The sequence below is a fragment of the Hevea brasiliensis genome, chromosome 17 (assembly GCF_030052815.1).
Source record: "Hevea brasiliensis isolate MT/VB/25A 57/8 chromosome 17, ASM3005281v1, whole genome shotgun sequence".
NCBI lineage: Eukaryota > Viridiplantae > Streptophyta > Magnoliopsida > Malpighiales > Euphorbiaceae > Hevea > Hevea brasiliensis.
In genome coordinates this window covers 48,059,095-48,131,183 of record NC_079509.1, presented here as the reverse complement: position 1 = coordinate 48,131,183, position 72,089 = coordinate 48,059,095, and the positions used below count along the sequence as shown (strand labels likewise).

The window sequence follows — 72,089 nt, the reverse complement described above, 5'->3', positions numbered from 1 at the left end:
CACTGCCCAAGTAACCTCTGACAGTGCTAACTAAATCGATAACGGTCGTTGGCACTGTACACCGCGGTGCCTCGGGCCGTCATACCATGGGACGCAGAACGTCAACCACGTATGCAGTCAGTATGGCTAAAAAGCCATGATATCACATAATCGGGCATAAAAAGCCATGAATACGGGTATAAAAGCCATGAATACGGCATAAAGCCATGAATACAGGCATAAAGCCTTTCGCAGTATTGCTAAAACAATACCCTATTGGCATGCCAAACTATCCAATCTGACACACATGTCTAGGCAATACAAGGGCACATAATATCATTAAATATTAATATATTGTGTTTTATGAGTTTATTATTTCATGATAAATTTCAATTATAATTCATACATTCATTTGATTATTTATATGATCACAATTCACATTAATTATCCTTTTATATCATTGTGCTCAAAATACTTCTCCTCTCTATAATAATGAGAAATAATGTCTCATTCATACATTAATATGGTTCATTTATTCATTCATTATGTTATTCATATTGATCACAATTCTAAACAATGGTTCACATGTTCCATTGTATTCAAAACATTTTTCCTTTCTCATTTATACATTCAAGAATCTACTTATGTAATTACAAATTTTATATTTCAAGTTGAGTTACTAATATTTTATGAATTCCATTTGTAATGGGCATATAAGCCCTAACTATCTATTCACATCAATTAGGTGACTTATTTTTCATGTTTCAAGTAATCCATAAACATTTCATGGATTTCAAATTTATGGCCTTAATTCCTTTTTAACAATTTTGACTAGGATGCATAGTCTACATTTGTCATACAATTCTAAGCATTTAAGCTTAGAATTGGTTCTAGGTTTTCATCTTAATTTACTAATCATTTTTATTACTATTCACCTTACTAGTCAACCAAAATGTTGACTTTTTCATACTTAGTGGATATATTAATTCTAATTACACCAAGATCCCACATTTTGAGGTTTACATTTACTAGTATTAATTGCCAATTGCAACTTAAAGTCCCCTAGATGCATTTCTAATTTCAAATTTTGAATTTCAAGTTTTTGTGTCACTATTCACCTCATTGGTCAACAAAAATGTTAACTTTTGGATAGAAAATAGGTACATTGGTTTTAGCACCCCCAATGTACCACATTTTACATTTAAGACTTGTTGGAATTAACCACCAAATCCATTTCCAAACCTAAAACCAAGAGAGCAGAATTTTCAGTTTTTGTGACCCAAATTTACTGTTCCATTGGGTCCTGTTGCAGTGGGAATTTGAAGAAATGGTAAACATGAAAGTTGTTCCTTATTTTGTCTAGTTGAATTTCTTTTTTTGAATCACTCCATTTGGAGTTTTGTAGCTCTAGATATGGTCCAAAAACCACAGCTGGCCGGATTTCAATTCTGCAGAATTTACCAAATCTACAGTACCATTAATAGTGACTGCCACTGCCTTGTTGGATGGGTTCTGGCCATAATTTGGGGTAGGTTTCCTCATGCAAGTTGTTTGTCTATGTCTTAACTTGTTGCTGTAAAAATTTCAGGTCATTTGACCATATCTACAGTGAGTTATGGCCAAATGCTGTTCATTTGGTCATTCTGCAGCACCTGTTTGCAGGGTATCCGGATTGGGGCCAACTTTTGGTCCTCTTTCTTTGGTCTTTTGGGCATGGTTTCTTCAGCAAAAATGTGCCATTATAAGTCTAGTTTTATGTCCAATTGGCCAAACACCAATTGAACCAACACAACCAAAGATATGGCAGTCCAAACAGGCTGGACTCACAACCTCATTTCTGCTGTCTTTAGGCAGCCATCCCATTTCAGTTTGCCATGCATTAACTCACTTCAAATTATGATTAACTTGCCTCAAATGGTCACTAATTGACCATTAGAATGTCCATTAATCAATTCATAAGCCAAGTCCAATTTTTCACTCCCAAAACCCTAATTTTCCCTTTTCAATTTACCCATACACCTAGTTAAGCACTTTCATTCATTATATATGTGTATATACACCTTAAACATAATCTCTAATTCATTCTAAGTCCATTAAAACCATCAAAAACACTCCATCATTGTTCCTTCCTTAGGGCTGCCGAAATTCATGCACACACACACATGAGTTTTTGTCCATTTAAATTACAATTTCTTACTAAATTCAAGTCCCTAATCATGAAATTAAAGAGTTTTAGGTATATAGATGCACTAACCTTTAAGTGGCACTTCTTGGACTTATATTTTCCTTAGAATTTCTACTTCTTATGGCTGCCTAGAGTTGCCTTGTGATGTGGGGGTGAATTTTTATGAAGGTGACTTAGGGTTTTGGGGTGAGGAAAGCATGGAAATTGAAGCTTTAGAAAGTTTGTTAATGGAGGAGTGAGGGAGGAGGTGTAAAACGTTTTGGAGAAGAAGGAAAAAGGGCTGCTGTTTTTTTTTTTTCTAGAATCTACCTCCTTTTCTTTAGTTTAATGTATTTTAATTGTCTTGTTTTAATTTGATTGGTCATAGCATTTTTAATTACCTAAGCATGACATCATAATTCCCAATTTAGCTCCTTTTTCTTTCTTTTCTTTTCTATCAAATTTCAATTTAATTTTTAGCAATATTTATTCATATTTTAGATCATAATAATTATTTAATCAACTGGACAAGTCGGCCAAAAATCGTCTCTGAAGGCAAAATGACCAAAATGCCCTCCGTTTGGCTTAACGGGTCAAAATTGTCTGTACCGATTGGAAAATTTTTCTAGGTATTTTCTTGGCATTCTAATGCCATAGGAACCTCAATGACCCTTCTCTGGAGTCCCAAAAATTATTTTATGAATTTTTTCCCCGGGTCTAGGGCTCCTCGTTGCGAGAACCGCAACTTCCCTCTGGTTACCCATCGCTTGGGCACCGGCTCGTTTAACTTGGTTGTATTTTATTTCTAAAACTTTTCCTAAATTTTTCTTATTAATATTTGAGTTAATTATGGTTCCTGACTTTAGTTTAAATATTTTTCCGGACATTCTAGCTGTCCGGACCGACACCGGTCACCGGAACAGTAGAATGTACGGAGTTGCTACCAGGAGAGTGTTACAAGAGGATTAAATATATCAGCCAAGGGGAGGGCTTTCTAGCTTGAAATAGTAGAGAAGCTTAGAGTAGAAGAAGTCATAGGAGTTGAAGCTGAGGTAACAGGCATCTGCAAGAAGAAAGGTAAGTACTAGCTCAAATTGTGGAAAATTTTACTCAATAAACAATAAATGCTTACCTTAGGAGAAGTGGACAAAGGAATATATGGCAACGGGGTGGTAGGGGAGGGGATCACTCCCCCCGTCCCCGCCCCACAGGAATTCGGGATTGGGCAGGGTAGGGCAAATTTCCCCACAGGGAATTTCTTTTTATTTTTTCATTTTAATTTATCAGTATATAATATAAATTTATTTATTAAAAAATAAAATATAATTAGAAATGCAAGTTTACACATTATTTTAATAATATATTTATATATTTTGTTAAAATTATAATATTTAAATATATAAACATGTAAAAATAAATTATTTTTTAATAAAAAATAATAATATATTACTGTGCGGGGTGGGTTACAAGGTTTCGGGGTGGGAAAAAGGTCTTCTTATCCCCGCCCCGCACAAATCGAGGTTGAGGCAGGGTCGGAGAAAATTGATCGAGTCTAGGTGGGGCGAGTCAAGTTCGGGAACTTTTGCCTTCCCTAACTCTAGCAAAAAAAAAATTTTTTATTTTATCAATCATTTATTTTTTCAAAACTCTTGCATTTAATTTCAAGTCTTATGCTCTCTTTTCAATTAATTTAAATGTTCTTTCGATTTTCAATTTACTTGCCCTTTTAATTTTAGAGTGAAACTAACGAAACTGCATTCAGTGTGGCAGTTCCCACAGTCATTTGATCTAGAAGTCAAAACACAATCTCATGTGATATACTCAGTATCTGACACAACTGTGTATTTCCTAAACTATTAGCCAGGTAAATTATTTTCTAAGAAAACAATGAGACCTTAAACTTTTAAGATGTTTCATGATATACCTTAACTATTATAAAGTGAAATTAAAATATCTTTAAAACCCCCCAAACTAAAAAGCATGAACTCTAATCTTACTGACATGGTGAGTTATTAACTAAAATTCGAATGATATCTTAATTTCACTTTTACAAGAGCTGAAATATGTTATGAGGGGTTTACAGGAGTTAAGGTATATTATGGGACGTTTTAAAAATTTAGATAGTCACAAGAATTTTTTAATAATGTTTAAGGATGAACTTATATATTCAACCTAATTTAAATTTTTAAATACATTATAAGTCTAAATGTTTGGGAGAACGGAAGATTTTTTTTTTTTAATTTTAAAATTTTTGAAGGAATAATAGTTATTAAGGTTTGAATTCTTAGTTTTGTAGATTATGCGATAAACACTTGATTATTGATTTATTAATTCAATAGTGAAACTATTGAATATTTAAGATGCTTTGATTATGTTTGTAAATAATAAAAATAAATAAATCATAAAATTCATTAATTTTGTTGTATTGTAACAAGTAATATACAATTAAGAGAAAATAATTCAAATATCTATTTTAAGCTATTTATTTGTATTTTGTAATGGCAACTTTCCCTTTAGAGCTTTGAATTCATATTCTATTTAATTTCATTTTCATAACGAACAATTTTGTTTAAAAAAAAATGCTTTTGTGATTTGATCAATTTTTTCAATTAAAATTAAAGACAAACAAAAGAACTACAAAATTTAAAAAAAAAAGCTTTTTTTTAATTTTTAATTTTCAGTTGGTATGCAAATTTTATATAAATATTTTTAACAAATTATTTTGAAATTTTAATAAAAATAATATTGATAATTTTTAAAATAAAAAAAATACTTTTGTTATTTAAAGTAAGACAAAAATATTTTGCTATATAAAAAATCTTGAATATAGTTTTCTAGTTAGTTTTCATTTAAAAATAAAAATTATAATGTGTTAATATTTTCAATTAAAAGATATTTTTTTACCACACATAGCACATCAATATGTCATGTAACATACTAATTAATCATTTTAATCATATATAATATCTATTTGTCCAAATATTAAAATAAAAAAATAAAGTTTTTTTTTAACTTAACCTATTATAAATTTTATAAATTAAGTGGTGATTAATATTGATGTATGGTTTTTTATTTTTATTTTTTATCTTTTTATCATTATTGAGCAATTTCTCGTTTAAAAAATGATAAATTTTGTATATATTTTTAAAAATTTATAAAAAAGGACAAAAATAAAAAGGTCAATAATTTTAATTCAAAAAAATTTTGTGGAGCAAACTGATGATATAAAAACCTTCACGAATTGCAATTTCATCCCCTCTACTCTAGAACTCCAAGTACAACAAGAAGTATATCTGGGCACTCATAGTTTATTATAATTTATTTATATTAAATATTTTGTAAAATTATGTTTAACTATTATTATTAACGTGTAAAATGACTAATAAAATATTGTAATTCAATAACCGAAGAAAAAAATAAAAAATATTAAAAATTTGAGACTCAAAATTAAAAAAAAAACATTTTAAATATATTATTTTCAATATTGTTAAAAAATAACTTTTAAAAATTTTGATTTTAACATTTTATAATTAAAATATATTAAATTTAATTTTAAACTACTTTAAAATACTATTTAACTAATATATTTAAAATTATTTTTAATAATATTTTAGTAATAATATCAAATAAATAATTTTATCTTTTACTGTTATAAAAATTTTGTAAAAAAATAAAAAATAAGAAACGTAATTGTATTTCTTTATTTAAATTGGTACATGAATATTATTGCAGTGTTCACCTTTGGTTTTACAAAATAAAAGTTTTTTTTTTTCGTACTTTTAATATTAGGGTTGTTTTTTTTCAAACAATATAAAAATAGTATAACAGCTCCAAAGGATGTTTAGTTTAGCTATTTAATAGAGCTGATAGTTGATAGATATCCAAATAATTGAATTTAAGTGTTTGGTAAATCTTTAAAATATTAGCTCATAGCTAATATAGAGTTAATAAGGCATTGTTTAGTTTAACTATTGAGTGCAATTGATAATTGATAGCTGATAGCTATTGTTGTTAGCTGATGGCTGATAACTGATGGTAACTGATTGATGTTAAGTGTTTGGTAAAATTATGTTAGTTGCAATTGTTAATATGTAAAATGACCAATAAGAGTATGTATCATGTAATTTATTTTATTATTAAAATAATTATATAATTATTAATTTATTATATATTACTAATTATTTTATTGTTAAAATAAATATATAATCATTAATTTATTATTTTAATAATTTATTTATTATTGAAATATATAAATAAAAATTAAATATTTTAAAGTAATAGAGTATCTAAATATACTTAAAATATATTTGAGACTATAGTAAATAATTTTTATTTAAAAAAATTAATAATCATTATTTGCTAACATTAAAGTACGAGCGATTTGATCACATAACGCATTCATTTGAGGTGCTCCACTTTCTTGACTACTTTCTTCCACTTGAATGTTATCTATGTCACCAAATACGTCTAGTGATATAAAATTTGGACTTTTATCCAATCGCTCAAATACTAGATCAACCAATACTTTTCTTCGAATGTAATTATATCATGTCATGGACACAACTACTATATCTCTTTGTACATGAAATGAATAAGGGGGCATTGTTCACAGTATCTTGCATCTTGCCTTCCAAACTCTAAAAGTTCATTCAATGCAAAATCGTAGAGATGAATACCAACGATTAAGAATTTCTTTGAGTCCCCTTGGTCTTCCACTACATTGAAAATCAAGTAAATGATATATAGTCCCTTTATAAGGTGAAAGATATCCTTCCATCTATTGATATCTATATCCACTACATAATATTTTCCTATATATGAAATACATTTTATTAAAAAAACAAATCATTAATGTATAATAGCACAAGGTTTGTGTGTATATATTAGTGTGCATCTATGTACTTGGTTTTTTATGACCAACTGAAAAAAGAAATGAGAAAAATGAAAATAAAATATGCATTTACCTAGTAGTGATTTGGGGAAGTTTAATTTTTTTTTTTATTGATAGCATACTGGAAAAAGGCGTCCATCTTGAGTTGTACCTTCCTATCCTACCATTACGAATGTAAATTGCATATCAAAGCTACAAGCAACCATGATATTTTGGGTAGGTACCCTTTTTCTACTAATGTAATGACCCAAACTAGGAACCATTATTGACATTAGGGATCGGGTCAACTTAACGCTGTCGGAATCTATAGCAAGGCTAAAACCTGTGAAACATATATACTTTCGTACATCTCACTATCTTAACATACATCAAACCATTATATCTTAGTCTTTCATCCATACATAAATATTCATAATATAATAATGGTTCATAATTTGAACCTTAACATACATTAAATCTAAAGTGTAATAGTTCAACATGCATACTTGCCAAAAGGGTTTACACGGCATATACATCATTATACTTTAAACAATTATTACATATTTCTAATTTCCTTTAAATTTCAACACAATACTAACCACTCAAAAATTACATATCCATCTACTTATACATCATACATAAAGAAGGGCTAAGTCTACCCCTGATGCTCTCTCCTCAAGAATCTCTTATAGTCTTATAACCTTGCACTTGAGGGGTAGGGGAATGGGATAAGCTTGCACAAGCTTAGTGAGTAAACTAACCATCATTAACTTTATCATTCATTCATACACGTGTAATACATCAATCACATGGATTTTACAAAACATTTCACATAAGATGGACGTTATCACCAATAACTCCCTAAACTTTTCTTTAAACATGACTTGTGTCATGTACCCAGGGACAACTATCAGATCTTTCTTGAAGGGCAATGTCAAGATCTCCCCTTCGGATTTACTTATGGATCCATAACATACATAACGTTACATAACATAACATGGGAGAGAGTAATAGGTCATCTAATATCCATCAATGCGCCAATAGTAATTTATGCAATAATGTAACATCTTTGTGTTCTAGATACATATATCCTAAATAAATATGACATAAGCATGAGGATGCTCATTAATTACCTGTAAAAAAAGTTTTCATTTTATTAAGGTTAAAGTTACTCACCTCTTTTAGCCTATCAACTTCCTTACTCAAACGGAAGCCATCCTTGGATCCTTATCCTTCCGAGTCCCTCAAGCCCGATCCTATAAAATCAAACTATATAGTGTTAAACAAAGCTCTAAAACTCTATACATAACATAAACATTATATTCTAGGCCCTTAGGATCCATGAAATTAGGTTTTGGAACTTTGGAATCAAAAGAGAAAATAAGTAGCCAGAACCAAGTTCGATTGCAGGAGCTTTAAGTTTCGACTGCAAAACCTTGGAATGTTAGGTGCCCATTTTGAGTAGTAGCCATTGTGGCTACCAAAGTTTAGGACTTCGACTACTAAACCTGGAGAATTTCAAGATTTTCTGAGAAAATGCAAGCTTCGGTTGCTGAACCTCTGGCTTTCGACAACCAAACCTGGGAATTTCTAGAATTTCCAAGTCAAAAACCTGCGAATCCCTTCTCCCATCAACACCCCAACTCCTTTCAAAGTTTCAAAACTCAATTCAAACACATATACACATCTTTAGGGCCTAGAACAACTAGAAAATATGCTTAATACCTACATTCATTTGTCAAAACTCAAATTCTAGGTTTTCCTCAAACCCAATATAGCATAAACTTCCAAAAACTTAACTTGAAACAATTTTTCATTAAATTAAAGCTTTAGAAACCTAATTCCTCATCAACTCTCTTAGATCTATCTATAAGATCAAGAAGAAAAGAAGGTTACCTCTTTTCTTAGAGCTTGTAGGCAAGAGAACCAAAGCCTCAAAGCTTGAATCTATTCTTCCCCACTTCCAAATGGAAGAATCCACCTCCAGATCTTCAAAAACTCAAGAAAATATCTTCAAAGAGCTCATTGTATGCCCCCAGTAGTTGAGAAAGAGAGGAAAGAAAGAAACCCGAGTGTTTTGAGCAGGAAATGAACTAAGTTCCCTTTTATATTCTCTCCATCGAGGGACTGCCGACTGTTAAAAGTTTAACTTTCAGTTACTAGAGTCGGTTCTGTCCAAATGGGCAATTGAACCATAAAAAGGACTTTGGCTGCCGAAAGTTTATCCTTCTGCTGTTAAAACTCCTTCTGCCCAAAACAACCATTTTAAAACTTTTAAAGAATAAAACCCTTAAAACATTTTTGCACTCTTAAATACATTTTGAACATTTTAAACACACACATATGAACATATTTTCATATCTTACTGTCACTCCCTTGTCAAGGAAGTCTCACTCTTCACTAGAATATTCCATCAAGAATAGATATTCCGATATTAGAAAATGGCAGGTGTTACAACCAATAAATTGAATCAAATTTTCTTCTTGAACACAAGCAGACACATGAGTTCCATCAATTGCTCCAATGCAGTCTTATTGTTCAAATATTAGATTTTTAAATAAAAATACTTAATGATTTTTAATGATATTTGTAATGTAGTACTACACATAAAGATAAAAAAAAATTGAAAAATATACCTTGAAATGAGGCATATATCTGTCATCATTTAGTATATCAAGAGAAATACTATTGAATGTGGGGTTTGTTGGTTTTATCATATCAATTGAAAAGTACAACATTGGTTTTAATACTTCATGAAAGTTTCTCTTGAATGTCAAAACCTTTCTTGAACTTGCTTATTTGAAGCTCCCAAAGCAAGAACATAAAAGAACATGCCAACTTTTTCTAAAATAGTCATTTTTTAAGAATATTTTAATTTGTAAAGATGTTCTAAGTCTAGACAAAGTTTTATTAATGTGTCTTTATCCATTTTGAATAAACTAGCACATCTTCTCTCATTGCCTCTCATTATTTCATGTAACCATACAAGTCATGTATGGAATGAATCCATACAAGATTTTTTATGAATGTAAGACACGTAATAGCTACATATAATATCAACTGCATACGTGGTTGTCGACCAAACTTCATCATCATCATAATCACAAATCATTCGTTGAACAACATCCATTTTTATTAAGAAAAAAATAAAAACAAATAAACCTCAAATATAAATTAATATTAAGTACTAAATATTTTAACTTTAAAAGTTCATGATTACGCTAGAACTTTATTGCAATGCCAAACTTTACAATTAAGAGTTCAAACAATCACTGTAAAATAAGAAAAATAGTAAATATAAGCAATGACATCTACTAAGTAGAAGGCTTCCATACACCATTAGTCCAAAATTATAGTCATTTCCACTTTGTTTCTGCATCTTCGAGAGTATTATATATCTCTCTTTTTGACTTTTGGTCAAGTAACGGTATGCAGAAAAACTGAATATCACTTCCTTTCTCTATAAGTGGCAAAGTTAATACATCTTTCATAACTTCTTCAATAGAATAACCTGGGCGATCTCTCAAAAGACTACACATAGTAATTGTCTTAGATTCTATGCTCTCTTTTATAGTTTCTTTTAACTCTTTAACTGTATCAGTCATTTGTGTAGCACCTAAAACTTTTTTTCCCTTATTGTCTTTTTTTTTCTTTGTTGCAGGGTCATTAGACAACTCTCTCATCTTTTGTTTTTGCACGTTATGTTGACTATTATTATTATTTACTGTATTCTCTAAACCCATATTTTCACCTACTGTTTGACTGAATGAACCTCTATATCCAAAACCAGCATTCATCATTTCATCTAAATCATAATTAAAATTAGATTCTGCATTAATATTCTCCTCAACATGATCTACGGTATTAAATTGTGGCGTATCCTGAGTTTTATTAGGTAAAACTCCAAATGATGGTGCAGATGCAGATTCTTCAGTAGCCACAGTTCCTAGAAATAATTCTTGATATTTTTCATAAAGCTCTTGTCCAATTCCTTTCTCTCGAAATCTTGCAAAATTTGAATTTTCTAATACATATAAAAATCAAAATACGAGTATTAATAAATAATTAAATGTCTATTTGTTTAATGAAGCCTTAAACACTAATTCTTTCTTTATTTAACTTACCTTAATTTTTTTGTTCTACCACTCATCAGGAGCACCAACTGTGCCTTTTATAGGATCCCATCCTAATCTAGTTTCATTCCCTTTTAATGCTTTCCACATCTTTCATTGATCTTTCATCTAATCCCACTTGTGCCTTAATTGCTCTTTAGTAAACTCTACACTAACTTGCTTCAATTCATTCTGTAACTATGTATATCCTTTGTCACCCCATCCACCACCATGTCTCTTGCCCAAATTAGTTCCTCGAACATAAATATTAACAAACAAATTAAATTGTTCACTACTCCATGCAACCCTTCCAATACCTTTATTTTTGGGAGCCATATGAAATGTTATTAACTCCAAATTAAAAAAAATAGTAAGTAAATAAAAGTATGCATATCTATTTGTTGAATGCAACTACATGCAGGTTTAAAAGATCACAAAGGCTCAATAGGTCTCATATGATATCAAGGAGTACAAGTACAATAACCCAATTCCTAGAGTACAAGGAGAATTTGTAAATTTTTATGTGCATCTATAATTTTGTTTTCATCTTCTATTATGTCTAATATGGTATATTATATGTGCTCATAACATTTCAAAGTTTACTAACCTACTTAGATTCATCTATTTAAATAATTATCATTTAACTAATAATTAAATCTTATTTATATAAAATTACAAAACTAAAACTTAAATATTAATTTTTAAATTACAAAAAGTATAAAAATATACTTTTGGATAATCAAATGGTTCCATGGTGATGTCTAATCTCCACTAAGTTTTCATAAAATTCATGTGCCATGTTTTTAATTACATGTATATGGCATAATGATCCCAGATTTTATCTCCCATAGCTCACACCAAAAATTGAATTTTTTTTTTAATCTATAATTCCTAACTAAAAATATCATCATATATGTTCATATTCTATTTTATTTAATAAGCTGCACTGAACATATACCTAATCCCAAAGAAGGAAAAAGTTTTTTTTTTTTAACCTCTCTCATGCTCCATATTGAATAATAGGCAAAAACTATTCTATGACAACTAATATTAAAAAGAAAAAAAAAACTCCAATTAACCAAGCAGAAAATACAAACAACAGTAGAAAAAAAGTTTAATTCGTTTGTGTTGAATGTTCTCCAAATTTATTATAATTGTATTATCTATGGTTTCTTTCAATAATTTATTATGACTATGCCAGCTCAATTCATCAACCCACATCATTGAAACTAATGCAAAAATAGTAAATGTTATATATATTGAAATTTAACATGATAATAAGAAGTTAAGGATATATCAATTTGTAACAGATTCCTATTTACTACAATTAATAATTTGACAATAATTTTTAGCTATTGTAATTTTGTTTTAAATCATAATAATATAAAAATAAAATAAAATCTATTCAGTGCTAGGTTAGCCATCTCACTTGCATTGATGTAGCTGCGCTGCAACTGAAACTGAATGATGTGATATTGTCATCGAGATTCAATTCTAATTGACTTCATAATCCATTTATGCACTACTTAAGGTTGATCTATATGAATCCTAGAATCAGTTATATATGTTTATATATGAAGATGTAGTTGTAAATTGTTTGATGATGTCTTTTTATAGAAGTGTGAAATAAAGTGAATCTAATGTCAATTTCTATCTCAACTAAATTATCTTTGTGACATTCCTTAAATTGTTTCCTTACACAAAAAAAAAAAAAAGGGGCATTGGGTAAGGCTAGGAACAAGAACTATGGATAACAATTTTTGTTTCTTTTTCAAATAGTATAATAATATTAATGTGATGTTCTATTGTTTTGTCAGTAGCTTTCAATTTCATGGTTTGACAATTTTGTTTTCCAAAAATTATTTTTAGGTGAAAAGTATAAATTTAAGAGCTTTACTGATGAGGGATTGGGTCCAATCCCACCTAAAAATTATTTTTATTAGAATGTTTTACATGTCTTTCCCTTGTCTGTTGTTATAAATATAAATTTTCAACTAAAATCAAATATGAACATAAATCAAGAGCTCCATAATAAATTTTGTTTAACAAAAAAAAAAAAATTCATACAAGCCCAGAAAAAGCCCCAAAATTAAGATTAGTAGAAAATATACAAATCTCATATTAATTTCAAGGTCTACCAATAAACAACAATACAAACAAGAGTGAAGACATCAACAAATATAAAATTAGAAATTATAAAATCAGAGTCCCTTGTAAACCAGTGCACTCCATGTCACAAACCAATTCAACCTTGAGAAAAAATAAGTATTATGATAAGCAAGCTCAACAAGGAGATACAATAATGATGTAAAGATTAAGAGAAAAAAAATAAAAATTCTGATTGAAATAGGAGATAAAATAAAATAGAAAAGATATAGATAGAAGAAATTAGTGTTTTCATTAAAATAGGAGCAAGAAGATAAAAATGAAAATACGTGTAACACCCCTATATACATAGCCTGGTATATTACACTGTTCCGGTGATCGATATCAGTCCGGATAATTAAGAGGATTAGAACTATGTTTAAGACATCTAGAAAAGCCTTGAAGGAAAATAAATAGTAATTATCAGATGGTTAAGTATAAATAAGAAAAATAAAGCATAAAAAGTTAAATGAGCTGATGGTCACAGCGATAGGTGACCTTACTGAGAAGTGACTGCAAGACCAGTCTTAACTCTAATTTTGAACGAGAAATTGTGACACCGCAGTCCTAAGGACTAATACGAATCTAGTGAAAAAGAGAAAATAACAGAAAAGAGCTGATAAGTAGATCGAATAATTAAGTCATGATTCCGAAAGAAACACTAGATTATTTTCAAACCGAATCAGACCGGCGAGGAGCAAATTGGTCAATTCACCCCTAAAGGTGACTCCTGACCTAACTGTCCAATAAAATCGGAGAATTGAAAATTTTGAAATAGAATTAAATTAAAGAAGAATGGAAAAATTAAAGGAAAAAGAAAAAGAAAAGAAAATGAATTATTACCTCACCATAATGACATCATGCATGATGTAATAAAGGAAATTTAATTAATTAAATTTTTTACTAAGTCAAAATGTAAAATAAATACATAAAATCAAAAGAAAATTTTGGTTTGCCAGTACAGCCCCAACACTCCAGCTCCTCCTCAAGCACTACAGTTTCTTGCTCAGTTTGCACAGCAGATGGCTGTACTGTTTCAACAAATGGCTGGGAATCTACCAATACCAGCCCAGACACAAGCCCCTACAACACAACCACAGCCCCCAGTAAGACAGTATGAAAAGTTAATGAAGTTTGGGGCTACTGAGTTTTAAAGGAACAGTGGACCCACTGGAAGCAGAACGGTGGTTAGAGAGAATGGAACGGGTTTTCAGAAAATTGCAAAGTGCTGAAGAATTAAAATTTGAATATTCAATTTCACTTTTGCAAGGGGATGCATCTGAATGGTGGAAGACCATCCCCCATAGCCTGGTTGAGCCACTAATCCTCACTTGGGTAGACTTCCTGAGAGAGTTCAGGCAGAAATGGGTCCCCGACACCTTTGTAGATATGAAGCTGCAAGAGTTTTTAAGTCTAAAGCAAGGGGACAGAACTATAGCAGAGTATGAGCGAGATTTCTCTCGAATATGCCACTATACCGAAAGCTTGGTCACCACCCCCAGAAACCAGTGCAAGAGGTTTGAGGCCGAGTTAAGGCCTACTTTGAGAATGCAAGTGGTGGGGTTCTGACACCAGAATTTTTTTGAATTGATTTCACAAGCTTTGGAACTTGAAAGGATTGAGTTGGAAGGGATAGTTAAAAAGGGTACATAAGAGAAAGAGAAAACTGGAAAAACTACTGATCAAGTTCCTGATAGTAGGTTAGGAAAGAGAAAGTACTTTGGAGGATCTAACTCATGTGAATTGGATAAAGGTAGATCTTTTGGATAGAAACCACCCCAATCTGGTCAGCAAACTCAACAGATACCCAGAAATGCGCTGTCGGATCGACTTTGTGAAACTTGTGGTAAACCACATGGTGGGGTATGTTATAGAGCCGTAGGAGCATGTTTTAATTGTGGAGAAACAGGTCATTTTGCTAAGGATTGTATAAGTCCACGCCGTTCTGGATCATTTACTACATCAGAGGGATCAACCCAAGTTTCTACCCCAAAGAGTTCGCCATCAGTTAGTAGAGGCAGAGGCAAAGGTAGGGGTAGTACACCTGAAAGTCAGAGTACTATGAATCAACCAGAACAAGGTGATGCTCCAGCTAGAGTATACACTATGCGACAGAGGGAAGAGGATGAGACTTCTGACATTGTTGCTGGTACTTTCTTGATTTTTAACTAAGATATATATATGTATTGTTGACCTGCGGTCTGCACACTTTTATGTTAATGCCAGCATTGTTTGCTTTCCTGCTGTCCCTTGTATAAAAATAAATTTTGATATGTTAGTGACTAGTCTTTTTGGAATTAGTTTTGGAAGAGTTTGTTAGCGAAAGACATCTCCTAGAATACGATAAATTATTGAATATCGATAGATAAAAGAGTTATGGAAGTAAAAATTTGAACAGTTGGTTCAGATGTAACAAAGAAATGTTACAAAAATTAGCAAGATTGTTGACTAGAATGGTCAAAGGACCCATGATCAGATAAATAATTCTAATATGACCACAATGGTCATTCAATAAGGAAACATGAATTGAAATATTAGACAGAACAATAGTAAGAGAAGATTAGTGTTATACAAACAAATTAAACATTGTATTAGATTGTTAAAAGTCTTACATAAACTTAAAGGAAAGAAGATTATACGATTATATAAAAAGGAGAAAAACCAAGTTTTCACTCCATAGGACCACACAAGGTCCTAAAAAGAGTGGACTCATTAGCACACAGAATTGCTTACCTCTAAAAAGTGAAATGAATTTAAATTCAACGTATGATAGGGAAACTCATAAAGGTCTTAGTACATGAGGTGAAACAGTTAAGAAATAAATGTATACATTTGGTTAAGGTGATATGGACTATTATTCAGATTATGAAGCTACATGAAAATATATGAAAGACATGAGAAAACAAACGTATGACTATTTTAGGATGGATATTGGATAAAATTTTGCGGATGAAGTTTCTTTTAAGGGGGGGAGAATTGTAACACCCCTATATGCATAGCCTGGTATATTGCACTGTTCTGGTGACCGGTGTCAGTCCGGACAATTAAGAGGATTAGAACTATGTTTAAGACATCTAGAAAAGCCTTGAAGGAAAATAAATAGTAATTATCAGATAGTTAAGTATAAACAAGAAAAACAAAGCATAAAAAGTTAAATGAGCTGATGGTCACAGCGATGGGTGACCTTACTAGGAAGTGACTGCGAGGTCAGTCCTAACCCTAATTTTGAACGGGAAATTGTGACACCGCGGTCCTAAGGACTAATACGAACCTAGTGGAAAAGAGAAAATCATAGAAAAGAGCTGATAAGTATATCAAATAATTAAGTCAGAATTTCAAAAGAAACACTGGATTATTTTCAAACTGGATCAGACCGACGAGGGGCAAATTGGTCAATTCACCCCTAGAGGTGACTCCTAACCTAACTGTCCAATAAAATCAGAGAATTGAAAATTTCAGAATATAGAATTAAATTTAAAAAAAAGGAAAAATTAAAGGAAAAAGAAAAAGAAAAAAAATTGAATTATTACCTCACCATAATGACATCATGCATGATGCAATAAAAGAAATTTAATTAATTAAATTTTTTACTAAGTCAAAATGTAAAATAAATACATAAAATCAAAAGAAAAATTTATTACCTTCTTCTCCATGAATTGCCATCTTCCCCACTCTCCTCCCTCTCTCTATCTAAAACCTCCATTAACACACTATTTTTAGCTTGAGTGAACCCTAAAATTCCCCATAAATTCCCCTTTTATTCTTGATAAACCTTACTTTGGCAAGTAGAAAAGAAGCTTGAAGAAGAAAAGAAAGGAAGAAAGGGAGTGAATTGAAGAATTGGAACTTCAAAGTAAGGTTAGTGAATTAAACTTGTAATTTTTAGTTAAATTCATGGGTTTATAGTTTAAATAACTTAGAAATTATGGAAAATGAAAACAAAATAAACTTGTGTGGACTAATTGGGGGATTTCTGTCAACATTAAGGGGAGTAGTGTTTGACTTATTTGGGTGTAATTAAAGATGCAATTAAGCTTAATTAAGTATGCAAACCATGTTTAGACACTTTAATTGCACTAATTGAAGGAGTTACAAAATTAGGGTTCTTGAGCCTCTTAAATTGGGAGAAAAATTGTAGGAAATGGTCAATTGATGCAAATGATCTTAATTGAGGTTAAAAATGGTCAATTGGGACCAATTGTGATGTGTTGGAATGAGTGGAAACAAAATACAATTCCGATTGGTTAGGGGTCCCAATCTGGCAGTTTTAGCTAGGTCCATTTGAGGGACCAAAACTAAAATTCTGCCAACCCAATTGGTGTGAGACCAATTGAGAATGAAAATGGACACATAATGACACATTTTTCATGCAGGGACCATGCCCAAAAAATGACATTAACATAGTGAACAATTAAGTTAAACCTGTGTGTTGTGCACTGCCATAGTACAAAAATGATCAAATAAACAGTGTTTATTCATTTAGCCATAACTTGAGCTAGACAGGTCCAAATGACCTGATTTTTGTGGCATTGGAAAGATATGACATAGCACTACAACTTTCATGAAGAACACCAACCCAAATTCTGCACATAACTAAGTGAAATTGCCACCCGAAGTTAGTTGTCTAAAACTGCCAGAACCAATAAAGTGCCCAGAAATTCTAGGTAACACCAATCCGGCCAGCCCTATTCAAATGGCCATATCTTGGGCTACAAAACTCCAAATAGAGTGATTCAAAAAGGGAATTAAAGATAAGACAATAAGAAACAACTTTGGTGTGGGACACTTAGCCAAATTTTCACAGTAACTAGACCAATAGAACAGTAAAAGATAGGGCACTAAAATTGAAAATTTGAATTTTATCTTAGGAGACTTAGAAATTGAAATGGCAACCAATGCCAACAAAATTAAGACTCAAAATGTGGTATGTGGGGGATGAGAATTGGTATACCTAATTAGTGTGGAAAAGTCAACATTTTGACCCAATGGTCAAATGAATTGTAACCACCATAATCAAGAACACTAAGAATTCAATTTATGGGATTATATAAGTAAAGTTTAAATGCAAATTTCAATTGTTAAAATTATAGTTAAACATAATTTGAATAAATATTGAAACATCTTAATTGTGTGCTTTAGAGGAGAAAGGGCCTTTTGAGGAAAGGAATCGACAAGAGTGAAATAAGGAAAGACTAATTACATGGTTTGTGCACAATAAACTTATTTAAATATTTCTTATTGAAATTTGATTTAGTATGTAATATGAATAGTTTTTAATTGTTTTGGCTTTGGAAATTTTATTTAGAAATTATTGTGTTGCCTACTTTGTAAATGGAAATTTTGAAATAAAATGTGATTTGTGATTTATATGAAATATTTAAATATTGTAATTTGAAATGATTTTTGATTCACACTTAGCATGTCAATCCCTTACTATATTCCTCCTCCACTTGTGGGGTTGAGTTTGATATTTGATTATATTCCTCCCTCTCTGGCTTGCCAGTCTGAGATGAGTTTGAATGAGTACTCATTAGCTAGCTAGCCACCTCCCTCATTGATTTCAATTAGTGGGGTGAGTTTGTATTGTCGTGGTGTATAACACAGCAAAGTTTGGAAATTTTGTGTCATGGCCTAAGTTGTGTTATTGATTGGCAACACTGTGTTTATTAAATTATTTGATCAAATTTGTGTTATATTGAGCTTTGAAAATTGTGATTTGTTATAAATGTGATTTGAAAATTGCGAAATGTGATTGTATAATATTTAAATTATGATTTGACAATGAATGGTTTATGTTCAGCTTTTTAAATTTTATTGTGCACCACTGAGTAAAATTTACTCAATGATAGCTTTATTTTGCTGTCATAGATAGGGAAGAGGACATAGCAGCAGAGTAAGCTGCTACAGTAATAGGATAGCATAGTTTGAAGATTTTTGTACGGGTATTTATTTATACCCTTGTAAATTTGACTTAATGTAAATAATTTTTTTTTTCATATGTATCTAAGTAGTTAGATGAGCAGTTGTACATTAAAGTTTGTAATAATATTAATTTTGATTTTCCTTTTGTAAATTAAGACTTGTACATGTAAATTTAATTTAATACAATGTTTATGAGTTTATCGAATTATTTTGAAACAAAAAAAAAATTTTGAGTTGTGAATTTTGAATTGAAATTTAGTTGAATTGTATTGATTTGAAAATATATTGGCGGTTGCGGTTGAGAAATGAAATTATTGAGAGTGTTTTCAAAGGTTTTGAAGAACTGATTTTTCTCAAATATAGACGGCACTCTACCGAAATTTTTATAAAATTTGCAGAAACTTTAAATTGATTGAAAATTTGATATGTGGTTTAACTTGAAATAAAATTTTTTAATTCCTACCAAAAGTGCTCGCCACCTTCAAAAGAAGTAAAATTGTTTTAAAATACCTTGTAATGTATTTAATGGGTTATCAGTAGGTGAAGTTCGATAATTCATTAAGTATACTACGAGATCATGTTATGCCTTACAGAGGGGTAAGGTGTGACAATACGGCAGAAGAAAACGTTAGAGTAGGGATTTTTTTGTGAAAAAATAAAATAAACATATATCAGTTATGAATCAGCTCCTATTTTAGAGCTGATAGAAACAGTTGCCGATTGGTATCCTATTAGCTAACAATCAGCTATCCTTTAACTTTTTGAATATTTACCAAACGCCTAGGTTCAGATGTTTAGATGCCCATTTACTATCAGCTGCATTCAACAGCTAAATCAAACACCACCTAAGATATCAAATTGCAACAGTTTGTATAACTCTAAACAGTTTACATCAACTCTAAAATTAGAGTCGTCTCCAAACTACTATATATTTATGTAATTATTTAAAAAAAATAACCCTCTTTATTTTACGTATGTTCACTTTATAAATTTAGGAAAAGTAGCCTTGAAATCATAAATTTTATAGGCTTATGAGCAATTTTAAGTTTGTTAGAGCACTTTACTTCTTTAATATAAAAGTATATTATACTATTTAATTATGTAAATATAATTTTTATATAAGTAGCGATTATTACTAATTAGGAGTATCAAATCTTGTTATTTAATATTTATAAATAAAATAATAAATAAATGATATAATATAATAAACTAATAATTATATATTTATTTAATAATAAAATAAATAATATGACATATTAAATTAACAATTATATATTATTTATTTTTTTAAAAAAATTAATTTATATATACCCTTATTAGTTATTTTACATATTAACAGCAACAGCTAAATATAATTTTACCAAACAATTAACATAAATCATCTATTATCATCTATCAGCTAACAGTAACAACTATCGACTATTAATTATCAATTACATCCAACAAAAGTTAAACTAAACAGACTCTAATTGTAGACCTGATTTAAAAGATAGCTGATAGAATTCTATCAACTATTAACTACAATTTTAATGAGTCCACCAAACACATTAGTTTAGGATGCTAAATAACCTACAATCAACAGTTGAACAAAAAATTCTTTAATGCAGTTCAGGACAGTTGAAAGTCTTTAACCATTGACTAAAGCCGATACTGAATTTAACCCAGCCGATTTGAGTCCCGTTCAAGGGCCGACCAATCTAACAAGAGAGTCCTGAACTTTTGAGCATTGAACTCCTGTAAACAATTAGAAAAAGCAACTTGCTCATCTCCTCTCCCAAATGTTATTTTATCACATATTGAGAGAGAGAGAGAGCTCTTCTGTTACATTTAGGTGGTTGATTCTTGCGGAAGGTTATTTGTGCTTTTTTCTGTTATCTGTTAATATAAAAGAATAATTTTAAAGAAAATAACAAATCCCATATTACAATAACAACATTAAAAAAATTACGGGATTTCAAGGAGAAAACCTTATGTCAAGAGCCTAAATTCCCCTATTAGATTTCATATCTCTTGACGTAATTATTTTCTATTGCTTTACGCTGTGATTAGATTAAGTGTAGTATAATTTATTAATGTATTATGTTATATTGTATTATATTATATGATTTTTATTATTAATATATTTAAAATTATAATATAGTATAGAATAATTTAATAATCTTTTCTCGTTTAATTAGATAGTATGATATGATATAATAAATATAAAAATTATTAAAATATCCTTATTACTAATTTAAATATATAAAAATTATTTTAAATTTTACTTACACCATTTAAAAATTTTTTTTCCATAACTAAAGGGTTCAATATTTGTTACGTAATTAACAAAATTAACGAAATAATCTAGATATATAAAATAAAATCACTCACCAATGAATAAAGAAAAGGATTCTAAATATTATAAAAGAATAAAAAAACTAAACCCAACATTTAAACAGAAACAAAAAATTTCCAATAAAAACTTACACTTCTAATGAGTTTGGAACATCCACATACCCAAAATTAGTGGCTAGAGAAAGAGTAGAGGCGGATATTGATACCAAAGCTTATGATGGACCTGTTCTTTGCTCTAGGTTTTGTTCTGAGCATCGCAGGAGCACAGTTGAGGTTATTTTTGCTAAATTGGGGGTATTTTGGAGGATTTGGGTATATTAGCTCATAGCTTTTTGGATAAAATCTCCTGAGGGTGTGCTTCGGATAGGCTGTTTTTGCAGATATCTCTGGAAGGTTTGCTTATGATTTTGCAGATTCTCATGGTGAGTCGAAAGCAACTAGTGCTCTGTCGATTCAATTCTTGGTGGGTTTTCGGAATATTGGCTGTTTTGGCAAATTTCTGTAGCGGGGTCGTGAAAAATCAAGGTTTAAAGCTCTAAAAAGGGGTAATCCTCCCGTTTGGTTTTAACACATTTAATTGAATTGTTTCGACCATATTTTTGGGTTCGATTGGCCTTGTTTGGGGTTTTAGCTAAACATTTTGCCGTAGAGTTGGTGAATTTTTCATTCTCTTGTATTTTGTGGTGGGCAATTCTGCTTCCAAGGATAAGATGAGTTCAAGCATCACAGAAAGTTCGGTTCATGAGGGTAAGCTTCTGGTCCATATAGCAAAAAATGGTAACTCCTTTGCGCTTGATTGTGATGAAACAACTCCTGTGGAGGGGGTTATGCGGTTTATTGAATCAGTCTCTGGGATTAATTTCAATTTGTGTTTGGATATGAAACTCGAATCCCAGCATCCACTTTCTGCTTATAAGCTTCCGTCCAGTGATTGACCTGTGTTTATATTCAATAGAGCTAGGCTCCAAGAAAATTCCCAGCCCCCTCCACCTGAGCAAGTTGATATTCTTGAAGTTGCAGATCATCCGTCACCAGCATGTCCACACGACCCCCACCCCTTAGATGATGCATTGGACCCCGCATTGAAGGCTTTGCCTTCTTATGAGTGGCGATTTCGGTCCCATTACCATAGGGGTCATGCAATATATAGTAGAACTCATTTGATGTATGAGCATTGTGAGAGGCTATTGAGGGAGCAAAAGGTACAGGAGAGAGCAGTTGAGGTTGCTAGTGGTAATTTGGATCAAAACTATAGGATGATTAGTCAGAATTACTCAGAATTCATGAAGCGCTATAGGCAGCAGCACAGGATGCATTCTGAACTCCTAATGAATTACAGGAGGGATTTAGAAAAACTGAGGTCTACCAAGCTTCATCCAGCTTTACAGACCACTACACAAAAGTGTTTAGTGGATTTTGTGAAGGAAGAGAACCTGAGAAAAGCTGTTGAGAATTGTAGCAACTCCCATAGGCAGTTTGAGAAGAAGGTTTTGGAGTTTAAGCAGAAGTTTGGTGAAGTAAAGTGCAAGGTCAAGGAGTTATTTGCTCGCAGGACTTCCATGCCCTATTAGGAATTTAGAGCTAACCATCAAGAAGCATCGGCAATTCATCAATGAACAGAAGAGCATAATTCAATCTTTAAGGTTGGCAGACTTCAATCTTAGTCATTTGAACTAACTTCCGTGATTTTATATTAGTGGTTTTATTTTGTTTTACCTTTGTTAAGTTTGTGATGCTTTCCGTATTTGCTTGATTTATCTTGATTGATGCAATAAGCTGATCCTTTAGAAATACTGTAATGCTTCGCATTACTGTATTGCTGACTGCTGAGAATTGGTTTTGAGCCTTTTTTCTTGTAATTTCTATGTAGAAGTTTGTTTACCATTATGCTAATCTTATCTTAGCATTGGTCTAGGTGTTTTCAAGTGATAAACATAACTGTGTACACTGGTTCTGACTTCTCTTACTTTCTCATAGCTGTTGAGTTTTTAGAATCTTTGATGCTCATCACCTGCCATTGGAAAAAAGTGTCAATTATTCTTATATATGCACAGGTGAAACACCAATTGTTGTGACATTGGTGAGTTTTACTTTATTTTATAGATAGATGTTACGATGGTGAAATTTAGTTAGGTGTAGCCTACAATAAGTTTTTGCACTGAAGTTCAAAAAGGGGAAAAGGAAGGAGTAGGGGAGTTTTGCTTGGCGAGGAAAATAGATTTGGGAACTTTTGTTCCAGTTCTTCTTGGCTCTAATGCCCATTTTGCACATTTAAGTTGGATATATAGAGCTGGATGTTACTGAATTGACATTAAGGTTTCAAATTGCCACTGATTTTTCATCGCATCTGGTAAGAACTTGTAGCTTTTTTATTTTGTATTTATTTTAAAATTTAACCATTCTAGGTGATTACTGTAGCTTGATTGAATCATCAAGTATATGGCTGTTGGTCTTTTTGTTTATAAAGCATAGAAAGCTTTCCTGTCTTCCTAAGTTCTAATTCCCTCATCAACTTGTAGAAGTCATTTACATTAGAATCTTTTCCATATAATAAGATGCATTCATTCTCTACTCTAAGGTCATTATTTCTTTAGATTTTGTTATTTATTATTACACTAGATGATTTTGCACCTATCATTCCTTCTTAACTTTGTGCATAGAATTTCTTGAATGCAGGACTGGAACTTCATTCTTTCTGGGCTTCATTTATTATGGGGAGTTTTGATTTTCTGATGTTCTTTATTATATTTGATTATATATTGAGAGAAATAAAATGAACATCATAAATCATTAAATCGTTTGAAGGTGGTTTTGAAGCATGCAGTGCTACAAAGCCTTCAGGTTTGCCCTTTCCAAATTGCAGAAGACTATGAAACATCATTAGTGCCATTAATCAATTACTCTACTTGTGTTTGTTGCTTTTATGTGCTGTCATAGTTGTGTTGTAGGAAAATACTGTAAATTCTGTTGACTAATGATTGTGTCATTGTATTCATGCAGCAAAGATGTACATACAGTAAAGAAACTTGTGGGTGATTGTCTGTCCTACCAATTGTCCTCCTCACTTCGCCCTCATGATGCAGTTTCAACCCTGGGTCCCATATATGATGTCCATGATAAGAATCATTTGCCTAACATGGCAGCTTGTGGTCGCTCAATTGCCAAGCTTCTTGAGTTTTGCAACGATAAGAAGAACGAGATAAACATTTTTCTGCACAATTACATGCAAGAAATAACATGTATTACTTATATTATTAAATATACTAAATTAAAATTTCCAGTTTTTAGAGAAGATATGGTGTGCCAAGGTGATCTATTTATTGACCTGAGGCTGCTTCATGGGATTGGTCCTGCATATAGAGCCTGCCTTGCAGAAGTGGTAAGAAGAAAGGCCTCCATGAAACTTTACATGGGCATGGCTGGACGGTTGGCTGAAAGGCTTGCCACCAAGAGGGAGGTTGAATAGACGGGAAGAGTTTCGAAAAGCACATAGTTCATATCTACCGCGGGATATATTAGATTCAATGGGCTTGTATGATATTCCAAGTCAGTGCGATGTCAATATAGCTCCTTTTGACACAAATTTGCTTAATATTGATATCTCAGACCTGGGCCATCATGCGCCTGATTATTTGGTGGGACTACCTCTAAAGAGTAAGAAGCATGCAAGCTTGAAAGGCTCATTTTGCATGTCTAATGACAGTTCTCATGCAGCTAAGACGGAAGAGATTGTTGCAGACACTCTTGACAAAGACTTTTCTGAGAGCCTTGAAGGTTGTGATTTGGTAGAGTGCTGGAACTAGCAAGATGGAAGTTGAGAATGCAAAACTGAAAGCTGAACTTGCTTCTGCAAAAGCACTCATATGTTCTCTTAGCCTTGAAATCGCATGAGTCATTGGATGATAGCAAAGTGGATAGTTTGTTGAAGAATGCTGCAGAGAAGACAGCTGAAGCCTTGCATTTGAAATATGAGTATGGGAAGCATCTCCATTCTATGCTAAACGCAAAGCAACTTCAGTGTTTGTCATATGAGAAGCGCATCCAAGAATTAGAGCAGAGATTGTCTGATCATTTTCTGCAGGGGCAAAAACTTTCAAGAAGTAATGTTGCATCTGATTTTGACCTCCCAGCTGCAAGAGTTGGGGGCAGCAATTCACAAATCCATGGTGATGGACAAGCCCATGTGCCTTTTGTATCAACTTCAGAGCCCATGGATGAGGTTTCTTGTATTTCTAGTTCTTTGGATGCAAAACTAGGACTTTTCACAAGGCAATCAAGTAAAGGTCGAGACGGGGGTGATGAAAATATGATGGATTCTTCTGGTTTCCTAAGTACTCAGTTGGATTCACTGATGATGGATCCACATCATGAAGAACTGCAAGTTAGTGATAAAGATGGGAAAGATAAAATGGTGGGACAACTGGGCATGTCATTGGCAGACAGTTCCACAGCTGAGTGGATGCGAGCTCTAAATGTCTTACTTGTAACACCCTCGCTTTAGTTAGTCCGTGCATTCTACTATTTCGGTGACTAATGTCTGTCCGACAGTCATAATGTCTGGAACTATATTTAGACTAGAGTAAAAAGTCATAAATAATTGAAATAATGGTAAGAAAAATTAAGGAGAAATTTTAAAAATAAAATACAATGAAGTTAAATGAGCCGGTGCCCCAACGATGGGTGACCTAACGGGAAGCGACGGTAAAGGTAGTCGTCGACCTTATACCCATAGGGAAACCCTGTGAAATAATTTTTGGGACTCCAGAGAAAAGTCGTTGAGGTTTAGATGGCATTAGAATGCCAAGAAAATGCTTAGAAAATTTTATTAATCGGTACAGATAATTTTAGTCTGTTAAACAAAACGAATGGCATTTTGGTCATTTCATTTTCAGAGACAATTTTTGATCAATTTGTCCAACTAAGTAAATACATTATATAACATAAAATGTGAATAAATATTGAAGAAAAATTTATTAAAAATATGTAAAAGAGAAAAGAAAGAAAGATAAAATAAAATGAAATTAAAAACTCAATTATTACATCATGATGATGCAATAAAAAGTGGTTAGCCAATTAGAACTCAACAAGCACACATTAAAACATTTAAAAGATGATAAAATTGAATAAAAATTTGTTGTTTTCCTCCCTCATTTTTAGCCAGTTGAGATCATCTCTTCAAATCCTCCATTGAAATACTTCTTTCAAGCTTGATTTCCACCCAAAACCATCATAAAATCCCTTTCTATCTTCACTAAAATTAATCTTTACTACTAGAGCAAGCTTGAGGCAGCAATTTGAAGAAGAAATTGAGAAGAATTACAAGCTCAAGTTAGCTCATCAAAAGGTTAGTGTTATATCTCTCCATTTTTCTTTTTAAATTTGAAGTTAGGTATATGGATTTAGTTAGAAATTTATTAAATTAAAAAAACATATCCATGTATGGATCAATTAAAATTTTTGGCAGCCTTAGTGATGGAAGTGTTGATGAGTTTGAATGAATTTAAGTTGTATATGGGTGGTCTTAAATGTGAGTATGAAACTTAAACATCATTAAGTATGTTGAATTGATGTATGTGCATGAATGGATATTTGAGAATTAGGGTTTGAGGCATGAAGCTAGGGTTTTGCTCATGTGTTGGTGAATGAAAGTCCTAATGGTCAATTAGTGACCATTTGGTTGTGTTTGATGAGGAATTGAAGTGAATTATGGCTTTGGATTTAAGGTTGAGTATGCTGTCTCATAGGACCTACAGGGCTGGATGTGAGTCCAGCAAGTTTGGACAGCTGTAACTTGAGTTGTGTAGGTTTAATTGGTGCAAGGCCAATTGGACATGAAACTAGACACATAATGACACAATTATGATGAAGAAATCTTGTCCAGAAAATAAACTTAAAATACCCTAAAAATTGACCAAATCTGGGTAACCAACCTGCTGATCCTGGAAATTGACCACAGTGTTTGTTCATTTGGCCATAACTCAGTGTAAAAATGTCCAAATGACCTAAATTTTATATCAATAGAAAGTTTAGACAATTTAGAACAACTTTCATGAAGAAAACAAACTCAAATTCTGAATCTAACCAATTCAAATTGCTAGTCCAAGTTAGGACACTAAATCTGGCAGAACCAAATTTGCCCAGAAAATCTGGGTAAAGACCAATCTGGCCAGTTATGATATTTAGGCTATAACTTGAACTACAAAATTTCAAATGGAGTGATTCAAAAAGGGAATTAAAGAAGACACATAAAGGAACAACTTTCATGAAGAAAGTTTTGTCAAAATTCTACTGTAGCAAGGTCCAATGGAACAGTAAACTTGGACCTCAAATTCTGAAAAATTAAAATAAAATCTAGGAGGCTAGGAATTGAGTTTGGCAATCAATGCCAATAAAAATAAAATACAAAATATGGTATCTTGGTGAATTTAGGTTCAACAAATTTATTATAAATCAAAAAGTCAACCTTTGAATGGAAATGGTCAAATGAATGGTAACCACTAAATTATGTGAAGTAGAAAATAAAACTATAAGAACCATTGTAGTTATTAATATAGGATGTGGTAGGTAAATTGTGAATGGTGAATTTGAGTGACTATGATTGAAGTAAAATTTAGCTAAATTTGAAATCCATGAAATATTCATGGATTACTTGAAATATGAGTGATAATTCACCTAAATCATGAGAAATAGATAGTTAGGGCTTATATGCCCATTACAAATAGAATTCATGATGCATTAGTAATACAATTGAAAACATGAAATTGTAATAAGCATAAGTGAATTGTCAAATGTATAAATGAGATGAAGTCAACATGAGGAATTATTTTTCATTGTAATTCGAACAATAATAATATCCTACCCAATAAGTGGTACAAGAGAGGAATTAAGGTGAATTATGAATACTTCTCATCATGAGGAAAAAGAGAAATTAAAATTAATACATAAATAAGTTTGTATCTCAACTACATTGCTAGGGAAAATTTAATTTTCAGTTCTGGACCTCATAATATATTCATAATATAACTGGGAATATAAAATGTGAATTATATATATATGGACTGTTAAATGTGAAAATGAGGCGAAATTACCACTAGGGCTTATGCCTCTTTTGTAACTAGAAATTAATACCTTACATAATTAATGGCATATGAGAAACAAAAAGAATGTTTTGAGTACAATGGTACATAAGAACCATTGTTGTGAATTGTGATCAACACAAATAATATAATAAATGAATGTATAAATTATGATAAATGCATAATTTATGTAAAATTGTATTGTAAAAATTTATATTTCTATTACAAATAGAATTGAAATCTTATAAATTATAATTGGAATTTATTATGAAATAATGAAATAATAAAACAAAACATATTAACACTTAATCGTGTTTATGTACCCATGTATTACCTAAACACGTGTGTCAGATTGGATAGATTAGTATGCCAATAGGGTATTATTTTAGCAGTACTGCGTAAGGCTTTATGTCCGCACTCATGGCTTTATGCCCGCACTCATGGTTTTTATGCCCGATTATATATTATCATGGCTTTTTAGTCATACTGACTGCAAACGTGGTTGACGTTTCGCGTCCCATGGTATGACGGCCCGAGGCACCCCGGTGTCCAGTGCCAACAACCCGTTATCTAGTTTAGTCAGCCTGTTATAGGTTACCTGGGCAGTGTAAATTATTGAAATTATTTAAGCATATTAGCAATTAAAAACATTAGAAAGTATTAAATAAAATGTGAAAAAGATATTAGCAATAGAAACATAACAAAAATACAATTTACAAAATCGTAGATAGACCTCAAATACAATATTCCTAGAATAAAATGTATATTGAATATTATTACTGTAAGGCTATAAACTCAGTACTTCCAAAGAGGAACGAATTAGCATATAAGATAGTTAATACTAAAAATATCATAGTAAATCAAATTGATTCCTGAATATTTAAATTATGTTATATTATTTCTTTATTTGTATATATTATTTTCTTGTTATATTATTGCACCACTAAGCAGCAATGCTTAACGCGATGGATTTGTTTCCTCGCGCAGGTACTTTGACTGAGATTTTTTGAGTCCAGATCTGCAGAAGTGTCTGAAGTATTCAAGGTTGTCACCTCCTTAACAATGCATGTAGATAGGGCCCATATAGATCATATTTTGTATTTTATATAAAATGCTAGATATTGTATTTTAATGTAGATTATGAACAGGTAATTAATAGAAATGTGATGTAAATTAATAAATTAGCTTTTTCATATGTAATTAATTTGTATATCATGTAAATTGTAAATTTATTCAATTAGTTTGCAAATTATGTAAATTAATGGAAATATGAGAATTTTGATATGTGAATGGAGTATGAAGGAAAGTGGATGGAAACGAATATGAGAATTGAAATCCATGGATGATATTGAAATATGAGATGATTATGAGATTTTATTTTAAAAATATTGTTGAATTTCAAGCAGGTGAATAGTGAAATACGCCAAATGATAATAGAAACAGGGGAAATTTCGCTGGTTTCTTCATAGAAAGATAATTAATATTAAAATATAATAAGAACAAAATTTTTAAAGGAATAAAATAAAATAAAATAAAATAAAATAGGGTGCTCCGGTACCGAGTGTGACATGTCTTGCTCGGCTACACTGTAGTCGGTTAAGGGGTATCACATTACTGGTGCTGCAGTTGAGCCTAAAATCATTGGTGATCTTGTGGTGGAATTGCAAAGGGCACTTATAGAAAAATCAAATTGATTGAGTGAAACTGAATCCAAGCTTAAAGCTGCTATGGAGGATGTTACAGTGCTTGCTAGGGAATTGGAAATGAGTCAGAAGCTCCTTGATGAATCTCAGGTATTAGCACATGAGCCACAGCATTTCCACTTCTGTTCCATTTTGGATAAAACTGGTTTTGTGCTGGATTAGTATTCATTTTTCTCGAATGCATAGTTTTTATATTTTTGACATCATAATATGGTGTGATGGATAGATGATGTAGAACAAGTAAGAACGAAGAGTAAATAAGGACCAATCATTGGAAAAGAGAACTAATTCTCAATAATTTTATTTAATCTCAATAATAATCATAATCCAAAACTATTGAATAATATAAAATTAGCTCTATTTATAGAGCTTACAACCCTAATTGGGAATAGAAACCCTAATCAACTCTAATTAGGAATACTAAATAAGATAAATTAGGAAATAATAGACCTAATAATAATAAAATTCCTAAATAATAATAACTTTTTAAATTTCCTAATTCTATAATAATTAAAATTCTTAAATAAAATTCTAATCTTCCTATTCTGCATTATTCACCCCTAGTTGGAAAAAACTCATCCTCTAGTCTTGAAGTGCTAAATGAATACAAAGCAGATACGGAGAACAAATAGCATAATCTTCTTGGACAGTAGCAACAAAATTGATTTGAAAAGGTTTACACTCTCTTCTGTATTCCTGAAAACATCTGTAAACTGGACAGATAAAATCAATAAAAACAATAGTTGAAATGTCCTTAAGAACAAGATTTCAATTTCCAAATTCTTTTGTTGGCTCCACTAGTTGATTTTCTTCAATTCAATTGGAGTTTGCACGGCTTGATTAACTCCAAGCTCTAAAATAAGGTCTTTAATAGATGAAGTTTCAACAATCAAAACTTTGGATTTTTCAATTTTAGACTCTTCAAACTTAAGTTCTTCAGGTTGGTCATTTTGTTCCTCATTTCATCTTCAAGTTGCTCTACAAATTCTTCTTTTCGTTCATCTTGAAAGCCAAACTTCTTTTCTTGCTTTGCAATTTTAATTTCTTCTTTAAGTTCTCGCACAGCTACTAATAACTTATTTAAGCTCTATTTTTCATAACTCACTAACTTGTACTTCTACTTTTGATAACTTATCAAACTGTGCTTTTAGTTTTTTCACACCTGAAATCACAAGTTCTTTCCTGTATTCTTCAAGCTCTCTTTCCTTAACTTGTAAGAATTATTATAAATCTTCATATTTCCTTTCCTTATCTAGTAAAATCTGTCTAACTTGTGATATTCACCATGTAAGAAAGAACATATTTCACGATCACGTATATAACTATAATTATCTATCCAATGACATAGAGATAGTAATTGATCCTTATGAAATTCAATGTTATAATTAATTTCTTCGATAACATTACATTTTTGTAGTAATTTATCTCCTCTTCTAGCCTCTCAATATAAGTTTCCACGGCATTTGAAGTAAGAAAACATATCTTACTTGAAAAAAAAAAAAAAACTCAAAATTCAACTTTTAAGAGTAATTTCTATTGAAAACAAGGTTGAGCTTGTTGGGTATGGAAGTTGATCCGAATACTCGATCCGTCAGGTTAAAGCTCCAGGGGCATCGAAGTGAAGTTCCGACGACACGAAGAGACAGATCGTGTGACGACGAGTTGCTGGGTTCTTTTGGTTTTCAACTCTTTTTTTTTTTTTTTTGAAGTGTAGGCAGCAAGGAAAAATTTTGAAGGGCAAAAACACTGGTGGAAATCTAAGGAATGGAAAGACTTGAAATGAAAAGTTTGGTAATTTTGTGGAAAGAGATGAAAATTTGGCTCGATTTTAGGCTCTGATACCAAAATTAATATAGAACAAACAAGAATTTAAAAAAAAAAAAAGACCGATCATTGAAAAAGAGAACTAATTCTCAATAATTTTATTTAATCTCAATAATAATTATAATTCAACTACAAATTAATATAAAATTATTTATATTTACAGAGCTTACAACTCTAATCAATTTAGGAATAGAAACCCTAATCAACTCTAATTAGGAATACTAAATAAGATAAAATAAGAAATAATAAACCTAATAATAAGAAAATTCCTAAATAATAAAAACTTTTTAAATTTCCTAATTCTATAATAATTAAAATTCCTAAATAAAATTCTAATCTTCCTATTCTGCATTAATAGGCTTACTAATTTTTTGCCGAATTGCAATATAGAAAATTTTGTTCAACTGAGGAATTTGTTATCTTTTGCATTTTCTGAAAATTGGGTGACCCCTGCTTAAGTTTTTTGGACTTCGCAAATATAGCTTGAGTATTTATTTTCTTCTCAACTGTGTCACTTGATAAGAACAACATTTTCCTTTAGCAATTTGGATTCTTTGAGGATTTGGAGTCTGTATTCCTTCTCATCCTTGAAGAGGTTTTTCTTTTTCCGTAAAAAGCCTAGGCTTTTCTTGTCCTCAAGGACCTCAACTTGTGATAATTGCTTGAATGTCATACTTGGTTCCTGATTTAGCAATAACAGAAAGGACACATTTATAATGCTTGCCATAAAATTTTTGTTCTTCTAAATTCAATGGCATAGGCAGTTGGAATGACTGAAACTATTGCAAGATCGGCCTTTGTTGTGTTCCATCACTCTTAATTGCATAAGCAAGGACATCTTTACCTACAAGATAAATCTTTGCTTGTTTAGTAATTTGTCACCATGAGGGAGAAAGTGAGGAAGAGAAGAAAGGCGTTTGGTGTGTACCATCACTGCCTACAATACTTTCCCTAAATTTGGCCATCTCATTACTTTTTTTTTATCAGATGTAATCTTCATTCTGATTGGATTCAGTCCCCCTCTCTGCATTTTGCTTGGCTTTTATTTATTTTTCATGTATGAATACATGCTTTAAGAATCCGTTGAGCTTGTACTTCACAGTTCACATTTCCATAGTTGTGCTTGTACTTCACAGTTCACATTTCCATAATCTTTCCTTTTTTGCTTTATAACAGATGAATTGTGCTCAGTTGGAGAACTGTTTGCATGAAGCGAGAGAGGAAGCCCAAACCCATATTTGTGCAGCTGATCGGAGAGCCTCAGAGTTTAGTGCCCTGTTTGCAACTGCTGTGAAAATGCGTGGCCTTTTTGAAAGACCTAGGAGCTGTGTATATGGTCCTGGTGGAGTTGCTGGTTTTGCTGATTCCTTGCGTGCCTTAGATCAATCTATGGGCAAGTAAGATATTTGTCAGATCCTCTGGAATTTGTCTTCTGTGGATAATTGTTATGATGGTTAACTTTGTTGCAAGACACCATGCATCCAAAATTTTCTTTTGTCAGTCAAGCACTTAGAATTTTGTGGTCAAATATTGCATGTAGACACGAGGATACAAAAATCTAATAAAGAGGAGCTGCACAGTCTATTTCTTTAAAATTTTATGGGGACATTGTGGGATAATATGGGACCAGGCAATAAATATTGGCCTCTACTGTACGTGTATCCTCAAAAAATGATGGAAATGTGTTGATGCGTGACTTAGCAGTCAATGTCTAAAACCCCCTATGTGGTATTTTATTGATATATTTGAGGATTTACTCTCTTTTATAGGTTTTCAGTTTAGTCATTGATGATAAAAATAGCAACCGTTTAATTAATTGCTTTACTTTGAAACTTTGCAGTTCCATTAATGACAATAAAGATGATGGTACTTCCGAGTTCCAAAAATGTATCCGGGTTCTCGCAGATAGGGTTGATTGCTTGTCTAGGCACCGTGAAGAGCTGCTTGACAAGTACCCAAAAATGGAAGCTGCAAATGAACAGCTTAGAAAGGAGTTGGAAGAAACGAAGGAGCTGCTTACTACTGTATATAAACAGCATCAACTTGAGAAGCAGGTACTATTAGCTTGTTAACGGTATTTCCTCTTCATGATTCATTATTATTATTTTTTGGTACAATTGAATTTGACTGAAACTCGAACTTGAGATCTCACAGTTCTGGAAATCACTCCAATATCACCAAACTAAAGCTCATTAGTTCCTGTTCATGATTTATTCTTGGTGCATCATCAGCAATTACCACGACTCAAATCATCGATTTACAATTTAAATCTGATTATGGTTCATGCACACTTTCAAAGCAACTCTTTTTTGTGTGTGTGTGTTGTATTGGTTTGTCATTGATTTTAACTGTCCATATATAATTATCTACCTCTTGAAATTAAATTATTAATGACTGGCCTAGTTTCCGGTGGAGCCAGCAACTGGTGGATTAAGTAACGTTCTCGTGTAGTTTAATAGTATGTAATTTTATATGTTTCTTGCCTTATTCCCTATCAATTTTAGACCTTTCCTGTAGCCTTTTTGGTGGTTGTGTTAAAGTTATGTCTATTTTTTTGCTTTCGTCTTCTGAAACTTGAAAGTTGGATGTTTCTAATGGTGTTTTTCTAAAGGCAAACAAGGAAAGGATATCGTTCGGGCAGCTCGTGAGATAGCTGCATTTGTTCTCAACTCAGCTGCGCATTATGAGGCGATCAACAGAAATAGTTGTAAATGCCATCTGTCTTCTGAATCTGTGGCCTTGTTTACTGACCATCGACCAAGTCGTCCCATTTATATTGTTGGGCCAGATCGCGAAGCCATTGCCACCGACCTCAGCCAGGCCTGAACACGGTTGGGCAGATCCAGCAGATAAACTGACTTGTGACACAGGAACTGACCTATTGACCCTGAATTTGGGATCAAATTCAAACCCCTTCAGTCTTCCTATTGGTTGTTAGTACTTCCTAGTGACAGTAGCTATGTTACCTGATACCACCATTCATTCACCATCTCCTTCCTGATCCCTGCTTCAGGCAGATAAGACATGATGGAAGAAATCAAGTGTATATGTACAGAAATATTAGAGAAGACGATGGAAATTGAACTCATCTTTCTATTTGTACGGCTGATAATCCAATTTTAAGTTTAATCTTATTCTTTGCATGTAAAGCTATTCTATTTTATAATTCTCTTGAATAAGTTAATTAATTAACTTATTGATTAATTTATTTTAAAATTTAAAATTAAATGGTATATATATTTATATTTTTTAATAAATATAAAACTATATTATTTATTATTAAAAATATAATATGTTATATTGCTACATTCTGATAAATAAAATTTTAGAGAAAATTAATTAATAATTATTTAAAAAATAAAATTTTAATTTAATTTTAATATGTATATAATTATTCAAAACTTTAATAGAAATTTAAATTGTACTTAATATAATTAAATTAGAATTTTATCATTAATAAAATTTTGGAGTATAATTTTGAAAATATAAAATATAGAAAAATAAATATTAATTATATTAACTAAAATAAAGTAATAAACAAATCATCAAATAAATAACATAAAGAAAACTTTTTTTTTTCAACCTTTTGTTTGGATCTTTGCCTTAGCAGAGAAAATGGAGAAAAATTGAAGAGGGAAATACAATTTCTCCCTTAAAAGAATAGATAGAAAATAACTATTATACCCTCATTCTCTCTTATATCTAAATATTGTAGAAAATATTTAAATATTTTAATAATTATTTTTTCAATTTCTCTTCATTTTTCGCCGGAGAGAAATATTTTGAGCTAAAATTTCACTTTCTCTTCCTTTCTCTTCAATTCTCTCCTCTAATATCTAACTAAGGGAATTTAAAAAAATCAAATTTCTTTTCCTTTTCTCTTCTCTTCTCTTCATTTCCCTCAATCTAAACAAAGGGTTATAGTTTCTTGGCATCCAATCATAATTCACTTCTACAGTCTTCTTCAACACCTGAAGAACAAACACTTCTGGTTTCCAGGTTTTTCTCATTCTCTTGTCCTCTGCAAATCTTCTTGTTCTTCTTCTTCTTTTGCTACTAACATATCCACAATCACTCCCTTTTCATATTAAGAATTAGAATTCAGAATTATGGATCATCTACTCCGAGGAATCTTTAAGAAGAAAAGAATAATATTTGAAAGGCAGCTGTTAGCTGTCACTTATTTTGCATTTATTTAGGAATTTTTGTGTGCATATCTGTTCTTACCTTTTGTTGTATGATTCTGATACAATTTTGGTAGTTTAGCTTGATTAGGAACCTATTTGTTAGCTGTAATTTTTTATATATATCTTTGATTTCTGGGGCAATAAAGATCAGAATTCTTATTCCAAAATTTCTTAGTTCTTTTACATGGTATCAGAGCCATGGCTGATGAAAAGAAAAATGAGAATTCTGAATCAGGGAAGAAAACTTCTAGTTCTTACACACTGAATTCGAATGACAACCCAGGTAATTTGATTACCCAAGTTCAGTTGAAGGGCGAGAATTAAGAAGAATGGGCGCGAGCTATGCGGACTGCATTATGGGCCAAAAAGAAATATAGTTTTATTGATGGATCTGTTAAGCAACCAGCAGATGACTCACTGGAACTCGAAGATTGGTGGACGGTTAACTCTATGCTGGTTTCTTAGGTGTTTAACACCATTGAACCGACGCGTCGCTCGACCATCTCTCACATGGAGAACGTAAAGGATTTGTGGGAGGATATTAAACAGAGGTTCTCGATTGGGAATGGTCCACGAATGCAGCAACTGAGATCGGATCTGGCGAATTGTAGGCAGGAAGGTCAACCGATCGTGTCCTATTTCGGAAGACTCAAAACGTTATGGGATGAAATAAACAACTATGATCAAATACCAGTGTGTACCTATGCAGGCTACAGATGCAATCTTACCATTGAATTGGAAAGAAAGCGTGAAGAAGGGAGAGTTCATCAGTTTTTGATGGGCTTGGATGAAGAAGGATACGGAACAGTGCGCTCTAATATTTTGAGCACTGAACTCTTGCCCAATTTGAATCGTGCCTATGCTATGGTTGTTTAGTAAGAGCGGGTGTAAACTATGACACGAACTGAGGAAGAAAGAGGCAATCCTATGAGTTTTGCAATTCGAGCAAGAAGTCGAAATTCAAAGGGGGATAAAGGCAATACCTCAATTTGTTCTAATTGCAACCGAGAGGGACATGATGCTGAAAATTGTTTCCAGCTGATAGGTTATCCAAAATGGTGGGGTAATAGATCACGTGGAACTTCTGCTAGACGAGGAGATGGTCAAAAGCGTGGCAATGGAGCAGGACATAGCAAGGGAGGAGTTGCTAGTGCCAATACCACACAAGCAACTGGAGTTGATGGTGGGCGTGGAATTGTGACAGATTCAAATCGAAAGAGTCTTAGTGGATTAAATGAAGAGTAGTAGGTTACTTTACTGGGCATGTTGAATTCTTGTCAAAATGGTGGCAATGAGAGGCTAACAGGTACGCAGAAGATATTTCCTTGGATTATTGACACAGGAACTTCCCATCATATGACAGGAACGTTGACATTTTTTAGTGAATTGCGTGACATTGTGCCATGCTCAGTCGGGTTACCTAATGGAGAAAAGACCTTGGCGGTGAAAGAAGGAACTATGTTGCTTGGAGGAGACTTGAAATTGCAACAAGTCCTATATGTGCCAAATTTGAATTGCAATCTGATATCTGTATCACAACTACTTAATGATTCAAATTTGGTTATTCAACTCACTTAACAAATTTTTACACAGGACATTTACAAGGACTCGTCATCAATACAAATTTCCGAATCCCATGGCTTCCCCAAGTCTGTAACTAATGCAACTCAGAAACATTGGATTATATTAAACAGCCAGCAAATCTGCATTTCCATTTCACAAGAGATAGAGAAAGAGAGATTCTTCCAACTAATAAACGCCAATATTAACTATCTAGCTCCCTCTAGCCATCTTCTTCAGAAATGTTAAACAAGAACTTTGGAAGAGATGCAATTCGAGGGAGATGAAGCAGCAGCTCCCCAAATGAGTCTTTCCTCGACATGCCTGGTGATTGCTTGCTGCCAGAAACATCCTTCATATTCATTTCAGGGTCCTTTGTATCAGCTTTACTCCTGTTCTCTTGCAACAATTCATTAGTGCTGTTTAGCTGAACCCCTTTCCCATTGCCTGATTCTCCAATGCAACCTTCATTATTTACTTGCAAGTTCTGGTTTGAAGTAGGGTCCTTCTGCAAGAGACAACAGAGAGAATTGACCCTAGCCATGAGCCTTTTCTCATCAGAGGATGTAGTTAGTTGAGTGTCACTAAGAAGGTACTGTGCAATGTCCTCTAGTATGTCCTGGCATTCTGATCCATCTGTAGAGAATGGTGGATTTCCAGAGGTCATTTGTTCTGAAATACAGTTCCCAATGTGATTCATGAGATCACTCATTGACACAGATGAGTGCAAGCCGGGCACTTTGATCTGATCCCAATTCCTTGGCCCCTTTGAATCAACAGCTTCACAAATTCCACTCCCTTCAATTGCACGAGTATCCATCACTAGTACGAGAGAGTAAATCAGTGATCAATTTGGATAATAGGTACGTATGCACTAACAACGCAAACCAGCTTATAAAAACCACTGCACAACTCAAACCCTAGGAAAAATAATAATACTAGAGTTCTGGACATTAGAATAACATCAACATTAGAAATGAAAAGAAGAATATAAATGAAACTTAAAGACTAGTGGTTTTACTCTTGAGATGAGATATTTCATGCAAAAAGTTCTGAAGGCTAGGACTTAGGATGATGTGTCCAAGTCACAACCACAACACCACCACCCCTTCTCTTCTCTCAGAGGATGCTTCTTTGAATCAACAAACACTGGGATATGGTTAGACAGTTATTTAAAATAGTAACATACAAACAAAGCATTAATAGCATATACTGAAGCATAATATGCAAAGATATTCTACATTACATGCTACAATTAGTTAACAGGATTATCAATGTATGTTCCTTAGACTCGCCCCAATATCTACTCAGAAGTTTCCTCACAAGCAGAAGGATACACAGTTAATTTACAATACCTAGAAAGAGTATTGAAAAATCTCTCCAGTTTTGGGTGTTGGAAGAAAGAATCATAAATAATCAAATTTAGACAGACAGCCATCTATGGGGAAAAGCCACCATCCCTTGAGCGATCCAAAAAAAAAAGGTATTAAAAAATCGAGCATGATTATCTGTCCACTCATGCAACATTATCACATTAAAACTCTGACATAGATCAAAGATATGAAAAACAAATTCCAGAAGCTTATCATACCTGAGCTGGGAGAAGGAGCTTCTCGGGACATGTGCTCTGATGATGTACCAGCACGATCCTCCTTTTCAGTCTCTAAGGAAGATGAGTGAGCCACAGATGGTGATGCTAGATCTTGGAAACCAGAAATAGAGGATCCATTACCAGTCTCTGCTTGATTAAGATCTTGACCTTTTGATTCATCTGGATCCTTAAAAACAGATGAACGTTGCTCAAAATATGGTGTATCCAAAATTATCTCTGGCTGTCGACTTAAAAAGTTCAAACGCATGTCACACTGGATAAGCTTTTCAAAATGTTTATTTAACAGCCCCTGTGGACATTGTAGAAAATGTTGCCTACAGAACCAAAATAACAGACTTTTATATGAGTATACCATCATTGGTTCATTGCTACATAATAGTGACATCTTTAATTGTCAAAAGGAGTTAATCTTGAAAACACGTCCCTAATCAAAATTTTTAGAATTTAACGTATCTAAATGTTTATCCTATATGAATGAAATAGATGGATAATAGGAACATGAATGGAACAACAAAAAAAAAAGTGGGGAAGGAATACTATAACAGAAGTTTCTTTTCAGTTAAAAACAAACATAATCAGCAAAAAAATTGCTGTGTGCAAAATTTAGAAGACAGAATGATAGAAACAAGAATAAAAAGGAGAGTAAAAACAGTTTCATTCAGACAAAAGCTCCAATCAGTAATACAGTAAAATTGAATAATCATACCTGTGTACGCTAGCCTGTCCATCAGTAAAATCTGCTGTCGCCTGCCATAAGGTGTGCTTTCGGGGCTGTGGATTAGTCTCCCTAAAGAAAAGAGGCTGTCTAGCCAGCTGCATTACACAAGAAAATCATCAATGTCCTAATGAGCCATATCCACAGCTTCACATAAACATACAGAGTTACAGACAGATGCATCTATAGGATGAGAGTAGAGGTACAATTACCACAACAGTCAATGTCCCAGGTGCATTATCAGGACAGTTGGCTTTCAGACCCATAATGTCAGACCACTGGATTTCTATCTTACTCTTCAGACCACCTTCAAGAACTTCCCAAACAAGCTTATGTTTTGCAAAGTAACACTTTGCGACCAACTCCCCTTCATATCTCGACTTATACTGCCAAAAACAAATTATCCCACAGGCCACAACTTATGTGTTAAACCACCACCACCGTAAACAAAACCACATATACTAAATATTAGCATATCACATTCGTGTGCACGCGCATACACACACACATACACAAAATTCAAACATAAAACAAACAAGTACCTCCCAGCTTCCAATCCTTAGAATAGAAGCAGGAAAGTTTGAAGCCTTGAGCTTATCAGTGCCGCCCGAAGCAGCAGTAGTTTTACTCTCCTTAACTGCCGAGTTATTATTTCCAGTCTGTTGAGTTCGAGGCACTGAAGTACCTCCTTGAGAGAGCCTCATTTGAATCAAATCCAAAAGTGATGGACTCTTTCTCAGCCGCAATCCCAGCGGGCTAGGCTCATCCAGCGGATTATATTGCGAAGGTGGAACTGGAAATGCATTAGCACCCGCACCCCACTGCTAAATTATCAAGAACACAATAAAAATTCAAGCAATTTTATTTTTAATACAATTATGAATTGCAAGTTAGCAACTATGAAGCAACCATCACCATGAAATCAAATTAACATGTTAATTAAAGCTCAATACCACCAAAGATCTTTAAGCCTTCATTTAAATCAAAATCAACAAAAAAAAAGAACAGTATTCATGTTCTATCTCAGCAATCTCAACACGCAGGCCCCAGTCGGGTGGGAAAACCTAATTTTATAAAGAAAAAGGCAACGAAATTATAACCAAAAAAAAAATCGAAATCATTACAACTCAATCTGGAATTCTAAATTAATGTTTACTAGATGCAACACTAATCCTAAACTATTTGGCCGCCGCCAAAACTTACCAATTTCTGGAGAACGACAACAAAATACAAGACAACAAATTTAACCAAATGAAATTGCTAAGCTCCGAGCTCAAATATATTTAATAATAGGTTTACTATTATTTTCTTCATTTTCTCGTCAACCAAACAAACAAAGGTACCAGAGCAGAATGAGTACTTGTTGAGCAGTTTGCGACGGCTTGGATCGCTTGTTGAGAGGTCCATGATCTTCCTCCAAGGGATCCTCCACGATCTCCAGTTTCACCGGAACCTTGTTCCCACTCGACGACATCATTTCCGGTTCGGCCGGCAGATCACCCTATTTCATCAACTGCACCATAAATTTTTCCCCAACCAAACACGACTCCGAGAAATCCGTATCCAAAACCAAAAGGTTTTCCAAAGAAAGTAATCAAATCCAACAAATCAAAACCGATTCTCTTTCGTCCTTTTTTTTTTTGGGATCAAGAAAATATCGGGTGGACGGATTCTATTAAAACCCTAGATTTGAGGTGTGGAGAGATCTCAACGGTGCGTTTTGACAGCGTGAACGTGCGAAATCCCGCGTTCATGATGAATGGCACGTGCCCTTTTGACTGCAGCGATTGAAATTACGGAAATGTTGTTTTCTCAAAGCAGTCATGGTGAAAGGAGGAAGAAAGGACAAGCGGGAGTATTTTAGTAATTTAGGAAAGCACGTGACGGCCGACACGTAAGAGTTAGTGGATAAAATGTAGGGCCCAATGATTCCTTATAATGACGGCGGCCGTTGGTTTGGTCGACACGTGCCGAAAGATCCGGAGGTTGCTTGCCATATGTGGTTTCTTGAGTTTACACCTGGGCCAGTGAAGATTCCAGGGAAAGAATTAGTATGTGGACGGCTTTATTGGTAAACTAGGGAATTAGCCCGTTAAAATCACGTGGCCAATAACATTTTTAATATATAAATAAGTATAATTTATATTTTTTTACTTTTAATATAAAAAAATAAAATAGTATGTCAAATTTATTTTTATATATTTTATTTTTATTATTTTTATTTAGAGAAAAATTTTTCTCTTAAATTGTTAATAAATATTTTATAATAAAAATAATAAAAAAATAAAATAATTTAAAATTAATTAAACAATATAATATTTTCATTTTTTTATATTCTCTTAATATATTAATATATTAAAAAATATAATATATCTAAATATTATTTTTATTTAGTAATAACAATATTATTCTAAAAATAATATTAATAATCTGAAAAGCATAAACAATAAAAATAAAATAAAATTACATAATGTATTATATAAAATTATAGCTATATGGAATAAATATATATAAATATATTATAATTTACCTAATATAATTGGCTACTTATTATAACATTTAAAAGTTAATCATTTAACAATTTGTAACTTAAGAATTAATAACTTAATCATAATTTAAATATTTAAATAATTAATTTATAAAGAAAAATAGAGATAAATTAATGAAATTAAATAAATTACATTTCATAAATAAATTATCACTTTACCTAACTTCGTAATCCTATATAATAGGACCAAGAAAAAAAATCCACATGTTATATATTTATATTATGGAAATGTCTGTGCTTTTACCACATGACTATTAATAATTTTAATATATAAATAATTTTAGTTTTATATTATTTATTTTTAATATATGAAATAAAATAATATTTTAAATTTTTTATTAATTATTTCATATTTTATTTTTATTATGTTTTATATAAATATCTCAAATTTTTCAATGAAGATTTTATAATAAAAATAATTAAAAATATAGTAATATAATAAAAATATTTATTAAAAATATGGTATAATTTAAGGTGATTAAATATTATAATTTTAAAATATAAATTTTTATATCGTCTCAATATATTAAAGAAATATATTATATTTAAATATTATTTTTATTTAGCAATATTAAGGATGAGCATTCGGTTCAAACTAAACCAAATCGAACAGAATCGAATTAAATCATAAAAACTGAATTATATATTTTAGAAACCGAACCAAATCAAAATGGATGAAAAATCAAATTGGACTGCTCTATTTCAGTTCGGTTCGGTTCAGTTCAAACCGATTGGTCTTATTTTTTATTATTTTTTTAATTTAGACTTTATTTTTAAGTTATTTGATTTAATTTTGACATTGGTTTGAACCTAATAATCATTAATCAATGAAATTAAATAATTTATCTATATCTATATAAATACATATAATTTATAAATTCTCCATAAAAATAAATTAATTTAAAAATTAATAAAACTATTCAGTTCAATTCAATTTAACTAATTTTTTTCTCTTCAAAATCGAATCGAACTAAAATAACTGAAATTTTTATAATATAAAATCGAAACGAATTATTTTAAAAACCGAATCGAATTACCGAATTAAAACAGTTCAATTCGGTTTATTCGGTTTGAACCAAATAATGCTCACTCCTAAGTAATATTAATATTAAATTAAAAAATAATATTAGTGATAAAAAAGGCATAAAGGTAATGCAAAAGAAAAAAAAAATCATATATATGTGCTATATAAAATTATAGGTATATGGATTAAATATATGTTAATATATTCTAACTTGCCTAACAATAATAGCTACTTATTATAAAATTAAGAGGGCAATCATTTAATAAATTGTAATTTATATATACATAAGTTAATTATAATTGGAAGAATTATAACAAAATTGCTCTTTAACTTGACTAAATTATCATTTATCTCACATAATTAAAAGGGAAAGGATGAGGTGTTAAGATGAATTTTAAGAAATTGTACAAATGGTTGTTGTGTTTAGTAAAGATAAGGGTAAATTAAAAAAAAAAAACTCCTTGATATTCTAAAAATGACGGATAATTATAGACAAAACAAATTATAAAAAATGATAGATAAAAAATAAAAGGAGGGAATAATTTATATATACATAATCATGAAATTAATAAGTTAATTATAATTTAAAGCAATTGAATAATTAATTTATAAAAAATTAAAAATTTTAATAAATTAAATTAATTAATTTTTAATAATTGCCACTTGAAATATCACAAGGCAAATTCTCTTCTTAAATGCCACATGACAATCTTTTAAAATAGTTAAGTTTACTTTTTATATATACACTAGTCATTTTATCTGCACATTACATGAACTATTTATTATTTTATATAACAATGCAATTTAATATACATTTTATTATATTTAATATTTTCATAATTATACTATAAAATTTTAATAACAATACAATTCTAAATAATTATAATTTTATTTCAAATTTAATAAATAAATAAATTGATTAATAATTTTTTTATTATTTTTAAAATTACATATACTAATAAATTGATAGATAAAATAAATAAAAAAATACATATGCCACTTGACGATTTTTGAAATGTCATTGTTAAATTCTTATATTTTAAATATATGAAAATGTTTGACTTTATTAACATAATAAATTTCAAAATTCTTAAAAAAAAAAGTATTAAAAATAATTTTTAATTTTAATAATTGAGATAAGATTATAATAGTTGAAATTTAAAAATATTTAAATAAAAATTAATATATTCAATATGATAAGCTAATTTATATATATAAATTTAAAAATAAAGATTAAAAGAGTTATCACTTTGACAATTTTTTAGGCATTCTCATCAACCTATGTGGCAAACTCTTATTAAACCTTTTTATATTTGTCTAAACAATAGTAAAAGTAATATAATATAATTAATATTAACCAAAGTATTAATATTAATTATTTATAACTATACAATAAAAAGTATAAAAAAATGAAAAAATTAAATATTAATATAAATTAAATAAAATAGAAAAAAAATGCACTTCGCAATTTTTGGAATATCATTATTAAATTCTTATATTTTAAATATACAAAATGTTATATATATATATATATATATATATAATTTTCTAAAAAATAATTCATAATGTTTGAATTTGTGAACATAAGAAATTTTAAAATTTTTAAAAATTGTATTAAAAATAATTTTAGATTTTAATAATTGAGCTATGATTTTAATAATTAAAATTTAAAAATATTTGAATAAAAATTAATATATTTAATATATTAAATTAATTTTTATATATAAATTTAAAAATAAATATTAAAAGAGGTGCCACATCATAATTTTTTAACCATTTTCATTAATTTATGTGGCACATTTTTATTAAACCTTTTTTAAGTGTGTGTGTGTATATATATATATATATATATATATATATATATATATATATATATCTAAAAAATAGTAAAAGTAAGATAATATGATCAATATTAACTAAAGTAAAAATATTAATCATTTATAACTATACAATAAAAAGTATAAAAAATAATGAAAAAAACTCAATATTAATATAAATTTATCTTTTACTATAATTATGTAAATACTTTTTTTTTATTTTTCCATATATATATAATTTTATAATGTAATTTTAAATTTTAAATAATTTTATAATATATTATGCATGAATTTTTATCACAGAATAGATATTAAACTTTTTAAAAAATTGAAAATGAAACTTAAGAAATTTACAATTAAAATAAATATCGATAAAATATTTAATAATTTTGTTAAAAAATTAATTTTTAAATATTGAAGCAAATAAATGTGATGTCGATATTTTGATAATTCTGATTTAAATAGCTAAAGATATCAATAATTTGTGTCAATATTTTAATTTTGATTTTTTTAATTACGATAGATTTAATATATAGAGACTTAAATTTCGATTTGATGATTTTTCATGACACATTTTTTTTAAAGAATTTTTATGAGAATTTAAGCCATATATAGATCATTTTGATTTTTGAGAAGAAATTGATATATGATAAAAGTGGTAAAATTTGTTGAATAGAATTTAGAGTTTGAAAGTATTGTTGCTCACTTAAAATAAATTATTAAATGCCAAGTAATAGTATAAAAATAATTATTAAAAAATGAAAATTGATATGTAACATCTTTAATTTTTAAATAATTATTTTATGTGTAAATTATGATATTTTAATGTATTAAATATTATGATATTTAGTTTGAATTTTTTGGGTATTCAAAATTGGGTTTTTATTTTTCAAGACAATTAATTTTAATGATTTGTAAAAAATAATTTAAAGACCACGTGGCAAGTTTAAAAATATTTGGACTTCATAAATTTTTTTGAGTTTTTTGTAATTTTTCAACATTTTCAAGCCTCTTTTTGGGTCTCAGAGTAGAGCAAAAATTAAATTTTAAGTGTTCTAAATCGAACCAGTAGAATTAAATAGGACCGATTGAATCGAACAGGCCCTTTTTCTTTCTTGTTTCCCGTCCTCATGCGCACCACCTCTCCTCCCCTCGCTCTTCTTTTTTCTCTCTCTCTCCTTCCCCCATCTCTGGCCGACCCTCTCCCCTCTTTCCTCCCTTGCTAGCGCCCCTCCGACCAGCCTTCCCTACCGCCATTGCTGCTCCGTCCAGCCAGAATCACGACTCAAACTCCCTTCCTCCTTCAACGCGATGTTTCAGCTTCCTTTGTCGTTTTTGACAATTCCAGCCACCAATTGGAACGGGTCTAGTCCCCATCGTGTTCTATTCTTCAAGAGCTTTCTATAGACACCAATTTTACCAATTTTATTGGGTGGTTCATGCTAGTCGAGCCCGAAAAATTTTAGCCCTTTTCGATTTTTGGGCTAGATTTCTCTCAAACCGTGAACCCCATTGGAATTCCGAGACCACCAGCACGCTTAACTCGTTGAGAACTTTGCAAGGACACCAATTTGAAATTTTTCTGATGCCAAAAATTTGATGGGTCCCACGAGTTTACAGTGATTTTTCGAGTCTTAAATGAGTCTTTTTAATTAAATAAAAATTATATTCTAACTTATAGTATTGTGGGCTTCATGTATATATTTTTTTTTCGAGTAAATTCCACTGGCGACTGGGACTGCATTTTTGGGCCAAACAGGCGGGCTGTCGGACTCACTTCAGAAGTGGGTCAATATTATAATGCTTCCCACCATTTTCAAAAGCCCCGAATGCATTCCAGGTGTCAGAATTGGCGTAGGCAAAACCTAAATTCATAAAATATTCATGGGTAGTTAGAAAATTATAATTCCTTTTGCAATAATAAAATAGCATTATTAAGGACTGCGGGACATGATTATAGAATTTTGGGGTCAGTTTGGATAGTTTTTGCAAAATATTAATTTTAAGCTTAATAGCTGAATTGTGTAGTTATATAAGTTTTGATTGGTTTGGCAGGCCCAGGAGGGGTAGTATGATGTTGTTGTGATGTGGGCCTGAGGCCATAGGATTCGGAAGTGTTGTTTGAGTTGCTTTGCAGGTTGGGTAGGTCCTAGGCACAGGAAAAACTCTGTTAGATTTTCAGTATAAATTTATGATGTCTTTGACTCTTTAAATTCTTATTTTGTTTTAATATTAATAAATTCATGAATATAATTGTTTAGGTGATCCTAGTCAATCCTTCTCTTTTGCCTAGCCACTTCAGTGATTTTCAGTTATTCTATGAGTAGATATTGATTTAATTTATAATTTTAATATTATTAAATTATATTCAAAGTATGCTCATGCATTCACTTACAAAGATATATATATATATATATATATATATATATATATATATATATATATATATATATAGTTAAATGCTAGGTATACTCTATTTTATTAATGAACTTGGTTGCGAATGTCGCCTCAATGTAATTTGGAGCTCTGTGTGTGTGTTGGCATATGTGTGGTGTGGATAAGGATATGGGTAGGACGAATAGTCACGGCTGGAGCTTAACTTACTGGAATCCAATCCTTATATGTGGATAAGTCGGGGTGAGTACGGCTTTGAGTTGATCTTGCTAACCCCCACACTTAGACTATTAAAAGAAAGTCCGACTTGAGTGGACCTCGCTGGCAAGTATTGAAATTAAGAGAGTTGTATAGGGAATCAAGTTCCACATATATGTGTGTGTGTGTGTGTGTGTGTGTGTGTTTGTGTGACACACGGGTGTGTGGTGTATGAATGTTTCAAATTATCTTTTATGCGAATATTGTTTGACTTGTTTGAAATTATGTGTGTATGTTGCATTTCATACATAGAAATGCATTAGGTTTAGATATTTATAGAAATTGTATTTAAAATCAGTATCTTACTTAATGAGTCGAACGCTCACCTCTGTTCAACTATTTTTTTCCTGGGTGACAGGTAGACTTATTGAGAATAATCTGCTTTCTTTCTCGCAGGTTTAACTAGAAAAGTTTAGTTGTGTTTTTATTATCTTTATTTTAATTCTAGAACTCCGCATATACCGTTAGCGTATCATTTTTATTTGGGGTTTTAATAACTTAATTTTCTAGAATTGTTAACTTAGTCATGTGGGATTGCTTGTATGTTTAGAATTTTATTACTATGGATGGAGGGAGCTGAGCTCCCAAATATTTATTTATCTATTTGAGGATTGTGAGGCTAAGCTAAGCTCCTCAGATTTTGATATTTTGTGTTCACAGGTCGGATGAGTTAATACTCCCTGTTGGATAGTCCAATTTATGGCTGGACTCTGTCCATTTGTTTTCTTGAATTTGGACTACATTCATGGGCTTTATAGTTGGATTAGAAATAATTACGCTTACTACGGATTTCGGAGGTCTTATACTGACCCAAGTCCTAATGTCGGTTCGGCCCACAAATCAGGTCGTGACATGATATAAGAATGGTATTAATAATGTTTTGCAATTCAATAATAATTATATGGAAAGAATTATCATTTAATAAAAAATAATTATTAATTAGCAAATTAATCTCTTCACTAATTAGCAAATTAATCTTTTTATAGAAGTGCTCTATGGCAATTTTAGGAAAAAAATATGCTACGTAGCAAACCAAAAAAGAAAAATGTAATATACTTGATGTTTATATATAGATAGACAGATTAGCAAATTTATCTTTTTATAGAAGTGCCCTGTGGCAATTTAAAAAAAAAATGTCATGTAGCAATATCAAAAAAGAAAAATGAAATATGCTTGGTGTAAATATATAGTTAGATTAGCAAATTAATCTTTTTATAAAAATGCCCTATGGCAATTTTAGGAAAAAATATGCCATGTAACAATATCAAAAAAGAAAAATGAAATACACTTAATGTATATATATAAATAGATTAGCTAATTAATCTTTTTATAGAAAGTGTCACGTAAAAATATTAAAAAATTGTCACGTGACAACAAAGAAAAAAATATGCTTGCTTTATCTATATGATAAATAGACAAATAGATTAGGAAATTGCCCATGTAAAACTTGTTAACAATAATTTAATATATGAATAATTGTAATTTATATATTTCTTAAAATTTAATGCTTAAAATAAAATAATAATTTAAATTTATTGTTAATTTCTTCATATTTATTTTTATTATTTTTAATATAGACTAAATTTATTATCTCTCAATTTTTTGAATGAAGATTGCATAATATGTAAAAGTAAAAATATACTATTACTTAAAACAATAAAAAAAAAATATAACAATGGAACATAAATATTAATTAAAGATAGAATAATTTAAGATTGGTTAAATTATATAATTATTAACATTATTTTAAAATATCAAAATTTTTATATTTTCTTACCATATTAAAGAAATATAATACATTCAAATAATATCTTTATTTAGTAATATTAATGTTATTCTAAAAAATAATATTAACAAACTGAAAAATGAAAAACCAGTGAAAAATATAAAAAAAAAAAACAAAATTATATGTATATAACATATATTTATCTCTTTACCCCCACACACATATATAGATTTGTTTGCTTTTAATGAATTTTAAAATTATATTTAAAGTGATTTAAAAAAAAATCATATTTCATTAGATATTTCACTTTAATGTATTTTATTTCACTCAAATTTTAAATTTGCCCATTAAATTTTTAAATATACTCCCAAAGTAATTTATCATTACTGCATTTATTCTTTTAGACATTTTACCTTAATAATTTCTCATTCAATTAAAATTTTTTATTTACTTCCACTCAATTTTAAAAATTTTAATAAAAATAATAATTATTATTAAGTATACATATATAACTACTCATATATATATTTGAATTCGTCACTGTTTACGAGTACGTATGACATTTAAGTATAATAAATATTATTTGGAGTTCATTAGTACTCATGTTAAACTTCTAAAAGGATATTTTACTACGTCTCTCTATAAGTTTTTTTTTAGACTCTCTCATCTTATTCCTTTGTTTCTATGCTTAAGACGTTTCCCTTGTGGATCCAGCGGCTTCTCTTACCCCTACTGGACAAGGGAGCTCTTTTCCCTACCCAATTGTGAGTTACTCTTCCCACCATTAGGTGAATGTACACAGTTTTGTATTCTTTGGTAGTTTGGGGTTCAAAGAAGACAGTCGGTCGTTGGTCTACCATGATTTTTTTTTTGTTTGAATTATGACTCAAAATCCGAGTAAGATTTAAAGAGACGTTTTCTTAATTTGAGTAGGTAAAATATTCCTCAATAGGATAGAGGAATTGAGGAATATTTCTATATAAAGTAAAACTCTTATTTTAGTATTATTTCTAAATTGAGTGGAACTCCTAATCAGATTAAGATTGAAAGAATTAAAACTATAAATGGGATAATGGTGAAAAGATTTATTTGGCTTTCAGCTAATGGAGTGAGTCTGTCACCCATTTTAGAGAGGTACCTTGTCAATTATTGCGGATTTAGCTCTGCTCATTGATGAGTGGCTTTTACCCATTGCATGGGAGAGAAGCTTTGGTCTAAGGTAAAGAAAGGATATAGAATTTAAGAGGAATGAATTCTTATCCATTGATGAGAGGGCTCTTACCCATATAGTTGAAGACACCCTTTGTGGTGTAATAATTAAAATAGTAAATATATTGGGTTATATCTAGAGGAGACTGAGAGGGACTAACTAATATATTTACTATGAGCAGTTGATGCAGTGTGGGTTCTCTTGGGTATAATTGGGTTTATGGGTAGTATGACTTTGAGCATGTAATGAAAATTTATTATTGTTGATAGTGGAAGTAAATATTAGTTTTTTATGTATTTGCTTTATTTCTTTATAGTTTACACACTTTTATTATACACAATAAATTGGTATCAGAGTATGAAATGATCTTGGTGAGTTTGGTTGAAGGTGGAGCTGTTGTCACATGGTGATGCAAGCTTGCTTAAGCTAGTGGAAAGTTGAAATTAAGGTGAAGCTCTTGATGCGAAATTAAGATAGTTAATGACGCGAAGATTTTTTGAAGAAAGAAGTAAGTTACACCCAAGATGAAGATCGGAGAGATTGATGATTTAAAGGGTTCAAGCTCATGCATAGAGATGTGATGATTGAAGGCACCAAAGAATTTGAAGTAAGCAATAGTTAATGGATTTTGAATCAAGGTGGAGATTGTTAGAATTATGACTCAAAACCTTAGTAAGATTTGAAGAGACTTTTTTCTAATTTGAGTAGGAGAAATATTCCTTAGTACGATAGAGAAATATTCCCTATATAAAGTAGAAATCTTATTTTAGTGTTATTCCTAAATTGAGTGGGACTTCTAATCAGATTAGAATTGAGCGAATTAATATTATAAATAAGATAATAATGAAAATGGTTATTTGGCTTTCAGCTCATGGAGTGAGGGTATTGCCTATTGTAGAGAGGGGCCTTACCAATTGCTGTAGATTTGGCTCTGCCCATTGATCAGGCTTTTGCCCATTGCAGTGGAGAGGGGCTTTGGCCTATGGTGGAGAAAGGATATAGAATTCAAGAGGAAGGGATTCTTGTCCATTAGTGAGAGGGCACTTGCCCATATAGTTGAAGACACCTTTGTAGTGTAGTGTTGTAATAGTAAATATATTAGGTTGTGTCTAGAGGAAACTGAGATGGACTAACTAATGTATTTACTATGAGTAGTTTGATGTGGTATGGGTTCTTTTGGGTGTAATTGGATTCATGAGTAATATAACTATGAGCTTGTAATAATGATTTATTTATTGATGATAGTAGAAGATGACATGTCCATTGATGTAACCCTATATTAAGAGAGTAAACCACGTAAATATTAATATTTTGTGTGTTTGTTTTGTTTTTTTACAGTTTATATATTTCTGCAGTGCACAACATTTTTTCTGAGTGTGGTTGATTCGGCGGTAATCTAGTGAAAGAATCTACTTATCCACCATGTTTTTGGGGGTTTTTTTGCCTTGCCTTGGTGGTTGCCTGCAGGTATTATTCTTCAACATGTATCTCTGGTTCTGGGAGAGGTTTGATTTTATGGGGCACGATAACTCAAAGGTCTGCTGAACCTGAGTTTGCACTGAGCTCTACCTCACCACTATCTGCAAGTTGCTAATCTATCCTGCGGTGCCATTTGCTTTTTTGGGCCTCGGTTCTTTACAATTTCGCTGACCTAGCTTCATCGGGCGCTTTCTGCTTTTAGACTTTTCTAGGCTTGGGTTGGGAAAGCTCTATGCTGGCCAGAGGTTTCTTGGGAAAGCTCCTTAGCCCATGTACCAACGATGTTTATATTATCCTTTCCTGTTGGCTGAATTCAAGTCCTTAACCTGTTTAGTCAGGCGTTTTGTATTTGTGGGCTTTAAGCCTCTCTCCTCGGAGCCTGCATATTAATTAGGTTTTCTATTACCTATCCTGAGAGAGATAAAAAAAAAAAAAAAAAAATTATATTTTATTGTATTTAAAATTAATTAATATTACTTTATTTTGTAAAAATAATTCAAATTTCACAAAATTTTTATTTTTCATTTCCCACATCTATGTAAAGTGGTATTTATTTTTTCTAAACAAATTCAAGAAAATATTAAATTAAAAAATGGCAAAACTTCACAGAAAAATTATAAATATAACGTTTTTGTATAAAATTAATATAATAAGAATTATCATAAGAAAATTAGTTATATTTAATAATATAAGACCATCAATTAATTATTTGAAATTATATTTTATTATACTAGTTTAAAAAAGTATTAATTTTTTATTTTTTATTTTTAATAAAATGGCATCATTTTTCTTAATCTAATTGATGTAATTTTTATAAAATAATTATTTTAAAAAATAAATCACTTCACAAAAATTTTTCAATTAAATAAAATAACTTTAAAATTCACTAAGTTTTTAAATTTGGCCCAAAAATTTTAATTTTATCTAATACAACATTTCGAATGAATCCATGAACCTAAAGCAAAAACAATTTTCTCTCCATATTTTAGTAAATGAAAATTTCTCAAATTTTGACAAATGAAGTAAAAATATTTTGGAACCACCAAGCCTTATTATCTAAAACAAAATACAAATTTCTATCAAAATCAAGCAAGCAAGCTAATTCCTTGCAAGCTGTAGAGGGGAAGAAGAGGGCATGCAGTATGTGTACGACATGATCAACAAATATAGAAATTTCAGAGAGCTTGACTGAGTTCTGGATTAGAAGAATAAGGATATCATGAATAATTGTCTAATGCATACAAGAAGCAACACAAGAACCCTGACCCATGAGTTCTTCCCATATCACATGAAATGATCTCTACTTTGCCTGTCTATTTACTTTCAGATACGGCAAAGCCCCAATCACATTATCATAGTCATTCCTGCTAACTGGGTGCTGCAAATAATAACAAACAATTACATTAAGAGAACAAGCTTCTTTGTGGAAGCACAATTAATAATCTAAAATCTGTGAAATAAAAATTAATGTTTAAACAGCAAGGAATATGCTCAGTCAAAATGGCGAGTCAGAACCTTGTTAAACCAACAGACTGAATCGGTCTTGCCATTCCATTTGGTTCAGTTTCTTTCATTCTTCTGGTTTGCTTTGGTTTGGAGATATGAACATTTTAAATACCAAAATATAGGAACAAGGATCAAACTGATTTTATTAATTATTAGAAGGACAATGGCAGAGTTCAATTTCAAGAATTCCTTTTCTATGCTGATTCAATTGGATTATTTACCAAAACTGATTCAAATTGACATGTGAACATCCTACGTGATTGTTGCTGGCCAGTAAACATCTCACAAGTTTTCGCTCAAGTCAATGACAATATTGGGATGAGTTCTTTGTATGCACCAAGGTATTTTGGGCATAATGCTGAACTGAACTAGTCTACAACATTTACACCAGCACAGCATTGAGATGTGATGAATCCTAGGATGCCACAGGTCCATGGAAACTCTGCATTCAAGTGCTGCATAAATACAAATTCAAAAAGAAAACACACGCATGATACTGTTCATGCAAGTATGATGTATGCATGCATTCAAGTTCCGTATCCTGAGCAGCTATTTTGTTCCAACACCTGGCAGATATTTAGTTTAAAATTTCTAGTTCTAGGAACTAATAACCTGTTATGAGAGTTAATCCCAAATAAAGAGAATCAAAATGCTTGGTAGAACATTAAAAAAACCAAGTGAACATCTGACTGCCCCTCACTCTATCCCTTTTCTTATACAGCATTTTTTGCATAACCCTATTTAAAGAATTTAAAAAGAAAAACCATTTCAGTTTCTGTAGAATATAGTTATTTAAAGCTTCTGCCTTAAAAATTTGACATATTAGGGAGAACTAAAAACACCCAAGAAATTTCAGACCAAAGGCAAACAAGAGACAGTTACATCAAGCAGAAATGGATGAATGTGTGAACTATCATTTTCACAACATAATGTTCAATTTAGCAACTTGCCTCTTGAACCCAGCAGATTAGTGTTTTTTCCAGCTTTATACGCATAAAAATTAAAGGAAATGAAATGCATTCAGAAGATCAGAAGCATTGACTACTTTCATTTGCACAAATTTCTCAAACCCCTAGACTTCTGGGTAAAAAGTGTCTAGTCCTCAGATTCTTAATAAGTGGCCAAAAGTCCAAAACCTTGTTATATTGCAGAATGGCAAATAAAGAGGGATATAAAATTCTTCTAGATATCCTCCTACATAATGCTCTAACCAGATTCTATTTCTTCCCCTTGCACAACTCTAACTTGGAGATCCAAAGAAATACATATTTACCTTCCCAAGCTTATACAGTCAATTTTAAGATATGTACAATAACTTTTTCATCAACTCTCAATAGCACAAATTTCACTCCCATGGGACATAAAAAATCTCAGAACCCGCAATAGTTCGAGTCTCCAATAATTTTGAAAAGAATAAATCCCTAATAGCACTCTAGAAATAAGATGGGGCAATTCAACCTTGGTATAATTTTTTACCTTGTTTGTTCTCCCCTGAAAACCCCTCCTAGGTCATTACTCCAAGTTTCCTACTTGATACATGAGTGATCCAATGGCTATAACAGATTTGATATGACACCATAATAACTTCAAATTCAAGCATATGCATATCTTCCTCAAGACAACTTAGAAATAAAATATTAAATTTATTATCAACTAATCTAACGTCTCTAGATGGTGAAACTCAATTCTTTCACGTTCACTTGATCAAATTATTGCCATGACATTTAAGAACTGAATTCATTTTTAACAAGTACTATACATGCCTAAGAATCTCAGTAGCTGCATAATTGCCACAAATGAAATATCACAAGCTTCTATCATGTCAAATGCAACTTATGCTTCACAAGATTTACTTTCTTTATGTGGGATCACCAAAGTCATTTCAAGTTTTAACCAATATCTGCTTCATTGGTCACACAAGAAATTCCTTTCATCACTCAAGAAATTAAAAAAAGGCTCGTGGTTGAGTTGATTATCACGGTAAACTGTCTTAGGATCTATTTGGCATTGTTATTAGGGCTGCTGTTGAGAAAAGCATCTCTTTGAATATGTTATTAGACAGCATTAAAAATTGATTTAAAGTTAAATTTGACATATTTTAATCATAAAAACTCCAAAACAAATAAATAACTCTTTTCAAACAATATTTTCCAGTGGCATCTAGAATGATACTTTTCCAAAATACTCTTTTTTGCCTCCTAACCTCAACCGAAACAGGGCCTTAATATGGCAGAAAAACCAAGATTAATGTTGCTGTTTGGAACGGAAGAAATTGCAATTACTTTCAATGGGAACCAATCCTATATTAAGCCAGCCGCTGTAACACTACACGATAAGGAACCAAACTGTTTTACGAGAACTAACAAAAATGCAATGAAACCACGTAGATATATCATGATAGAAAAATAGACAATTAATTATATATGTTAAACTAACAAAAAAAGGGGGATCCTTCATGCAAAATAATCAAGACTGTTTTAAGAGAACCCACCATTTTGGAGAGTCGTAATTTCCTCTTGGTGTTCTTCTTGGCCAGCAAATGCTGCTTCCCAGCTCTCCTCCGAACTATTTTTCCTCCACCTGTCACCCTGAATCTTTTCGCAGAAGCCTATAAACATACCAAATTCATAATCAAATAACAATAAAAAAAAAAAAAATCCAACACACATAGCTAAAAGACAGAGAAATTGACCTTGTGGGTTTTCATTTTGTACCCTTTAGCAGCAGTGACTGTAAGAGATTGAAGTCTCTGAGTGAGAGTAGAGATAGTAGAGGGTTTTCGAGAGAAAAACGAGAGAGACCCAGAAATGCTATGACTCGAACTGAGTCTGGGTGAGTTGTTCAACTTATTGAAGGGCGAGAGGTGAGCAGACACATAAGAGAGTCGGGCTGTTGTAGGAAAGTGTAGCGGGCAAAACCTGAAATTGAAAGAGAAGATGGTCGAAGAAGCCATTGTTGAAGATTGTAATTGGGTTCTTGCTTGCCACTGTAAGCAAGCGCTTTGAAACAGGAAGAAAGAAAGAAGAGGTGTGACGTGGAGCGATATGGTGCGGATAGAATTTTTCTCAGCGAATTGGGTCCTGAATCTTGTCTCTTATTTACGGTTTGGTACATCCATGATTTTATTAATTTTAGAAGGATAAATTGCAATTTAAATTTTTATATTTTTAAATTAACTTATTAATTTTTTAATATTTTAATATATTTATGAATTAAATTTTACCGTTTAAATTAATTTATCATTAATTTTAATTAAAATAATTAAAATATTTTTTATTATATTTTTTTAACATAAATAATTAAGTCTTTAAAATTTAATAAAATTTGTAATTTAATTCATAAATTTAATATTTTTCTTTTTACAATTAATTTTTATATTTTTTTAAAATTAATCTTCAAATAGTATAATTATATATAAAGAAACCTTAGTTTTTATAAATTAATTCTTAAATATTATAATTAGTTATAAATAATCTCATAATTTTATAAATTATCATTAAATATTATAATTATTTATGAATAAGCTCTAATATTTTTATAAATTAATTTTTAAATATTATAATTTCTTATAAATAAATTTTTATATTTTTTTAATTGATATTTTATAATTTATATTTTATAAATAAATATTTGTGATAAATCCATATATTTTTACAAATTAATTTCTTAATATTATAATATTTATAAATAAGTCTTTATATTTTTATAAATTATTAATAAATTTTATAATAATTTATGAATAAATCTCTATATTTTTCTAAATTCTTCAAAAATATTATAATTATTTCTAAATAGACTCTTATATTTTTAAAAATTAATCTCTAAATATTATAATTATTTATAAATAAGCCTCAATATTTCATAAATTGGTTTCAAAATTTTATAATTATTTATTGATAAGTCCTTATATTTTTATAAATTAATTCATAAATATTATAATTATTTATGAATAAGCCCATATATTTTACAAATTGAACTAAAAATACTATTATTATTTACAAATAAGCCCCTTATATTTTTATAAATTAATTCTAAATATTATAATTATTTACAAATAAGCCATTATATTTTTACAAATTGTCACTACATAATATAATTATTTACAAATAAGCCCTTATATTTTTTGAAATTGATACCTATATATTATAATTATCTATGAGTAAACCCTATATTTTTACAAATTTTACCTAAATATTATAATTATTACGAATAAGCTTATATATTTTTATAAATTAATCCTTAAATATTATAATTATTTATAAATAAGTCCTTATATCTTATAAATAGATCCTGATTTTCATTAGATATCAGTTATTTTAGTTCCCTGATTAAATGTATTTAAATTATAATTACTAAATATTTTATTATATCATGTAAAAAATAATATAATATTTTTATGTCAAAGTCCTTTTCCTTTGATTTCTTTTTGCTCTTAATCGAAGATACCTGTATCAACACCATCGCCACATCAACTCTCAATTTCTCTTCCTGATTGCACCTTAATCTCATTCACCTTCCCTCACAGCTCACATCGACACCATAACCACAAAGACCCACCTTCATCTTCATCTTCAAACTCTCAATCTCTCACTATCTCTCCAGCCTCCATCTCACTTCTCCTTTCATTTTGATGTTTTAATTTAGGTACAAGCTTTTCATGAGAGGCTTTCAAGTCTCAATCATCCCCGTCTTCCACGCACAGGCGAATCCATAGCTCCAACTCTTCCCACACCAGTAGCAACCGATGCATGTTCTTGCAATGTTTAGAGTTTTTCAACTTTGGCCTACTCAGTGGGATCTAGTCAATGTAGAGGTTGTTTATTTAATTATTGATTATGCTTGTGTTGTGTATACATGAGAAAATTCATTATTGAATTTTAGAAATTGCCTGTTATTGATTTTATTTATTATTTATTACCTCTATTTATTTTTTACTATTGTTTCCTTGAGGACACAGATTTTATTGATTGGGTATGAATGTTTTCATGAATACACTCCAAGATCACGTAGACTAATGTAAATTGAAATAATCCATTGACTAAACCAAGACCATTTAGGGGTTAATTTGTAAAAATATAAGGGCTTATTCATAAATAAATATAATATTTAGGGATCAATTTATAAAAATGTAGAGGCTTATTCATAAATAATTATGATATTTAAGGATCAATTTGTAAAAATATATGAGTTTATTTGTAAATATTTATAATATCCGGAGATAATTTGAAAAAATATAAGGGCTAGTTCATAAATAATTATAATATTTAGGGCTAATTTGCAAAAATATAATGGTTTATTTGTAAATATTTATAGTATCTAGAGATCTATTTGTAAAAATATAAGAGTTTATTCGTAAATAATTATAATATTTAAAGATAATTTACAAAAATATAATAATTATAAAATATATGGATAATTTACAAAAATATAGAGTTTTATTCATAAGTAATTATAATATCTAAATATTAATTTGTAAAAATATAAGAGTTTTGCAAATTATTATAGTATATAGTAATAATTGGTAAAAATATAATGGTTAATTTGTAAATAATTACAATATTTAGAATTAATTTATAAATATATAAAGTCTTATTTGTAAATAATTATAAGATATAAATGATAAAAAGTTAAATAATGCTATATTGTTACCATAAAAAGAGAGGGAGGACAAAAATATAAATTAAAAAATTTGTGTGATTCGATAGTAGCTGATAGGAAATTATTAGATTGAATTATATTTAATTTTTAAATAATAACTACCAATTAAAATTTAATTTATAAATATAAAAATTTAAATAATTATATTTTTACTCATTTAATGATCATAACTAAGTAACTTTAGTATTTTTAATTAAAATTATAATAAATAAATTATTAATTATTAATTACCAATAAAAATTTTGACAGCCAAGTTGAAAAATTAAAATTTTCTTTTTCTACTTAAAACTTTTTGTAAATATTTGCAGAGATCAATAAAAATTTAATAGATTAATTAATAAAAAAATATATTTTAATATAGATATATTATTAAATTTATAAAAATGTTTAGGGGTTAATACAATGATTTTATGATTCTAGTTATTGATGGTAATGAATTTTATATAAATTTTAATATTTTATAACAGTTACATAACCTCTCTGATGAGTTAATTTATAACTTTGAAATCTCTTAAAATCGAATAATCAATTATTATCTACTCAACTCAACTCAACTAAGCCTTTATCCCAAATTATTATCTAATTTATTAAATTTTAAATAAAAAAATAATTAAATCTATCTAGGATTATATCAACAACCATAGAAACTCACCACACTGGCTTTGCAAAACTGTTGTAAGAAAAGTAAAAATCAAATTGCATCAACTCATATCAATTACAACATCAAAATATTCTACAATTGATGCCAATTGATGCTCTTTAATATACTTATATCCAACAGAACTCCTATGAGATGACACCGATGAGACTGGCAACACGAATGAGGTCTCGACGACAAAATATTGCTCCACCAAGTGGTGCAGCGGCAGCGGCATGACTATGCATAGCTGTGCCCTAGTAATCGCTGGGAAAAATCACATTCGAAGAGTTTGAACATCAGCTTGAGTTCTCTATTCCCAATTATGGCCTTGACAATATGGCTATGGACTCCCACTCCAAACTACATATCACATCCTGTGTGGTTGCATATGTAACATTAAATTGAAACAAATAATAATTAAAAAAGTTAAAAAACCATTATTCCATACTTTCAAGGAATTCAATCCATTCAGATAACCTTCCTACATACCGAAGGGTTTTGACAATTGATGTCAAAGCTGTTGATTGCACATGGTTCAGCCAAGAGTTCGAGGGGCTCCTCACCTGATGCAGCAGACACAAGAGTGTTCAGGTATTGCTTCAACAAAAATAGTGTTAAAATCAATGATTCTGTGCTTAATAGTTGACTGAAATATCACTAACTATAAGGAACACTAATAACATAAAGCAAGAAGCAAGAGTCATGGTAGCAACTCCATACCTTGTTCAATAACGGCAAGGATCCCATCTTCTGAACAGATCATTGCAGGTAATATCCGCGAGGAAGATGTATTACTGCTTGCAGACTTCATGTAGCAGTCATAATGAACCTCCCAAACATCACTTTCAGATAATGAATGGGTCTTAGCGTCATTTGTCCCAACCCCAGAAAGAATAATTGGTTCTTGTTGCCAGCGCAGATCCCAGGCAAATACAGTACCTGCAGAACCTCCTGCCTATAAATTATTAAAGAATTAGAAAATCAGTAATAAAATCCAACATCAACAAAAATATTTCACATCAAATCAAAATAGAAAAACTATTATATTTTCAGACAACAATTCAAACGCGAGTATACAAAATGTAAACCATTTCCTTTGGCTGAAAAAGACCTAGTAGATGTTTAAGTGAAATGCCTACTCTATTAATGATGTAAAATAGAAACCACAACTAATCTGAAACTTATTGAGAATAAAAAAGTTTAAGCATGTTGAGTTTTTTAACTTTAGAAAGTTTTGCCCTCTACAAGTGACACGTACTACATGATGATAAATACCTACTCAACACAAGCATTGATGTAGTTATCACGCTTTAATAGTTAAAGCACAGGCACCAACCATATGATGCATATCTATTATCTATTGTCTGAAACAGTCATATGCCAATGACCATTTTTTACTACATCGATTTGTTAGTAATTATTAGCAACTAATAATATTAACAAGAGGTATCATAAACATAAATTTCTGCCACAGAAACAAACAGACTTAAGCTAAAAGAGAAGGACTAGCAGGGGGCCTGTATAAACAATTAGAAAGGTTTCCAAAACAGTGGAAGCATCCAGCACACATGATCCAATGCAAACTAAAATAGAAAAGGAATTCAACCAATAAGCAAATTTATAACCACTTGTAAAGTGACATAGATGAGATTTTTCATGCTAAATGAGAACAAAGAAATTGGTGGAGTAGCTATCTTACTAGACACGTGTGCTTTCTTGACGGATGAATATCAATGGAGTGTATGATCCCAGAAGTTGTTCCCTGATCCCTACAGTAATAACTCCCATTGGAAAATCAATATACACCTTTCTTGGCATAATAATTAAGAAATTTGTTATATTGATTAAATGTAACTAACAGGCAGAAGAAGTAAACCATTAGTCATCGCTGTGCTATCTCAAATGTGGCAGAATCACTTAGAGGATACTGAAGTTCTCATTCCAAATGTTAGATGTTACAAATTCAATTTATTGCTTTGCATCAAAGCTTCATCTAGATAATTTCAAATACTTCTGAAATATATGTGACACAGAAAACCTTTTTCTGCTGGTAAATTAAATACTCAAATGCCACCACCGCTGAGTCTCTTCACAAATGTGCTAACTCATTCTTTCATTCACTTTTTTATCATTCTATTTGAATTGCAGACTCAAATACATGAATGAGTGCTTAAATTTGTGTCAGTGTTGGTTCCGGTAGCAGCAGTGAAACTGAAAATTAACTATCAAAAAGCAGTGATGGATGATCAGTTTTCACAGCAGTAGTGGACTTCAAGAGAAAATGTTGTTGACTGTTGAAAGTCACAATTGAGTTGTGGTGGTGGTGCTAGAACAAGTGGTAGCTGTGGTATTGATAATCAATAAGTACCTAAGTAGACACAAATGCTGTCTCATTCCCAAGTGATAAACCCTGGAAAAGAAACCTTACCATTGGCATATAGATAATTAAAGAAATATTGATTCACCATTGATTTTCTCCTATCTCATCAGGAAATATAACTATATAAAAAAAGGATCCTTCATGAAAAAAAGTTAACTAAACGACAATTTGTTCCTCAATTATTCCATAGGCTTTGCCAAATGATATGTGAGCATCCTACAACACATTTTTTGCTCATATCCTCTTTATTTTCCTATATCCTATAGTGTGTAGAAAAATATTTACCACACTACGTTTCAAAATTCACACACTAAGCAGGTTAAACAGTTGGGAAACAAAGTACCGCAACTTACATGTTAGAAATTGGACTAAGAATAATGTTACTTAACAAAAAGAATGATCTCGACATTGCAAATGTCCTAGAAAACAGTACTTAACGTAATATCAAATCAAGCACAGAAACCACCATTTTACTAAACATTGGTCCCCATCCAATAATATAGATCATAAAATCTTAAGCAAGGCAGCAAGCTATCCTCTAGAGCATGAGGCAGACCTACAAGGTAAATAATAATCTAGTTTTCTTGCGATCTGACAATCCCACCCTAGAAACACAGCAAAATACCAGCTACTGGCCATAGAAAGAGTTAGAGTTTGTTTGACATTGTAATTTGAGATGCTCACCACCTTGAGTATGTTAATTAGAGGACATTAAACATTGTTAAGTTAAACAGCTAAACAGTTTTGCAAAATGCAGGTTTGAACCTCAATTCCAAGCAGGGATAAGTTCAGCAGCCAGGTAACTTGAGACTGGTAAAAGCTTGGTATATTAGCACTCAATTACATCACAACAGCCTACATAGATTCACTCACCAATTATCCTTGAACTGAGCAACAGCAGAACCAGGCCGTCTTAGGTCCCACCATTGAAGCCCAAAACCACACCCACCGGTCACAAACTCAGTTGGCGAAGCCCACCTCACAGCTGTATATGAAACCAAACCATTCCCATCAAAAACCCTCCTACAATTCCCCTTTCCATGATAACCTTCAACACCAATCTTAACCAAATTCACCCTCCCATCTTCTCCAACACTCACACAGTCACTCCCGCCCTCCATTAAATCCACTCCTCCAATCGGCCCCACATGAAAGTCCCTACCCACCACCGAGATCTGCGGCTCCGCAAACACAGACTCAAGGCTTTTGCCGGCAGTGGAGAAGCAGTGGAGGGAGCCGGAAAATGTGGAGGCGGCGATAAGAGAAGGGGTGCACTTGAGGGAGGAGATGCGGGAAGGTGGGTTCCAGGAGGAGAGTAGAGATAGGGTTTTTGAGGAGCTTAGAGAGTGAATTTCGAGGGAAGGAGTGCCGCTGTCGGTATCGAAGAAAGCGACAGTGAGGTATTTTTGAAATGGGGAGATAGAAGGAAGCCAGCGAATTGAGTCTACGTATCTGAACTGGGGGACTCTGTGGATTTGTGGGGGTTGAGGGAGGCCCGTTATCGCCATTGTTAGGGTTTTGGAGGTTTTTCTGTTTCAACTTTCCAATGAGCGAAGAACACGGTTTGAAATGATTTCTGGGGCTGCTTACTGAAGTAATTAAAATTAAAAAAAAAAAAAATATATATATATATATATATATATATATAAATAAAAACCGCAGTTTGGCGCATTTATCATATAGGTTTTGAGGTTCAGTTTCTAACGAAAAGGTATCATCAGCAATAATTTAGTCAAAATTTAGTAAAACACAGAGAGTAATTCATATATTTTTTAATTTTATTTATTTAATTTTTAATATTTAAATAAATTTATATGTTAGTCGTTAATTTAATTATTTGTTTAATTTATTATTAATTTTACTAAATATATTAAAATAATATTATAAATTTATGATATAAATTTTATAATAAAATAGTCATTTATTTTATAATAGTTATTATTTTGTATTATATATTTGAATTAAAAGAATTTAATTGAAAATTTTATTATTATATTATATTATTTTATAATTAAAAAAATTAAAAATAATCTAGATATTTATGTGTTTATATACAAGAGACAAAGATAAACATATAAATTTATTAAAATGTCAACTAATACCATAATTAATATATAAATTTTATTAAACGTCAAGTATTAAATTATAATTTACCCTAATAACTTGGAGGCATTCTACTTGAAAATATAAAAATCATAGGACAACTTTTTATAATTTTTCATAAAAAAAAATTAATCAAACTATTTAATTTAAAAAAATATTTTAAAATTTTAAAATGATTTTGTTTATGATTTTTATTTTATAATTAATAATTAATTAAATGAAATCAATATATGTAACTATAATTTCTCAAATCTAAATCTCAAATAGAATTAATTACATAAAAAATAATACATGTATGTTATTAAATATAAATTAATAGATTAATAATTTTGTTTACATATTTTATCAGTGTAATTTATAAATATATTGTTAGACCAAAGAGTTTTACCTATTTTAATGATAATAATCAATTAGTATGTTACTGATTATGTTGAAAGCATTTGTGATGAGTTTATAAGTTTCAAATTCAAAATTGGCAAATTGTTTCAAATAAAAAATGAAAAAAAGTAAGAAAATGAAGTAAAACATTGTGGGATCCTATGGTATAATTTTTGTAATATCCTGAATTTTTAAATAATTATTTTATGTGTAGTTATATGATTTTTGACTCATTTGACGGGCCTAAAAGAGGCAATATGATATTATTGTGATGTGGGCTTGAGGTCATTGAATTTAGAAGTATTGTTTGAGTTGTCTTGCAAGTTGGGTAGGTCCAAGTTACAAGAGAAATTCTACTAGATTTCTGGTATAAATTATGGTGTGTTTGACTCTTTAAAGTCTTGTTTGGAGTTGATTATGATAAATTTGTAATATAATTATTTAAGTGAACCGGTCAGTTTTTTTTCTCCGCCCAACCATCACAGTAGCTTCTGATATACTGTGAATAGATATTAATTTTATTTATAATTTTAATATTATTATACATACAAGGCATTCTCATGCATTCACTTATAATTATATGTATATAATTATTATAGGCACCCTTTGTGTTGCATTATTATGTGATGAAATTGATGTGGGTGTCGCCTTAGGGTAATTTGGAGATGTGTGCGTTTGTCGGCATGCGTGAGGTGTGGTACTGGATATAGGTAGGACGGGCAGATCGGCTTGAGCTAATCTTGCTTGGCGCCCGATCTTTTTTGTGATAAGTCGAGATGAGTATGACTTTAAGTTAATCTCGCTGACTCCTGCATTTGGATTATTAAGAGAAAGTCCGGCTCGAATTAATCTCAATGGCAGATGTTGAAATTAAGAGAGTTGTGTAGGGGTATATATATATATATATATATATATATATATATATATTTGATTGATGTGACACACGGATGTATGAGCACTCCAAATTATTCTTTGTGCGAATATTGTTTGAACTTAATTGAATGTATTGATATATGCTGCATTTTATCCTTAGGGATGCATTAGCCTTAGATGGTTATATAAATTAAATTTAAAATCAATATCTTACTCTATGAGTCAAACGCTCACTCTTGTTCACCCCATTTTTTTAGGTTATAGGATGACTTTTTCCTTGTGATTAACCTGCCATCTTCCTCGTTGGTTTATAGTTGCAGTATCTACATTTTATGTTGTTAATTTGAAATATAGAATTCCACACACATTAGGAGTATTTTATTTGGCTTAGGACTATAAAATATTATTTATTTTGAAATTGTAAACTTATTAATTATACATGTGTGAATGTGTGGGATGGATGTTTATTTTAGAAGAGGAAGCTGAGCTCCCGTGTTGATATATATTGTATTTTATCCTTAGAGATGCATTAGCCTTAGATAGTTATAGAAATTGTATTTAAAATCGATATCTTACTCTATGAGTCAAACGCTTACTTCTGTTCACTACATGTTTCCAGGTTACAGGACGACTTTTTCCTTGTGATTAACCTGCTATCTTCCTTGTAGTTCTATAGTTGTAGTATCCATATTTTATGTTATTAATTTAAAATTTAGAACTCCACATATGTTAGGAGTATTTTATTTGACTTAAGACTGCAAAAGATTATTTATTTTGAAATTGTAAACTTATTAATTATGCATGTGTGAATGTGTGGGATGGATGTTTATTTTGGATGAGGCAGCTGGCTCCCATTTTGTAACACCCCAAAATTTTAAATTTTATGAGCATTTTTGGTATTTTAATTTTATTTAAATTATAGGAATTTTTTTTTGAGATTTTTCGGATTTTAAAAATCGGATTCGATTTTCCGAAAATATAAACTTTGATGATTTTTAAAAATTAATTTAAAGACCACGTGGCAAAACTAAAAATATATTTGGAGTCTACGTATTTTTCTGAGTTTTCTGAAATTTTTTCAGAATTTTTGGACCTCGTTTTCGGTCCCGAGGCAGAGTAAAATTTTAAAATTTTGTATCTTGAATCGGACAGGCCGAATCGAACCCGACCGGATCTGACCGGTCGAATCGGACCTGCCTTTTCCTTTTTCTTCTTTCCTTCCCCGCGCGCGCGACCTCTCTTCCTTCTCTCTCTCTTTTCTCTCTCCTTACGCCGCCACGGCCACCACCTCCCCGCCACCTCGGTCGGCCGCCACCCAGCCTCCCACCAGTGCCGCCCAAACGGAACGCGCGAACTCCTCCCTCGCGGCGTTTCGACTTCTCCGGCCAAAATCCGGCCGATCCGGCCACCAATCGGACCGGGTCTTGTGTCTAAAATCATCTACTCGACGAGAGCTTTCCATAGACACCAAGAACACCGAAATCCATCGAGCGGTTTGTCCGATTTTTGCTCGGGAAGATTTTAGCCCATTTCGACTTTTGGGCTAGATTTCTCGAAAATCGTGAATCCCACGAGAAAACCGAGGGTACCAGCACGCTCCACTCGTCGAGAGCTTCGCGGCGACATAAATTTCGAATTTTTTCGACACCGTTTTTCGGTGGGTCCCACTGAACTTCGCAGTGTTTTTCCGAGCATTTAATGAGCTTAGAAAATTCTGAAAAATTTATGTACTAACCCCCGTGTTATGGGCTTCGTGTAGGTATCCTCAATTCGCGGAAATTCGACAGTTGTCCGGGTCTGTGAATTTCCGATCGTATTGCACTGCACGAAAAGTCTCCGAATTGGACCGAGGTTTTGGCTAGCCCCCTATTGTCAGACGTCTCGAGCGCGTCCCCGAAGTCGGAATCAGCAAAGGTAAACCCGAACCTTGCTTTTTCGTAATTTTCTAGTGCTTAAATAGGATTAAAAATCCATAAAATATTCGTGATAGCTTAGAAAATTATGATTCTTTTTGCAATAGCTTAGTAATGTTGCTAAGGACCGCGGGGCAAAGTTTTAGAATTTTTAGAACTTATTTGGGCAGTTTTTGCAAAAATGGTCAATTATAAGGACTAAATTGAAATTTTACATATTGTGATGGATGATTGATTTGATGGGCCCAGGAGGGGGTGTGTGATGTGATTGAGTTGTGGATATATGGATTGTGAGTATAGAAGTGTGTTTTGAACCCTTTTGCAGGTTGGGTAGGTCCTAGGTATAGGGGAGACTCTGCCGGATTTTCGGCACGACTTAGGACGTATTGGTCTTTTTCTTTGTTTGTATTGAGTCAGATTTATTAAATGATTGTAATAAAATTGTCAGGTGCGCCGGGACAGCCTTCTTCCTCCGCCCAGCCGCCTCAGTGACCACCGTCAAGTCTGTGAGTAAAATATTAATTTTAATTGTAATTTCACTATTATTATATGTTCAAGCATGCCCATGCATCACTTATATGCATATATTTATTTAGTTAAGCTCTAGGCACGATTTATGTTGCATTGATAACTGTTAAAGTGCCATGGATGTTGTTGTGGTAATTTGGAGCAGTGTGCGTGCGTTGGTGTGCGTGTGATGTGGTGTGGACTATGGACAGGACGGGTAGTCACAGCTTGAGTTCTTTGCTGGGACCCGATCCTTCGGGGGATAGTCACGGCTTGAGTTCTTCACTGGGACCCCCGATTTGGTTTATTAAGCGAAAGTCCGGCTTGAGTTCTTCGCTGGCACCAGGTTGGATTTAAGAGAGTCAGATAGGATCAGCTCCCATATATTACGATTGATGCTACAGGGTGCGTGAGTGCTCCAAATTACCTTTTTGATGTTATGATGTGAAAATGTTGTTGATGTTGCATTTCACTCTACAGGGTGCATTAGTTTTAGATAGTTATAGAGATTATGGTTAAAATTGATATTTTACTCTCTGAGTCGAACGCTCACTCCTGTTCAATATTTTTTTCAGGCTACAGGAGGATTTTATTGTAGTTAACCTGCTTTTCTCCTTCGCAGGTTGTTTTATCAATATTTGTGTAATTTTATTTACTCCTAGAATTTCCACATGTGTTAGAGATATTTAAATGATTCGGGTCTGTAATATAAATTGTCATGTGGACCTGTAAAATTATTATATGCATGTTTGATGGACTGGATGAGGGAGCTGAGCTCCCATTTATTTTTATGCTGATATGAGTATGTGGAGGGTGAGCTGAGCTCCCCATTGATGATATATTTTGTTTACAGGTCGGGTGAGTCAAAAACTCCCCGTTGAAAGGTCCACTTTATGGCCGGACTCTGTCCGGTTGATTTCTTGATATTGGGCCCAAATGGGCCTTAGAGTTGGGTTAATGAACAGTTAGGCTTACTACGGGCCTCGGGGGCTTTAGGCTGGCCCAGGTCCTAGTGCCGGTCCGGCCCATAGGTTGGGTCGTGACACATTTGCTTAAATTGATTGATTGAGGATTGTGAGGGAGAGCTGAGCTCCCCAAATGGATACATTTTGTGATTATAGGTTGAGAGAGTTAAGAACTCCCCATTGGATGGTTCAGGTTAAAACCAGACTCTGTCTGGTTATTTTCTTGAAAATGGACTTAAAACATGGGCTTTATGGTTGGACTAGAAAATAGTTAGGCTTACTACAGACTTTAGAGGCCTTATAGTGACCCAAGTTTTAGTGCTGGTCTGGCTCATAGTTCGAGTTGTGACAAAGTCGGTATCAAAGCTTAGGCTCTAGATTCATAGGAAGTACAAGTCTAAGGCTTAAAAATAGTCTCGTTAGGGTGTCACAAGCAAAGTATAGGATCTTGTTTTGTTTTTTCTATAATTTCTTGCTTATAGTTCCAGCGTTTCCCCTCAGTAGCATTCCTTAGTGTATGTCCAATGTACCACTTCTCATGGGAGTACAAGTAATATTATTTGAGTTAGCAGAGATGTCGATATCTGCCATAGTGATAAGTACCCCAAGAGATAATGTGATTAGTCAGTATAGGGCCATGTGGCATAATTAGTGCAAGGCATGAGTGCATAAAAGGAGTCATGATAGTATGGCTGCCCTGAGAGTGTGTTTGAGTACTATTGTGACTGCTGTTAGTGGATGGCCTAGTTAAACAAGTTCATGGTATTAATTGATTGTTTTGTCATGATACCTTTCCATATGATTTTTTTTTTTTTTATTTGAGGTGTAAGGGGTTAAAGATGACAGTCTTTTGGGACGTACGATAGTAGCATATGCAATGCTCTCGTTATTTATGCTGTAAGTTGCAGATTACAGTACGGATATGAGATTATTATATAAAGCTGTGTACATCCCCATGGTGTTCCATGATGAGGTTTTACAGACATCCCCTATTTTGGTATACTTGCACTATAACAAAATTCTATTCTTAAAGGAGAGTTAGGCCTAATTATGGTTTAGAACCCTTGGGATAGAGTATCAGATGTTGCTTTTGGGTGATAATTAGAGTCGGTGATTCAATTATTCTATATTGAGCACTAAGTTATAGCATGAGTTGTCATGGGATTAGGGATTTAGTAAGGTTGCAGTGTAAGGATGGCACTTGTGAAGTGAGATCATTTGGTTTTTGGTATGGGATTTTGGACAGTTTTGGCATTACGATGAATGTTTTGCCTAAAGTTTAGTAAGAATAGTATCTCTTTTGTGTGACAATGAAGTACAGAGTATGACTTTGCCTCCTAAAGGAAACCAGAGGTTATGAATAAAGTTCATGGCCTATGAAATGACGTTTAGTGAATGTTTGTAATATGATAAGAGAGCAGATAGTCTTACCCAGTTGTGACAATATGGTATATATAGTACTTCTCTTAAAATCAATTTTGCTACAGAGTATGAAAATGTTTTTTAGAAGAGACAAAAGAGTACTACCAATGTTGATGGCCTACTGAATGGCATCCTGCATGGAATTGTAGTGTGATAAAGAGTTATTGGCTCAAATACCCTAAGGAGGGTACAAGCTCCATTTTAGGAATCATAAGTGATCAAATCAGGATAGCTATAGTTCATTTAAGTTTAGTAATGGGAATTAGGTACTCAGTACCTTAAGTTCAATTGAATAAGTAGCAATGGAAGAAGGGAACCCTACGAATTCCCCTCTTTAAGGTTGTAGAGGGTAGTCTATAATCTAATGGGTAGGAATAGAGATTATGCAGTGAATAATCAACTACTATTCCCTGAGTTCCTCCTTAGCTTCTTATTGCTCAAGACAAGAGTAGACTTTAAATAAAGGAAATGATAAGGATAGAAGTTAACATAGATAAATCATAGTAGAAGGGAAAGATAAAATAGTTATATTAAATGCAATAGGAAAGATAACCCGAATGCCAGTAGAAGTATTTGCTAGAGTGGTTAGAGGACCAATTATGAGCAACATCAAGGTGTTGATGACTTGATAGAGACAGTGAAGGGATATAAGTTTCTGATATAATAGTTATATTAAGAAAGAGAATAGAGTTAAAGAATAAAATAGTCAAAGCTTGGCTTTGGGTAAGATAATGGAGTTGGCTAAAAAACAAATTGAAAGGCCTAAATTAGGATAAGATTAGGAAGAGTAAAGTCAAGATACAGAGGAGGCAAATGAGATTCTAAGAAAGGACAATGAGGTAAACAGAAAATTAAGGATAGAGAGCCTAGAAAAGGGAGGTAATAGGTAAATGTTTATCAAGGCATGGAATCGAGAAGTGCAGAACTTAGAGCAGGTCATAATTGATATAGTGTTAGGAGCCTGAACCTGGAGTAGGAATTGGATTAAACTTTGTCTGCTTTCTATCCGCAAGGTAGAAAAAGGGGCAATGGGACATGGACCTTTTGATTGTTAGTAGTATGAGGAAAGTTAGGAGAGATAAGTA

At 31.4% G+C, this 72,089-nt stretch overlaps 4 protein-coding genes across 8 annotated transcripts; 1 reads left to right on the top strand and 3 right to left on the bottom strand.

Moving 5' to 3' along the window:
- Nucleotides 1–21,618: 21,618 nt before the first annotated feature.
- Nucleotides 21,619–26,417, top strand: LOC110635403 (autophagy-related protein 11). The gene is given in 6 exon segments (XM_021784714.2): nucleotides 21,619–23,088; nucleotides 23,090–23,169; nucleotides 24,527–24,988; nucleotides 24,990–25,316; nucleotides 25,318–25,414; nucleotides 25,416–26,417. Coding segments are annotated over 6 exon segments (2,430 nt in total). The 5' UTR covers nucleotides 21,619–22,236; the 3' UTR covers nucleotides 26,028–26,417.
- Nucleotides 26,418–37,974: 11,557 nt separating this feature from the next.
- LOC110635402 (uncharacterized) lies at nucleotides 37,975–41,913 on the bottom strand. 3 transcript variants are annotated; one of them, XM_021784713.2, is made up of 6 exons: nucleotides 41,564–41,913; nucleotides 40,746–41,027; nucleotides 40,416–40,589; nucleotides 40,195–40,301; nucleotides 39,468–39,802; nucleotides 37,975–38,674 (listed from the first exon to the last, which is right to left on the bottom strand). In XM_021784713.2, exons 1-6 carry the CDS (start codon nucleotides 41,678–41,680, stop codon nucleotides 38,100–38,102), a joined length of 1,590 nt encoding a protein of 529 aa, XP_021640405.2. In that variant the 5' UTR covers nucleotides 41,681–41,913; the 3' UTR covers nucleotides 37,975–38,099. The 3 variants fall into 3 exon arrangements, with proteins under 3 accessions (XP_021640405.2, XP_021640402.2, XP_021640403.2); XM_021784710.2 differs by having other exon boundaries at nucleotides 37,975–38,698; nucleotides 41,564–41,910; XM_021784711.2 differs by having other exon boundaries at nucleotides 37,975–38,698; nucleotides 40,746–41,024; nucleotides 41,564–41,910.
- Nucleotides 41,914–53,824: 11,911 nt separating this feature from the next.
- Nucleotides 53,825–57,231, bottom strand: LOC110635406 (50S ribosomal protein L35, chloroplastic). Of its 3 annotated transcripts, none has more exons than XM_021784719.2 (3): nucleotides 56,858–57,227; nucleotides 56,657–56,773; nucleotides 53,825–54,037 (listed from the first exon to the last, which is right to left on the bottom strand). In XM_021784719.2, the coding sequence occupies exons 1-3, from the start codon at nucleotides 57,116–57,118 to the stop codon at nucleotides 53,960–53,962; spliced, it is 456 nt and encodes a 151-aa protein (XP_021640411.2). In that variant the 5' UTR covers nucleotides 57,119–57,227; the 3' UTR covers nucleotides 53,825–53,959. The 3 variants fall into 3 exon arrangements, with proteins under 3 accessions (XP_021640411.2, XP_021640410.2, XP_021640412.2); XM_021784718.2 differs by lacking the exon at nucleotides 53,825–54,037 and adding an exon at nucleotides 54,060–54,620 and having other exon boundaries at nucleotides 56,858–57,231; XM_021784720.2 differs by lacking the exon at nucleotides 53,825–54,037 and adding an exon at nucleotides 54,060–54,607 and having other exon boundaries at nucleotides 56,858–57,230.
- Nucleotides 57,232–60,496: 3,265 nt separating this feature from the next.
- LOC110635407 (nuclear pore complex protein NUP43) lies at nucleotides 60,497–64,449 on the bottom strand. The gene is made up of 5 exons (XM_021784722.2): nucleotides 63,717–64,449; nucleotides 62,163–62,232; nucleotides 61,184–61,418; nucleotides 60,953–61,026; nucleotides 60,497–60,837 (listed from the first exon to the last, which is right to left on the bottom strand). The coding sequence occupies exons 1-5, from the start codon at nucleotides 64,349–64,351 to the stop codon at nucleotides 60,784–60,786; spliced, it is 1,068 nt and encodes a 355-aa protein (XP_021640414.2). The 5' UTR covers nucleotides 64,352–64,449; the 3' UTR covers nucleotides 60,497–60,783.
- Nucleotides 64,450–72,089: the final 7,640 nt, after the last annotated feature.

What these genes read in the sequence shown, in the direction of transcription:
- LOC110635407 (XM_021784722.2), bottom strand. Translation starts at nt 64,351, where the DNA reads ATGGCGATAACGGGCCTCCCTCAACCCCCACAAATCCACAGAGTCCCC. An exon ending in GCTCAGTTCAAGGATAATTG is followed by an intron (nt 62,233 to 63,716) that starts GTGAGTGAATCT and finishes TTATTACTGTAG; the next exon opens with GGATCAGGGAACAACTTCTG. An exon ending in CAAGAAAGCACACGTGTCTA is followed by an intron (nt 61,419 to 62,162) that starts GTAAGATAGCTA and finishes AATAATTTATAG; the next exon opens with GCAGGAGGTTCTGCAGGTAC.
- LOC110635406 (XM_021784718.2), bottom strand. Translation starts at nt 57,118, where the DNA reads ATGGCTTCTTCGACCATCTTCTCTTTCAATTTCAGGTTTTGCCCGCTA. An exon ending in ACAAAATGAAAACCCACAAG is followed by an intron (nt 56,774 to 56,857) that starts GTCAATTTCTCT and finishes GTATGTTTATAG; the next exon opens with GCTTCTGCGAAAAGATTCAG. An exon ending in AATTACGACTCTCCAAAATG is followed by an intron (nt 54,621 to 56,656) that starts GTGGGTTCTCTT and finishes GTATTTATGCAG; the next exon opens with CACTTGAATGCAGAGTTTCC.
- LOC110635402 (XM_021784710.2), bottom strand. Translation starts at nt 41,680, where the DNA reads ATGATGTCGTCGAGTGGGAACAAGGTTCCGGTGAAACTGGAGATCGTG. An exon ending in CGTCGCAAACTGCTCAACAA is followed by an intron (nt 41,028 to 41,563) that starts GTACTCATTCTG and finishes TTGATAATTTAG; the next exon opens with CAGTGGGGTGCGGGTGCTAA. An exon ending in CTGGGACATTGACTGTTGTG is followed by an intron (nt 40,302 to 40,415) that starts GTAATTGTACCT and finishes TGTGTAATGCAG; the next exon opens with CTGGCTAGACAGCCTCTTTT.